Source organism: Setaria viridis, chromosome 9, assembly GCF_005286985.2.
Source record: "Setaria viridis chromosome 9, Setaria_viridis_v4.0, whole genome shotgun sequence".
NCBI classification, from domain to species: domain Eukaryota; kingdom Viridiplantae; phylum Streptophyta; class Magnoliopsida; order Poales; family Poaceae; genus Setaria; species Setaria viridis.
The window spans coordinates 38171363-38243451 of record NC_048271.2 but is presented as its reverse complement, the minus strand read 5'-3'; the positions used below and the strand labels follow the sequence as shown (position 1 = coordinate 38243451).

General features: G+C 45.9%; 2 protein-coding genes and 1 pseudogene across 2 annotated transcripts; 1 reads left to right on the top strand and 2 right to left on the bottom strand.

The window, feature by feature from the left end:
* The first annotated feature begins 2722 nt into the window (after positions 1-2722).
* LOC117836616 (chitinase 8) lies at positions 2723-3974 on the top strand. Its single transcript, XM_034716083.2, has 2 exons — positions 2723-3194; positions 3474-3974. Exons 1-2 carry the CDS (start codon positions 2812-2814, stop codon positions 3838-3840), a joined length of 750 nt encoding a protein of 249 aa, XP_034571974.1. The 5' UTR covers positions 2723-2811; the 3' UTR covers positions 3841-3974.
* A 15126-nt stretch (positions 3975-19100) lies between these two features.
* On the bottom strand, positions 19101-49207 carry LOC140221198 (uncharacterized; annotated as a pseudogene).
* A 4347-nt stretch (positions 49208-53554) lies between these two features.
* LOC117840394 (protein STRICTOSIDINE SYNTHASE-LIKE 5) lies at positions 53555-55432 on the bottom strand. Its single transcript, XM_034720900.2, has 4 exons — positions 54749-55432; positions 54336-54643; positions 54107-54239; positions 53555-53993 (listed from the first exon to the last, which is right to left on the bottom strand). Exons 1-4 carry the CDS (start codon positions 55130-55132, stop codon positions 53715-53717), a joined length of 1104 nt encoding a protein of 367 aa, XP_034576791.1. The 5' UTR covers positions 55133-55432; the 3' UTR covers positions 53555-53714.
* Between the last annotated feature and the right edge of the window lie 16657 nt (positions 55433-72089).

Sequence of the window (72089 nt, the reverse complement as noted above, 5' to 3'; positions counted from 1 at the left end):
TAATTCGTGATAGCCTCGGATCTTCTGTCATGCCTAAACGCTAGAACGCGAGATAAAGATCTTCGTAGCAGTAGTGCAGTACATGTACACAAGACAAAAATATCACATGCAGTGGCAATGGATAAACGGGAACTGAGAGCCTAAACGTAATAGGCTAACTTCTTGGGAGAAATATGGCCGAAAAAAGAACATGACACACAACATTTACATTATATTCATCACTGAATAAATTTTAGTAGTTCCAAATTCTACAAATATGCTACATAATGTATGCATTTCTTTTTTCAAGTCAAGTTTTGGTGATGACTTTCCACGCTTAGCGTATCTATAGTGGCTCCGCTAGCTCCAAGGCTCGGGGGCTAAGCGCCAATTACTACTTGGAATATCTCCAGTGGCTCAGCTAGCTTCCAAGCTCCGGGGCTAAAGCACCAATTACTTTTTGGAATACCTCCGGTAGCTCCGCTAGCTCTCAAACTCAGGGGGCTAAGTGCCAATAACTGCTCGACGTGGCTCCTACGGCTCACCTAGCGCATAAGCTTGGGGGCTAGATGCCGCAAAACTACTCGGATGATGACTTGTGTGAAGATTAAAAACCCTCAATTGATTAATTAATCATTCCAAGGCTCAGGGGCTAATAAGCTACACCCAACAGTTGATTTTTCTTCAAGATGAAACAAGAAGATTCAAGATTTTATTGACTCTCAGCCTGATTCTTCGATTCAACTTGAGGCTTGGGGGCTACTCCATATGGTCAGAAGCGAGAAGCGTCGGACGAAGCATATTTTCTTTTCCAAGTTCCAGAGAGGTTTTGGCCAGAAACCCTTGAGCACCGAATGATCCGGTGGCGCATCGGATGAAGCATCAGATGAATTTTGATAGGGTTCCAATAGATATATGCGTCAGCAGGGGGCACCGGATGTTCCGATGCCTGCCTAACTGTAACCATTGGAACATCCGATGGTGTACTTCAACTAGCCGTTGGAGTAACGACTCTTTGAGATCCTTGGGCTATTTATACCCTCATCACTCGCTCATTTGGAGTTGCTGGAGTGTCCAGGTGTGCATTCAAGATCACGACTCATCAAGAACACATCCATGCCACTAAAAGTGCAAAAGTGGTTGATCCAAGGCTTATCATATGCTTAAAGAGTGATTAGTGCTAGGATAGGCCTAGAGAGAGTGAGTGCATGGTGCTCTACCTTGTGACTGGTTTAAGGAGTGACCATCATTGTAAGCTAGGTGTGCCAGCACCTTGGGGCCTTGGTGGCTCACCGATAAGTTTTCGACCCTCCGGTTTAGTGTGGAGCGGCGACGACGACCGTGTGCGGCGGACGAGGAGACCCCTTTATTCCTTTGTGGAGAAGCTCCGTAGTGGATATGGCACCAAAGTGACTGGAAGAGAGGGAGTGGTGAGCCTTGCCTTGGTGGCAAGCTTCTCATCCGGCTTGGCGAGAGGCTTTGTGGCGAGCCCAAGACCTTGACCGGGAGAGAATTGGTGACCGGGAGCATATTCTTGGTGGAGCTCCAACGTGGGCTAAGGTTGGTATTTGCCTATCGATACAACGGGATAAATCATCGTGCCATGTTAATTTGCATTCTTCCTAACCCACTCCTTTACGTTTCCGCATTTCATACTTGCAACTTGAGTGCTTTACTTACTAGAGTAGTATCTTGATAGGATTGGTTCTAAGTTGCATAACTTGTTTTGGGTGGGAAGAATCACTAGATCAACTATAGATTGCACATCTAGATAGCATGATCTAGTTTATATTTTGAAGCAAATAGTGGAAGTTATAGGCTAAGAATTTTAAATTTGCCTAATTCACCCCTTCCCTCTAGCTACGAGCACTGATTCCTTACAGCTAGTTTTGCGGATGCACCCTGCTATATTCGATTTACTTAATAGGTGAGCAAGAGCATGTTAGATTGTGCTGGTGTTTAGGTCTCAATTGCATGAGATTGGTGAGGTTATACCTCAAAGGTGGGTTCGCAGCCTTTGTAGATGAGCATGAAGGAAAATATGGTGACCCTTATAAAAAAAAGAAACTCGTGACCGGATCAGCTGGATCCAGAAGTTGAACAATGATATGTCAATACATTACCATCCATCCGCTGCGCACGGAAAATTTGCAAGCTTATCTCACAGTCGATGCATGCGCCGTGCAAGTCTGATAAAACCATGCACACACACCACCAGTGAGAACTCAATCAAGCTGCTAGTCCACCGCCCACCGGCCGGCTTCCGCGAGGAGCGCACTCACATGAAATGAAATTCATGCCCCGCTAATCGGGAAGTCTTCGAGCGTACTCCAAACGCTGTGGAAACCTTGTGTTTCATTTAGTTTGTGCAGCGGACTTTTGTGGTTGTGTGCAGGATATATACGGGAAGCGTCGCCCGTACGCTGCATCGATGTCTCGCCCTTATCCGCCAAAAACATCTCTCGTGCGTCCTCGCTATTGGTCAGAGAAAAGTCAGAAATAATCCGAAAATTGCTTACGTATTTTAGGCGTTGCAGAAATTTCTGGTTGACTAACAGGTAAACCCGCCCGAGAAAAAGAAAAACAAAGCCCACCCGAGACAAACACATCGTTGCGTACGCGGCGGCCAAGTCTGACGGGAAGGCACGCGGCAACCGTGCTCATGCAACGTACTCCTGCCGCGTCCCGCGCCACCGTCCTGCCTCGTGGGCGCGCGCGGCTATAAATGCTGCGGCAAGCCCATGAGCTTGGCCACCATCCAGACCACCAAGCGTTGCAGCTACGAGCAGCGATCCGAGAGCGCAAGCAAGTGAAGAGACGAACCCAGCTAGCATGGCGAGGCTGGCGCTCGTGGCGTGCGCCGCGGCGGCGATGGCGGTGCTGCTCGGCGTGGCAGCGGCGGACGTGGGCTCCATCATCACGCAGGACGTGTACAACGCCATGCTGCCCAACCGCGACAACTCCATCTGCCCCGCCAACGGGTTCTACACCTACGACGCCTTCATCCAGGCCGCCAACTCCTTCCCGGGGTTCGGCACCAGCGGCGGCAGCGACGAGGCCAACAAGCGGGAGCTCGCCGCCTTCTTCGGCCAGACCTCCCACGAGACCAACGGCGGTGCTGCTGGTCAGTACACATGGGGGTACTGCTTCAAGGAGGAGATCAGCAAGGCAACCTCTCCTCCCTACTACGGACGGGGACCCATCCAATTGACAGGGTAAGTAATATAAACCAAAATATATAGCTGATCCATATACGCAAACTGCAATTAAAACATATATACCATCTGGACGAACACAAATTTGTTTATCGAAGTGATCGATCCATCGCACGTAGGATATCTTCTTGAAAAGTACACGAGTGTTGACATCTTAGCCACCGATTTCGACCTGGTCCAAGGTCTCGTTTTCGCGCCAGATAAATGAGTTGTTAGCAACGTCAGCCAGCAGTGTGTGTTATCTGCAACAGATTAATGGTTGCTACTCCATGGTCGCAGGCAGGCCAACTACCAGCAGGCTGGGAGCGCGATCGGCGCCGACTTGGTGGGCAACCCGGACCTGGTGTCGACGGACCCCGTGATCTCGTTCAAGACGGCCATCTGGTTCTGGATGACGGCGCAGTCGCCCAAGCCGTCGTGCCACGACGTGATCCTGGGCAACTGGACGCCGACGAGCGCCGACACCTCCGCGGGGCGGGTGCCCGGGTACGGCGTGATCACCAACATCATCAACGGCGGGCTCGAGTGCGGCATGGGGCCCAACGACGCCAACGTCAACCGCATCGGCTACTACAAGCACTACTGCGACATGTTGGGCGTCGGCTACGGCGACAACCTCGACTGCTACTCCCAGCAGCATTTCTGATCAGCTGTGACCTGTGGAGCCGTTGCTATATCATATTAGCATCTCTGTGGTGATCTCTAGTTCTCTAAGAATAAGTGGCCTATGCGCCATCTTTAATTTAATAAATAAAGGCCTATCCAAAGCATTTAGCATTCTACGACATCCCACACAAAGGCCATCAGACATCACTGCATCGTCCTGGGCCAAATCTTGGGCGAGGGGACATGGCCCAATTCGGCCCATGTCACCCCGTTCCTTCCACCGGCGACCCACCGACGACGCTCCAGGCCGTTCCCCAAATCCAACAAAACCCTCGCCGGCCCGTTCCGTCCGGCCGCCGGGGCCGCATCGGCATGGCGACGCCGCCGTTGCTGGTGGACGAGCTCGTCGAGAAGGACGACAGCAGGCTAGTATTCACGAATCACGAGAACGGAGCGGTCCGCGCTCAACCTGTGGTCGATGGAGGATTGGAGGCTCATCCCAACGGAGATGTGAGATGGACTCAAACCAGAGTAATCGAGCTTGAGACTCTTCTTCCTGTTGATGCCCTCTAGTTCCCACTTTTTTGGGAGGACATGTGGTGGAAACCACACGGCAGGTGAAAACGTGGGAACTTCCATCATGGACCGTGGTGTGGTGCATCGTGAAGCAACCATTTTGCATTTTAACGTCCGCACGTCTAAACACTTTTTCCTATTAGACCCTCCTCACCTCCAAATGTATTGCTAGCCCCGTTCAAATTGACAACTCATGACCATAGTAGGTGGCGTACAATATTTGCAACTCAGAGTGTAGATTGATTGCAACTCAAATGATTGGCTGATTGCAACTCGAGTTGCAACCGCGGGGTCATATTATTGAACTGAGTTAGGAATAGTCAAATTTAATGCAACCAGGGAAGTAGGTGGCCTACAGTATTTGCAACTCAGAGTTAGACTGATTGCAACTCGAACTATTAGCTGGTTGCAACTGTAAGGTCGAATTTATTGCACTGAGATAGTACTGTCAGGAAGTAGGTAGCGTACAGTATAACGAGGAGGTTATATGAAAAATGGTTTGAGGGACTGTACCTAGCTACTTGCAGTACATGTCTGATCTGATGATCCATGGTGGGAGTTTCCACGCTTCCACCTACCTGGTGGTTTCCGATATATATCTACCCACTTTATGTGGTCGCCTTGGACGGCGTCATATTCAGCATTGATGTAAAGTCTTGCCAGGGAAAGAAGGTATTATGCAAGGAATATGGTGTCCACGGTGTTGCTGCTTGTATAAGCACGCTCTAGGTAGTGCTTTGCTTATATTTTACAATTTGCCTATGTTCAGAACTCTATCTGAGAAGGTAAAATAGGTATTATGGTCCTTAACTCAAGTTCGTCTCTTAACTTTTAGATTGATCAATTTAGTCCCTCAACTTCCGTTTTGAGTCAAACTCATCCTTATGTTGATGTGGTTCTTTATATTAGCATGAGACTAATGCGAAAAGTCACTTTTGCCCTTGGCTTTTGAGATCAAACATGTATGTGTTCATACTCCCTTAATACATACACACAACAATGTATTTTTTAACTAACACAAAATATAATTTCTAAAAAATGTATCTACTCATACTCTTTAAGTCATGCATGTGCTCATACAACTTTGATATGCAAAATGTATGTAATCAAACAAGTATGTACTCATATTATTTTGGTATATATACAATTCAATATATGTATGCACGCTTTAAAATTGAAATTGACATGTGCTCACATCCTTATGGTATGGTATACATGATCCACGTATGTATTCATACTCTCTCGATAAACATATATATGCTCATATTTATTTTGGATCGTACTATTATTGTACTTCTAACGTGGAAATTGAAGAGGGAAAGGAAGAGCCAAGGGTATAAAAGACTTTTCTCATCAGTTTCATGCTAATATGGAGCTCGATATTAGCACAAAGGACAAGTTTGATCCAAAATCAAAAGTTGAGGGACTAGATTGGTCAATATAAAAGTTAAAGGATGAACTTGACCCTCGGTGCAAAGTTCGAACCAAAATACTTATTTTGCTATCTGAAAACTGTGTCCAACGAAACTATTTTTCTTATGAACCAACCTTTAAATGGTGGGTCTTCACATCCTGCTGCAGTAACAACCAAGGAGTTTGTTGCTTACATATGATCCCTTACACCCCATATATTTGTTTTGTGCTTTTGTTTAGCTCTGTAAATTTCTTGGTTGTGAATTGTGATACCACATATATGCATCGTGTTTGAGTTCATCTTCTCTTAGTGGTTTTCTTTTTTTTCCTCTTGCAATTGTGGCCAATAACTGGTAAAGTTGTGTTAATTAGTTAATCCCTGTCCTTGTTTTTTTTGTGAAATAATTGTTTGGTGGGGACAAATGATTCCTCAATCAGCTGATGTTATTTTCTGAAATCAGTATGTTTTGCTGGGGAGCGGCGTTTCCTGTGCAGGTGAGACCGAGAGCTTGTGCCTCAGGCGCAAGAAAAATTCAGTTGATGGAGCAAGGTCAACTAAATCAAGTAGGGAAGTTTCTTACTTTCTTGTGACCATCGTGGAAGGCTAGTGGCTTGTTAGATCTTAGTTTAAGGGATAGTTAAGTCTCATATGATAATTATGGTGGAGAAAGTGCCAATTCAAATTGAATGGATCCAACATGATTTCAATTTAGCATCGGCTTGTCTGTAAAATACTAAGCCCAGCATTATCCTCCCATTTGTGCACTTTGGAGCCAGCTCGCAATCCCTTCAGTTTCTTTGTCGTCAAAAACCAGAGCTATTTCTTGCCTGTATCTGGTTCGCCTAAATATCTAACCTTGAAGACTTTGGATTTGTCGAGTGAGCATCTAAAGCTCTGAAACAATATGGCAAATGCACATCATCAGCCGCTGGGTTGTCAAACTCTTTTCCATATGTTCAGCAGATTCAGGCTATCTGTTTACAGTAGGCAAATCTTGACACCCAGTATCTTCAACTGACGGAACACTACTAGAGAACTGACTTTAGATACCACCCCCTTTAGTCTCGGTTTAATTTCGGCCTGGGAGAAAAGGGGGTGCGCCATGGTAGGCTGGAATGGGGCGCACCTTTACTCTCGGTTCCTTTTTTACAACTGGGACTACACGCCACCCTTTAATCTTGGTTTAAACGTTTTACTCCCGGTTGGTAATTCCAACCAGGACAAAAGGTTGAAGCTTTTGTCCCGGTTGGGATTACCAACCGGGAGTAACCACCAACCCGGACAAAAGATTAGAGCTCTAATCTTTTGTCCCGGTTGGATTTACCAACCAGGATAAAATCTTATTTACACGTACCCTTTCTTCCTCCACTCCTCCAGCCCGAGCCACTCCACTTCACAAAGATAGAGAAGTGAATCCTCTCCATGGCGCCGAAGCAAGCTTAGGGGAGGTGCTACTGAATTTTTTTTCCTCATTTCCATGGGAATTTCACCCATCCAAAGTGTTATGAATTTTAGCTACTTCATGCTTCGTTCATTTATTGTTGTTAAGCTTTGTTTTATACTTTAGAGAGGGAGAAAAATTAGTTTGTTTGTTGTTAAGCATGTAGAGGATTTGTATTTATACATGTTTTTGAGCTACAATGTGATGGACAGTTTGAATATGAGGGAGAATGGACAGTAAATGTGAGGTAGAATTGAGATTATTTCAATTTTATGTATTAGGAAAAAATTAGAGTAAATATGTTTTTAATACTTATAAATTAGCCATATAAATTGTAGGTGTAATTTGATACTTTAGTACTTTTCAGATAGAGGTATGCAATTAGCCATTTTTAGAATAAGTACGTTATGTGGAAAATATTGAATTTTTTAATAGTTTAGTTATTTGTAAATTAAATATGAGCTAAATATTTTGCGGTACATAGAGATGGCTTCTAATGCTGGATGTAGTGGCGATGGTGGGGGAGATCGTCATTCCTCTCGCGGCAAGAGGAAACCATAATTGGCCCTCATGATAAGCCGAAGAAAAAGAGTGCGTGGGAGAAAGTAATGCTTTGTTATTTGCAAAGATGTCATGAAGATGCTGTTGCGGCGGGTTAGGAACCTCCTTTGGTGGTCGTTATGCTCCACCACCAATCCCGGGTGTTTTAGGTCCACTTATAAGTACTACCATTGCAGGAGGTACAAATAAACCACCTGATGAGGCTGCGTCAGCGAAACCTTCGTCTTCGCTTCCCAAGGATGCTTGAAGTCCTTCTAGATAGTACTTAGTGGATGGTTTGTCGTAGTTTATCATGTTGTTGTTGCTCTCAAGTTTAAATTTGTGTATTTCTACATAAACTTTTAGCAATATTTGAGTTTGTCATAATGTATAATGTTGTTTGCTTCTGAAATTTTAATTTGTGTATTTCTATCTAAAATTTTAGCAATGTAATGGATAGTTTTATTTTAATTTTTGCTTCATGAAATCCAGCGAAACCCGATGAGATCCGATGCTTACAAGTTCCAACCGGCGAGAATAAATTTCCAAATAGAAGCAAAAAGAAATAGTATAGAATTTATGACTAGTTAAAACTTATTGTAAACAAACTTGCTAATTTAATATATTTTTGCATGTTTGAAATATGTAAATTTCTTATTTTTCGCTTCCCGAAATCCAGTGAAAATATAAATCGAATAAATTTCCAAATAGAAGAAAAAGAAATAGTATAGAATTTATGACTAATTAAAACTTATTGTAAACAAACTTGCTAATTTAATATATTTTTGCATGTCTGAAATATGTAAATATCTTATTTTTTGCATCCTAAAATCCAATGAAAACATAAATCGAATAAATTTCCAAAAACCAGATGAAAAACAGGGGTCTCCATTTATCCCGATTATAAAGTAGAACCGGGATAAAAGGGACTTTTCGATTATCGCCTGGAAGTACCCATTTATCCCGATTGATCATAAACCGAGATAAAAGGGAGGCTTTTATCGCGGGTGGTCATAAATTGAGATAAAAGGCCCCCCTTTATCTCGGTTTGTATTAGGAACCGGGGTTAAATGTCCTTTAATCCCGGTTGCAGTTACAAGCCGGAATAAAAAGGGGGGTCTTGTATAAAAAGTTACAGCGTCTTCTACACTCCCCCCGTCCAACACTTAGCGAAATTTTCACTCGTCGTCCTCGTCCCGCCCGTCGTCTGCCTCCACCGTCGCCGCTCCCCATCGGCGTCGTCGCCACCATCATCTTCGCCCGCAATCATCGCTGACCTCCTCCTCTGTCCCCGTCACAACCAGTGGCGCGTCCATCCCCGTCGCCACGACCTCCACGCGTGCCCCTCATCGCGCACCAGCACCACCTCCTCCCCGTCGTCGTAGTCATCCCCGTCGCCGCAACCACCGTCCCCGTCGCCAGCCGGCTGGCCGCCTCCCCCGTCGTCGTCGCGCATCCTCATCGCCGACGCGCCCACCTCCAAGTCCGGCCATCCCCCCGACCCGAATTAATTTTAGAAATTTGGTAGATTACTTCTAATTGTTTGTGGAATATAGTTGTTTATTGCTAATTAATGCTTAGAAATTAATTGAACTTTGGTACACATGTTTACAGATTTTTGTTGAAATGCTTAGAAATTAGTTAAAATTTAGTACAATTTGTATATTACATTTTGTATGTTACATTTTTTGTATTACATTTTATATAGTACATTTTGTATATTACATTTTGTATGTTACATTTTGTATATTACATTTTCCATAGTACATTTTGTATATTATATTTTGTATATTACATTTTGTATATTTAAAAAAAAATTGTTGAAATGAATTTTTTTTCATGGTTGTTCTATATATGATTTCATGTACAAAGTAGTTGAGATCGATGGTAGACGACGATGCCAGAAGGTATCTAATGGAGCGGATTATTGCTGGTGATAGTAGTTCCAACCTTCCCATAGCGTACACCGATGAAGAGGGTAGCCAGGCAGACATGTTTCTCAACCTGTTTGCCGAAGGCAATGAAGAGCCCGAGCTCCAGCAAAACGTTACCGTGGAAGAAGGTTCCGACGAGGTATAGATCATATTTTAACCCTCTGTATATATAATATATGATGTTATTCATTATTACTATGTACTAATTAATTAATGAATCTTGAACTGTTATCCTTCTGGATCGACGAACCTTCGTCCAAAGCACCGAGGTTCTTCCAAGGTGAAGACTGGAACAAAAAAGGCTATCATCATGGAAGTGACAGAAGACGGTAGGCCGGTTGCTCCCCAAAAAGTGGCAACACAGTACGTGAGTTAGATCGGGGCAATCATAAGGGAGAACGTGCCCATTAGCATAAGGGAATGGAAGGGCAAAACAACTAATCCATACGCGCTCCAGGAACCAGAAAAGAATATGCTGTGGGAAAAAGTTAAGAAACATTTCACATTTCCCGACGGATATATTGAAAATGATGTGAAAGTGTGGACACTGAAGAAGATGGCCACACAATTCCAGACATTTAAGAAGATGTTGGATACCACCTACATTAAGAAGGGCCGAACTCCAGATTTTACTGTGTATCCACAGTGTAAGGACCACTGGGAGGTATTTGTACGATACAAGAGCACTGAAGATAGTAAGAACAAGGTCGCCCAGAACACAGGCAATGCTGGGGGGAAGGAGTACCATCATAAGCTAGGGCGAGGTGGTTACGCCAAAGCAATTCTCAAATGAAATCAGATGGAAAAAGACCTGATTGAGCGGGGTATCGTACCAGGAACAATTGATTGGCCCGAACGATCAAAAATTTAGTATTACGCTCATAGAGGTGAGATAAACTCAGATGATGGGATGCTGGTCTTCGATGGCCTGTTATGTGAAGCGGCCACAAAGCTTGACAAGATTATTAAAGATGTTAAAGATGGGACGTTGACGGTGTGCCGAGAGAATGATGAGCACACAATGGCCCTCAGGAATCCCGAACACCCAGGACGTACCCAAGGGTTTGGGCTTGTTCCATGGAAGTTCGCATTCCGAGGCAACTTGGACAAGTATACAAGCTAGAACTGAAGAAAGGAGCAAGAGGATGAGAGGTGGCGGCGCACGATAGAATCCAAACTGCAATATGTAGAAGTAAGAATGCAGGAGGGAGGCCGTAGACGAATGGCCGACACAATTGGCAGCCCTTCTCAACACCTCGGGAGCAGCTGTGCGTCCACAGGGCTCCCTGAGCCACATACGCCAGGATTACTCGTGGAAGAGCAACTATTCCCTATGGATGCCATCATGCAATGCACCACGTGTGAGCTGCATGTACCGATCGGCAACCTCAGCATTAAGGTACGTATATATACATAATATTTATGCACCAGAGCCTCGGGAGTGCTTTGGCAATTTGAAGTTTAAGAACTTCATTTCTTTTATATATCCAGGTGGCGTACGGGAGTGCATTGCCAATCCTGCCAAATCATACATGCCATGGCATGGAGCTTCCACCTGGCTATGCTAGTGTTGGCATAGAGAGAATCCCTGGTAGCCAATTTGAAGGTCTAGAGCTCGACTTCCCAACAGGCGATGGGTCAACAAGACTAGGAGAAGTGGTTCACGGGATCATTCTATGGCGCAAACGCTAAATCATCATCCCCTGCGTGGAGGCACCTCCTCAGAGCTCAAGACCACTCTCCGCAAATCCACAGCAGCGACCATCTCCTCAAACATCCAGACCATCATCTCCACCACAACCTGCTCCACGATCAAGGTCTCCATCTCCACCACATCCTAGTGGTTGTAGCGACGACGACGACAACAACACCCCTCCACGGTCACCTACGTCGGGACTAAGAGCACCATTTAAGAAGTCGCGACTACCGCCTCCCAAGACAAGACAGCGTAAGAAGAAAACAAAGGAGCCTGAGGTGACTCATGAGGAACGCTGGGAGTCAATGACTCATGAGGAACACTGGACCGAAATCCTAGTGCAAGCTAGTGAGTGGTTGAGGGAACAGAGAGAATTAAGAAAAGCAAGGGAGATGGAGCCACCGCCAGTAGATCGAAGCGAATTATATAAATTCATCAAGATGCAAGAACAAACCAAGAAGAGTCAACCACTACTATTGAACTATTAACGAGCATTAGTAAAGGTTGATGAGAAGCAAAAAAGGAAAAAAAGTCGAGCTGCCAGCTGCAACGCCAAGTGAACCGAAATGGACCTTTGAGCTAGGCAAACCTATGGTTAGCCCTGATTCGCTAAAGAAGCTATCAACAAAGATGTACGAATTCCATCAATGGTACATGAAATTGTCTGCCGACCACAGGGAGATGTTGGGCCTTAACATAAAACCGATAGATTTTCACGGCGAAGGTGAGGCAGTCTTGTGGCTACGATTCAAGGATATATATGAAGTGTACCATCATGGTGCCCTAGACGTCTCTCTGATGAGCGCCTGGACTCTGTAAGTGTCCGTTTATATGTACATCTAAATATTGGCTCATATCATTTTTTTGTGCATGCGTTGCCGTACTAATTAACTTCGTCTTCCATTTTATGTAGGATGCTAATTTGGACATGCCGACATGAAGCGTACCTCCATATTAGCTTCATGGATCCATCCATAGTGAACCAAGCCCAAATACAAGATTTTCCAGACAAAACGTTGCTGGTAGTATATAACTCTTTAGACAGACAAAAATTAAAGGATCACATACTACCTCCATACAACTTCAAGTAAGTATGTGTATACCGTATATATTTATTTTCTTTTTCCTTACCTGATTAATGTTAGTTACCTCTAATATATATGAACATTTACATATGCAGCTCCCACAAGATCCTCATTATTATTAACATTGATCGAAGTCACGTCACTGTCTTCGATTCGTTGAGAAGAGATCCGAAGGAGTACCAAGACGTTCAACACACGCTAGACATATAATAATTCTGGACCTCTATCTCTATACAAAATTTTGTTTCCTAAATTTTCACCTAACACTATATCATTCATTATTTTAATCCGCAGAGCATGGAGAGAATTCATCCGGGTAGACAGATCAGGTCAATTCAAAGAAAAACTTACATGGAGAACAGACTTCCCGGCACGTATGAAGTCTGCACATTTTGTACATTCTATAGCATGAATATTTATAACTTAATTGTTTTTCCCCACAACAGTGCTTAAGACAGGAACCTGGGAATGATAATCCATGTGGCTACTATGTCTATGAGCACATGCACAATTTATTGGGACCCAAGACCAGCAAGGCCACGGAGCACGAATTTAAAGTATGTAAAATGAAACTATTAATAGTTATTTATTTTCTACAATTGTTCATGTAAAATTCACATATATGTATCCAAATTACAGATGTGGAATATTCAATTGGGACTCTTGAAGAAGGAAAGAGTAGCGGCAATATGTGAAGGTCTCATTGGATTCCTGGTGGACGAGATGGTAAATCCAAAAGGAGACTTTTATTACGATGGACGAAAATTAGACGCTCCCAGCACCTCGAAGGGAAGATCATCGTAGATATATATATAGTTTTATTGAGTTTGTATATATATGTAATACGTACGCTAAATTGATTTGTATATATATAGTACGCTAAGAATTGTATAGTATTTGTATAAATACTTGTTTGATTCACTTAAATAATTGTTTGATTCGTTTAAATACTAGTTTGATTGATTTCATTATAAAAAAGTTCTCAACTACTAAATGTTAACTAAAGGGGTACGTGAGATATGCATGAAATTATAGGCGCCATGCAGGCGCCTGCATGGTGCTGTACGCACGCACTTTTATCCCGGTTTGTAAAACAAACCGTGACGAAAGAGGAGACCTTTAGTCCCGGTTTGTAACACCAAACGGGACTAAAGGGGTCTATCCACCGCCTGGCATGGCAGCCCCATTAGTCCCGGTTGGTTTTACAAACCGGGACTAAAGGAGGGTTTTATATCCCGGTTGAGAGACCAGTGATAAAAGACCCCCCTTTTATCTCGACGGATTAATCCTGGATGCATTTTCAGGAGATATGCAGTCTACGAACCGGTACTAATACCGAGTTCTCTAGTAGTGGGAGAATAATGAAGTTCAGCAGCACGTGCCGAGAAAATGTATACACTATCATACAAAAATAAGGTACAACAACATCCGCTCGTGTTTTGTGCAACTTATGTCTTATACTCTTTCCAAACTAGTACATAGTCCCTCATTACTGGATAAATGGAAATCTAGTGCTGTTTAACAGCGTCCAGATTGAATCAAACGACACAAATGGTACATCAAAATTCAAAAGCTTGTAATGCAGGGAAGTGCAGAATACTGTGGCCATTGATCATACCACATGGCCCATCACGGCATCGTCTTCGCTATTGAAGTAGTCTTTCCTGTGAAGGAGATTAACATGGGTTATATACTTTGGTCATCAGATTTTTTATTAAAGAGAAATTTGACGACGCGGCACAGAACAATAGCATGCAAGTCCGTGTGGCTCAACGGTGCTTACCGTATTTTGCGTGATATCTGGTAGGTGCACGTAACCACCTCGCCTCCACCATCGACCATGCGATTGCCTCGACCACGCGCCGCCGTCTCATCCAACCGGGGCCTGAGGTCTCCTCCGACCCAGCACCATCGTCTCCTACGGCCTGACACTGAGGTCTCCTCCAATCTGGCGCCACCCTCTCCCCGAACCCTGCCGGCGCCGCCATCGCCTCCCGGATCATCTGTACGCATCCACCCTTGCGGCCGTCCGCCGCGGCGCCGCCCGGCCGCTGCCACCACAGGTTCGGTGGCCCCTAGACACCGGCCAAGTGGGCACTCGCCCTACATCCCATCCCAGCGCGGGAGCGGCCGTCGGAGAGGGAGGTCGGTTCCCTGCGTCGCCGCCGCTCAGCCTCAATTGACCGGTAAGAGTAAAGCTTTTTTCCTCAATCATGCTCCAGTTGTGATTAACGAATATGGTGAATCTGGATAAGGGATATTTTCGTTGCTGTGTCTGGTACTGATGTCAAATTTCATTCATCGTTCATCAGGAAAAAGGGCTTCCATCACTGTATTTTTCGCCGATCTGTTTTGCGCGGATGCTAAATCTCATTGATCAGGCAATACTGCTACTGCTCATCCTCAATTGACCGGTAAATGTAAAGCATTCCTCAATCATCCTCCATTTATGATTGTACAGTACTACTACTTGAGTAAAGCATTCCACCAGTTGTGATTATACACTGCTACTACGGCTCATCCTCAATTAGTCTCCATCTTTATGAATCAGAAAGCACAAAGACCATATTTGTTGGTTACTTGATTAAAGCATTCCTCATTATAGAGAAAATGTTAATCTATAACCGAAGGACTGCATTGCTCTTGATGTGAACCTGCATACATTTCTGTAACTGAAGGATTAGCTGCAGAAAAGGATTCTAAGGTTTCTCCATTGTATAAAACTAGTCGCGCAGAGTATTGCTCTTGGTATTTGGAAATAGATATATGGAGGCCATTCTTTTTTCTCACTATTCTACAGAGGTTTAGAAAACCTATTATTGTGAACATAAGCAGATTCCTGTTACTGTTTAAAGTAAATGTGCTATTCAGAACAGTCATGAGGTTTAGAAAATCTACATGTTTGGGACTTCCTTGAACGCAAAAGGAATTATTCAATCTAGCATTTTCTAATATACAATCCCTTTGTTCTCACCAGGAAAAATACCGTGTTGTCCGGTTCAACCCAAACTTGTGGTCATCAGGTCAAAAGGTTTGCAAATAGGAGACTGAACATCACTGTCCCTCTACTTCTTAAATTTGATTTATGATCAAACTGGCCTGAAAACAAAAAAAAATGTCTCAAATAAACAAATGACTAATGAGGTCGGAAGGTCATTGTTTGCTAAGGCTGGAGAACTGGGAGCGCCAGTTGGAATAATGGTGATGAAGGTAAAAAATGCATTCCTCTATTAGATGTATGTGCAGTTACTATTGGACTTTGGGATTCCAACAGCAAGAATAATGTAGCAATATGTTCACATCGTAAAGAGGAGAAGAAGGGCTCACATTCGAACAAAGATTCACATACTATCTATTGTCAGGTTGTGCCATTCTAGAGCCAGAAGAACTGAGGAAACTAATAGTCCAGATAAGTGCGAATTTTTAGCCCTGTTAGTTACACAAGTCACTTGTTACATGAGCTTCATGAAAATCCTGTCTGCATCTTTTTTGCAAAATAAAATTGTATGAATAGGCTCCTTGAATATAAAGCAACAGGGACTTAATTATGCTCTTTGTTACAAAGTCAGAGTTATATAATTATTCTTTGTTGTTCTTTTGTATGCAGGGAATTGGTCTATATATTCAGGAATTAGAGGAGCTCTGTAGGGATTATCCTGAAAGTACTGTTATTCTTGATCATATGGCTTTCTGCAAGCCACCAACGTAAACTTGTGTTTTTGCTTGTTCATAGTCTGTGAATGTAGTCATATGAAGCTATAGCCTGTAGTAGCTTATATTGCATTACAATACAAGGACAACGAAGAAGAGAGGGCATTCTCATCATTTCTAAACTTATCCAGATTCCCACAGGTAATCTCCAAATCCTCTTTATTTTGTCCATTGGCAAATCAATGTGGTCATGAAAAAAAACAATTTTTATTGTGCAAATGAGCCTTTTTAATACCAGCTGACATTAGCACCCTAAGGTTTTGTTGTCAGAGATCCAGGGGCAGTAACACTATTTTGTGAGGGGCAATACCTAACCTGATTTATTGTCAAGTAATGGCATCATGAATAAAGTGCCAGATTGTAGTAAAAGTTGTGCAGTTAATTCCATTCCTTCTGCTTCTGTAACATTATACTTGCTCTAATGCCATGATGCATTACTTCAAAAGGTTTATGTCAAATATAGTGCTCTTTTCTGCATCTCAAGCGAAGCATATCCATGTGACGACACTGCTCAGCTTCTTTCCCATGTGATATCTAACTACGAAGCCAATCGAATAATGTGGGGACGGTGAATTCGCATACCCACTGATAGTTTCAATTGGTCATAGACTCTAACAGTGCCTATGAGAAACCACTCTCAGTTAACTGATAGCATGCTCTGAAGTGTCGGATCAGCAAATTTGTCCGGTTTGCTTAAAAAAAAAGATGGTGTAGTGTAGTGTTGCTGGTAGGATAATATATTTCGGAGGAGCTAAATCAGTCATGGTTTTGAAAAAGACAACAATTCAAATTATGTTGTTTGGATGACCATTAAATTGGCTTTTGGAATCTAGAAAGCTGCACAATTCAATTCTTGTTTGGATGTACAAAAGCATGGTATTGGCATTTGTTCTCCACCATGGCCGACCAGGCAACGACCACCACTCCTCCAAGCGTAAGTACGACGACTCCTCCCCGCTGCCACATTGATTTCTTCTCTACCCCGCCGCCCACCTCGCCAATTGGTGCGCTGTCAAGCAACAGCGTGCTCCTTCCTCCATCCAAATCCAGCTCGCGATGCAGCACCCATGGAAAGGAGGAGAGTGATGGCACTTGAGCTCCATGGCTCTAACGCCTAGATCCGATGCCTATGTAGCATGTTGAACTGGGTCTTTTTGATTAATGATTTTATTGTTGACAATGCTTGTCTTCTTATGAAATGGCTAGTCTTGCTCTGTCATTTGAAATAATTCTTTTTGAATCAATTAATTGCATAACAACATCGAAAGTCTTTTCAAACCTTGCTAACACTTGTTTATGCTAACTCTTTGCATTTGCATTTTGCATTTCTTCAACATCCATACTTTTGTTAAGTTTGGTTTTCTAAAATTTTGGAGCCCTTGAATTCTATGGCTTTAACATGGTGTTTGATCCGAGAATTTTAGCAACCTAATAGTAAACATGGTGTTTGAAACTTTGTGTAATCTCTATCAAGTTTTGTCCCCACCTTTCATGTTACTAACTTCATGCATTCACACTTACACTCACTAGGTCTTTAATTTTATTTTACTAGATTAGCTATGCCACAAGTTAAAGTCTTAGGGATGTTGTTGGTTTGTTGGCAATTGCTTCTACTCCCGACCGTCACTCCAGCGGTAGTATGTGCACTTGAATTATTTTGCAGGCATGGTGAAGCGGCCTCATCAAAGAAAAAAAGAGAAGAGAAGAGAATGAAGGACAGTAAAGGCGACAAGAGTGAAGAAGCATGAAGACAAGCTCCGAACATGGAGCACAAGAATTTCAATGATCTTAGAATGCTTCATTTTCTTCTTTTATACCTTGCACAATGCTAAGCATGGGGAGGACTTGTTGGATAAAAAGTAAAAATGCTATATGGAGTACAAGGATCATGGCGCAAAAAGATGCTTAAGCATTGTGCTTAACATGGGGGATGTTGCGCTACACTTCATTACAAAGAACCAAAGCAACTGTAAATTTCTCTTGCACCTTCTCTTTTTCATCTCTTTCTAAATGCCTATATATAAGCCTATAGATGTACATTCAGGCCGCCTGGCTCGGTCCGACCTGGGCCCAGCATGGCCCGTTCATTTTTGTGCTGGGCCTAGCCCATCACGACAACCCCATCGTGCCATGTCGGGCCAGCCCACGGGCCTCACTAGTGGCCCATGCACGGGCCCATGAGGCCTTTTTCGTGCCGGGCCGGCCCGAAGAGCCCAGCCATTTTTACGTGCCGTGCCAGCCCACAGCCCGTCAAGAGGAAAAAGACTTCACCGAATAAGGGTGAAACACTGATTCACAATCTAACATTTTCAAGTTCATCAAACATTCAAAAATAAAAATATAAGGTTAATCAACAATCACACATTCATCACATGCACACAATCACACAGAAATTCATAATAAAGGAATTATTAGAGTTGTTAACACTTGATCTATGTGATCAAGTGTTGGCTTCCTCATTAAAAACCTTCCTAGGTAAAAACTCACCCTTGTGAGAAAACCCTAGGAAGGGAAAAAGAGTACAGCTAGCTCAAGACTCAAGTTCAATTCAACATTACAGTTTACAGCCATTGAGACACACACACATAGACATAAAAGTATAGAACTACAACACCCAACTGGCCAAGCCAACACCAACAGGCCACAGTCCAAGTCCAATAGGCTTCAGCTTCATCCTCCAGCCCTCCAGTAGTTCAGCTTGCTCCTGGGGTAGGCCTCGAGGTGCACAACGACATAAATGTTAGCAATTGAAAGTGTTTAACAATTGAACAAAAGATGAGTTAGTAATGGACTTACTGATTAGCTTGGCCTTCATCTTGGTCTGGGTAGGGACTTTTGTAAGTTTCCTCCAGTTCATTGACCTCCTTCTCAACATCATGTTGCGGGCTTGCATCTCCCAACTCTCAATCCTTGAGGCAGGTTAGCATCTCCACCGTCTTTGACAACAACCGTCGGCACCACTCCTCAATCACCCTGCCAGTTAGACTAAAACAAAATTCCGAAGAAACAGTGAAAACTGGAACAAACATAACATCTTTAGCAAGTATGGATAAAATAGGATAGGATAGCTTATGCTCATGCCACCAACTAAGTATGTTGAAGTCATTGTCATAGCAAGTAATAATATCACTGTCCAAGTAGGATGACAGCTTAGAAGTAGGAGATATAGGAGGTGTAGATGAAAGAACAGGGGAACCACATGAACCAGATGGACCAGGACCACCAAAGATCTTACCCCATGCTATTCTTTTCTTACCAGTAGCAGCTGTAGGTTGAGGGGCCTTTGCGTCCTAACTACACCAAACTTGTTTTCATACTTGTTAAACAACTTATGTAATTCAGTTCTTACCTCAGTGAAATAAGAAGAGTAATCAACACCAACTATCTGAGAAAGAAGTTGGAGAACATTATGAAAACCTCTCACCTTGACTCTAGGATCCAAAATAAATGCAAAGGAATACAACAGAGGTATGTTCTGCCAATACTTGAGAAACTTAAGCTTCATGGGAACAACAATATTTTAAGCAATGGATCAGAATCTTGGCCATACAAATGGCCATCAATCTCAATAATATGATGCAACATAAAAGGACTTGTTGGATAGTAAACACCAGATAAAGCAACAGTGGAATCATAAAATATTTCAAGGAACAACAAAATTTTCTCAGCAATTACCCAATGGCTTTCAGTCAAAAGTGGCTGGCCATTGTGCAAACCATAATGAGCAGAAATAAAGATAGAAAAGATAGTCTTATATGGTAGTAGATGTTTGAGCATGAGATATGTAGAATTCCATCTCACATCCATATCTAAACCAAACTTACGAGGGCATACCCCCTTAACAATGCAGAAGTTATGGAAAAAGCTGCAATGCGTTGATTAGAAGAGTTCAAAAAAGAGATTGCAGTCCTAAAAGCCTCAAGATAAGACTTGATCCTCTTCAAACCAGACTTGACTATGAGATTGATAATATGACATGCACAGCATTGATGCAAAAGACCAACAAGTGCTTTATCAGAATCAGAATCAAGAGGTTCAGGATCTGGACCTAGATAGCCAACAAATTTGGGAATAAGTGTGGACATGGCAGAAGTATTAGCAGAAGCATTGTCAAGTGTGATAGAGAAAATTTTATCCTGTAAACCAAACTCAGAAACTACTTGTTCAATATGCTCAGCAATGTTAACACCAAAATGGGAGCAATCAATCAACCTAAGAGCAATGATTCTCTTCTCTAATTCCCAATCAGTAGAAACAAAATGTGCAACAACATTAAGGTAGTCCTCCTTAGCATTGCAGACCAAATATCAGAAGTAAGACAGACAGAGGAAACATGAGACTTCAAAGTATCAAGAAGAGAAACACGACGCTCGGCAAAGTACTTGGTAAGATCTCTAGAAGTGGTCTGTCTAGAAACTTTAGCAAAACGAGGGTTATGAGCACGCTGGATGTATTCCACAAATGCCTCTGTCTCACCAAAGCCTAGGGGTAGATCAAGTCTAGCAATCAACCGGCAGAATTCTTTGCGAGCAAGATCAGGCTTGTATTCCCGATTAATATTTGAGCCATTAGAATGGAATTGCAGTTGTGACTGAATAAGAGAAGAATGGTTTTGTTTAGCCAAGCACATCTTCTGGTGTCGGAGCAAATGCCCAGCACCAGCACAAGACCGGCCAGTAAGAATGTGAGAACAATGACGGCACTTGGCAGTGTACCTTACCTTCTTCCTGTTGGCGCCTTCCTGGAACAACTCCTCAAAGTCGTTCCAGTCATTCCAGGCAGTAGATCGCCGCTTCCCCCTGCGGACACTGGTGCCCATTGATGTAGTCAGGGTAGAAGATGGGGCAGTACCTTCGGCATCGGCAGCATCCACATTGACGAGAGTAGTAGAGCTACCGAAGAGTGCCACGGCTCCGGCAGCCATGTCATCTTCATCGTCGCCTGATAGAACAGAACAAGAAGAGGATCAGGAAGACAGGAATAAGAAGATGAACAAGAAGATGATCAGGAGAACAAGAACAAGAAGAGGATCAGAAAGAAGTTACCTGGCAGGCCACAGGCCCTTAGGTCGTCGTTGATGGTGTAGTTCTCGTCTATCACGACGACCTCCTATGGCAGGCAGCAGCCGGGGTGTCCCTCAGGCCTCAACCACTCCGTCACTCAACGGCGCACGGCACCCGATGGGTGACAGATACCTGCAAGAAAAATAGGAGAACAAGATCAGGAACAACAAGAGGATCAGCAGAACAATAAGGGGATAAGGAGGACAATAAGGAGGAAGAAGACAGTTACCTGCAACGCCGGAGCCCGAAGTAGGAGAAGAAGACAGTTACCTACAAGAAGAGGATTGGGAAAACAAGAACACGATTAGGAAGATCTACATCAGGAGAACAAGAAAAGGATCAGGAGGATCTACATACCTGTGACGCCACAGCCTAGAGCCAGAGAGGATGACGGAAACAAGATTAGGAGAACAAGAAGAGGATTAGGAGGATCTAGATCCGGATCCAGGAAGGTAGGACGGGAGGAGTTAAGGAGCGGGGAGCAGAGGAGTCGAGGTGAGGAGGCGGTGCTGGTGGCAAGCTGGCAAGGCACCAGTGAGGCAGGGAGCTAGGGAGGCAGTCAGGCGGATGCGCGGAGGAGGTGAGCCAGGAGTGGAGGAGTCAAGGCGAGGAGGCAGCACGCCGGTTGCCATCAGCCGTCGCCAGGACATGGGACTACGGGTGCAGGACGGGACGGGAGGAGCCGAGGAAGTGAGGAGCCTGGAGCGTAGGAGTCGAAGTCGAGGTGAGGAGGCGGTGGGCGGAGGGAAGAATGGGGTAGGGTTTGCGAAAAGGGGCGTGGCCGGCCAGGGGGGCTTATATATGCCCTCCTCCCGACCGTTGGTGGACTGGTGGGCTGCCTGGGCTGGTCGGCTGTTCGTGTGACGGGTCGGCGGTTCGCTTTCATGTCGGGTCATGCCGCCCGTTGGGCTGAGGCACCGGCCCATGCCCGGAACGAGTATGCGGGCCAGGCCAGCCTGTGTTTGAAGAGTTACGGGCCGGGCTAGGCTAGGTTCGAGCTAAAAATACGGGCTTCGTGCCGGGCTCTCGGGCTGCAGGCTACATGTACATCTATATATAAGCCTTCAACCGTAGACTCGATGCAATATTTGTATAACTCTACCGCTAATAATATGGCTACTAGGAGGACAACCTAGTTTTATTTTTGTTTTCAATAAATCATAATCACCATTACTTTGTGCTCACCACGATGAAATAATTTTTGTACACTCTTGCTTGTAGAAAAATGATTAAAGTTGTCCCTTTGCTTTTACCTATACAATGTTGTATATGGCTTGACTAATTGCTATCTATTTAATGAACTTAAATTGATATAAATATCGGCTCTTTTATTTTTGGATGTTAAATGACTAAATCTAGACCCACATACTTTATATTGCTCTTTGATTTAAGTTTACTAATGACCTGATAACTTGTATTATTTAAAATTTAATTCTTATGTTGTCTACATTTGTGAATCTCTTACAAAGTTCTACCTACCAGAGCCTATATACATGCATATTCTTTCATGATGAAATCTAAATATTCTTTCATGATGAAATCTTTAAATTGCAAACTTATATCTGTATGAGTTGGATTAAGATTGATTTCTGTGGTTTGAGACTTAGAAGCTAGCTATCTCCTTTATGTAAACTTTTTTCCTGCTAGCCTTTTTGTTCATGCATTATGAGTTTCTACACTGAAAATTTTACAAACTTCGCTAGGCATCCGCCCTAAACAAAAATCATCTTTTTGTGACACCTCCTTGACCACGACCCATTATATGAGTATGAAATATTTTCAATGAAGATCTAGTGAATTTCTCTATGCCAAACCAGTGCAAATCGTCAGAGAAAACAACTATAAGCTCATAGAAAAAAATTAAGAAGAAACGAACATCCAAAGGTGGTAGGCCGATCGGCCTAGGGGGTTGCTGCCCCTATTCGCTCTAACTTTTGGCGTGAAGCATCTCTGAGAAGATTCAAGACCTTTCATGAAGATTTCCGAATGATTTCATACTTACTCTAGCGATTATTAGATTTCACTTTTCATGCTCGAGGACAAGTATGTTCAAGCATGGGGGAGTTGGTGCATCAATCATATCTCTAACTACTACTAAAGTAAGTGCAATTTGATTGTGTTGGACAAGGTCTGAGGAGCAAAAGAAAAAAAAGAAGAAAAAGAAAAGGAAAGAAATAAAAAAGCAGAAAAAAGAAAAAGAGAGAAAAATAAAATAATCCTCAATCCTTGAAACTTTATGATTACCCGTGCCCATTGATATCATACTCATTGTTCCAACCATGTGCAATCCGATAACGAGAACTTCATCTATATCTTGGGATCATCATTTTGCTACTTGCACATGTCCACTTATCTAAACGTGTATGTCTAATCCCACTCCCTCTCCAACACTTATTTTTTCATAGCCTTTTTTTACAAGTCTCAGTAATTTCAATAGACCTCTCTTGGTTTAACAATATTTCATATATAATATTTTGCTAGGATTTTTTTACCTACCAAGCTCCACAAAAGCCTTCCATTTTCATATATGAGTAGAGTAGGTCAAAAATGATCTAGTATAAACTTGAGTGACTTGATGAGATGAGTGTTTCCGCAAACTGTTGCAAGAGAGTCTCACTTATGTTGGATTTGTATCTTTTTGAAAAACTCTCCGCAATGGAATAAGGTAAAGGTCTGAAGTTCACTTGAGTTCAAGAGCATTGCATTTATTTTACTTGTGGCATGTTTTTTATTGCTAGTCTATCTTCCATGATGAAAAATGGCGGGCATAACATGAACTTTAAATGCTAAATACTTAGAAGAGCAATGTGTCTTGTTATGTATAACTGAGTGTAGGAATGACATCGAAGGGCAATGCTGATTTCCTGATTAAGCAAGTATCCTGGATTTGCTTGAGGGCGAGCAAGGTTTAAGCATGGGGGATTGTTGGTGCTCGTTATTGCTACTTTTTTTAATGTTATTTAAGTGGTGTTTTTGGACTAAATCTTATACTAACCTGCTACTTGGCCGTGAAATAACCCTATATTTTCATATGTGTTGTATTTTTGACTATATTGCAAAATGGCAAGAAATACGATATAACATGCGACTTTTGTACGAGCTAGACTTGGACCTGAACTTTGGATAACACAAGGGGCCTGTACGAGAAAGACGAGCACTAGCGAAGCCCAAAAGAGGGATGGCCGATCAGCCCAAGGCCCATAGGTTGATCGGCGTGGCTCATTTCGCCCTCCAAATGCATCCACATTCGATGAACCATCATTCCAGATGACTTAGAGGCGAAGTATGTGGTGATTTGGCAAGCCAATCTTGTGATCAAGCTAAGAAAATCTCAAGATTGATAGGTTCAGAAGGCCCGCAGAAAAGCAGCAAATCTTGCACCAGGAATATCTCCCAAATAACAAATTCATCATGACAAAATCTGAGGTAAGCTTTGTTCTACAAGTATTCAAGAACTTAAGCTCTAGTTTCTAATGTGGTACCTCAAAGCTTTTTGTGCTTGGCTGGATATCAGGAGTTAATAGGATATCTCATGCATCCTCTTCCATGTAAATCTGTACAGGTGTTCTGGTTTCCAAGAGCTGACTGGTCCAAACAGTGATGGCAGCTACATGAAGAAACTATAGCGTGCAATATGTTAATCTTAAGCTATGATTGTAATCTTTTATTTTTATTGTCGACCTAGCTACTGCAATTCATTTTCTAACATATGAGGCTAGTTACCACCATTCCTCGGTTACCCTTTGGTTATATCCTGAGATGTGAAGATGATTTGTTGGCCATTCAGGGAGAAGAAACCGGTTCAAGTTGCTCGACTCAGCAACTGCCTTATTTGATAAGTGCACCAATTTTTCTTCCTGTAATATGGACAACTTAACACTACCGGTTTTACTGACTGATTATTCCGTTATCTAAAACTTTGAAATTAAGAATTGAAGTAGCTTTTTGAGGAGGCGTTGACTGTTCACAATATTCAAGGACTTAAGTACCTTCTGTGCTAGAAGAGTGTAACAGCCTATTCGGTAAGGCTGGCTGCAGCCAGCCACCTGCAGCGAATTTTTTGCGGCCAGCTCGTGCCACACGCTGCCGTAGCTTTTTTTTTTCTTTGAGAAAAGGCAGGAAATAATATTCTTTACTCCAAACAGTTAGCTTGTACATCAATAATACATGGAGGCTCAAGCATCCATAGATGACGCCCTGGACTCAAAGAACAAGCACAAAGAATAGACTTTCGATGCGCCCCCTTTTATCCCGTTTAAAGTTAGCCCAGGACAAAAGGGGGTGCGTCACGGTAGGCAAAAATGGAGGGGAGATTTACTCCCGGTTGGTATTTGCAACCAGGACTAAAGGCCCCCCTTTAATCCCGGTTGCAACGGCTAGTTCCTGGGCGTCGGTGGCGTGACTCTTTTGTCCTGGTTGGAGGCTCCAACCGGGATAAAAGGGTGGACCTTTTGTCCTGGTTGAAGCCTCCACCCGGGACAAAAGGTTTAATCCCGGTTGGAGCCTCCAACCGGGACAAAAGGGACAAACTTTCAACCGGGACAAAAGGTGTTCCTTTTTGTCTCAGTTGGAGTTTTTAACAAGGATAAAAACTCATCCCCATTATATACCAAGATAGAGGCCTTTCTTTGTCCTCCAGCCCGAGCCAGTCCACCACATAGACACAGAGCTGAGCTTCACCTACTCTCCGGTGGTGCCGAAGCAAGGGAGGTGCTGCCCGAATTTTTTTCCCTCATTTTCGTGGGAATTTCACTCAGCCAACACAAGTGTTGTGAAGGTTTGCTACTTCATCCTTGTATTATGTTTTGATTTATGCTTTGAAGATGGAAACATTATTTGCTAGAATGTGATGAAGTAGAAAATGGAGAGTTATTTTGAGCTAGAATGTGAGGGAGATTGATGTGTCATATATAGTATGTATTCTTACAGTGGTTTAAGAATGATGCTACCTTGTCTGGACGGTTTATCTTATCAAATTCAATAAGATTTTTCAAATCCATACTTGTTGAACTTGCATACCTTGTTCATCTCGGCGAGGATGTTCTCCGCCGAGCAACAACGTATGTCAAGAAGGAGGTTCGATTCTACGAGAAAGAGCGGATACGGACATCGTGACCGTGTCCCCTTTTCCGTAGAATCGAATCTCTTTCATGACGAAGTGCGGTGCCACCCAGTTGAGAACATGCTCGCAAGATGATCACGATCTTCAAGTTCAACAACTTCTACAGTGCTAAGGTAAGAATTTTTGTACATAGATGGCTTCTACTACTTGTTGAACTTATCAAATTCAATATGATTTTTCAAATCCATACTTGTTGAACTTGCATACCGTGTTCATCTCTGTGATGATGTTCTCCGCCGAGCAGCAACGTATGTCAAGAAGGAGGTTCGATTCTACGAGAAAGAGTGGATACGGACATCGTGACCGTGTCCCATTTTCCGTAGCATCGAACCTCTTTCATGACGAAGTGCGGTGCCGCCCAGTTGAGGACATGCTCGCGAGATGATCACGGTCTTCAAGTTTAACAACTTCTGCAGTGTTAAGGTAAGAATTTTTCTACATAGATAGCTTCTGCTACTGGAGGAAGTGGCGATGGTGGGGGCGATCGTCGTTCCTCTTTCGGCAAGGGGAAAATCATAGCTGGCCCTCAGTATAAGCCGAAGAAAATGAGCGCGTTGGAAAAAGCAATGCTTCGTTATTTGCAGAAATGTCATGAAGAAGCTGTTGCCGCGGGTCAGGAACCTCCTTTTGGTGGTCGTTATGCTCCACCCTCAGTCCCGGGTGTTTCACGTCCACTTAGTACTACCGTTTCAGGCGGCACAAATAAACCACAGGATGAGGTTGGGTCAGCGGAACCTTCGTCTTCACCGCCCAAGGATGCTTAAAGTCGTCCTAGATAGTAATCAGTGGATGGCTTGTTGTATTGTATCATGTTGTTTGGATCTTTAATTTAAAAATGTGTATTTGTATCTATATCTAAACTTTCAGCATTATTTGCACTACAACATTTGACATGCTTTCAATCGTGAATCCATTTTCAAGTGTAATCAATTATCAAGCGTAATCCATTTTCAAGTGTAATCAATTTTCACGCGTAATCTATTTTCAAGTGTAATCAATTTTCACGCGTAATCCATTGTCAAGTGTAATCCATTTTCATGCGTAATACGATGCAGATGGACCGGCAATAGATGTATAATGCAGACAGGCGGAGCAAGGTGTTTATTGATGGCTTGCATTATTTTCTCGAAGTGGCCAAAGCAAACAAGCTAGAGAATGGGTTCATATGTTGTCCATACTTCCAATGCAATAACAAGAAGGATTATTCAAAGGATTCCTGGGGGACTATTCACAGCCACTTGTTTAGATACGGTTTCATACATCACTATTTAGTTTGGACCAAGCACGGTGAACGAGGGGTTGTAATGGAAGATGGCGAGGAGGAGGAGGAATATGATAGCATTCTGGACTGGGTTGCAGGCCAAGCTTTTGCAGATACTACAATGGACGAGGCTGATGAAGATAAGTTTGCAGAAAATGGCCCTACTGGTGACCTTGGTAAAATGCTACGAGATGCACACAGGGATTGTGAAACTGAGAAGGAAGCAGCAAAGTTGCAGCGCATGATAGATGATCACCAAAAATTATTGTACCCAGATTGCCAGTAGGGCCATAAAAAACTAGGTACGACACTAGAATTTGTGCAATGGAAGGTAGAAAATGGTGTGTTCGATAAGACATTTCAGGGGATGTTGAACATTATCAAGAAGATTCTTCCCGAGAATAATAAATTACTGTCCACAATATATGAAGCTAAATAGATATGGAACAGAGGAGGTGATCGAGTTTTGTGTTGATTTTATTGATTCAATTGATTCAATTGGGGTTCCAACTTCACGCCACGAGGGGAGGCTTCGGGGAATGGGCACCCTTGGAAGGAAATCAAGTTTGAGCAATGATACTGATTTGTTCGACAAGGCACACTACACTATTCTACAACAGTCATCCTTTGTGTCTCTGTATATCGAGCAGCATAGGCAGATGGTAGTTTCCAAAAACCCAACCAAATCCGATGCTTGGCTTACACATCATCACATGGAAACTTTTCCCTCCTGGTTGCGCCAACAACTTATGGGTAACTTTGAGATTCACCCACAGCTCGCTTGGTTAGCCAGGGGACCTGCTAGCACAATCGTGAAATTATAAGGCTATGAGATAAATGGTTATACATTTTACATGAGAGCCCAGGACTCGAAAAGCACGAACCAGAATAGTGGTGTCCGCATAGATGCCATAGATAGAAATAATAGCAAGGAGTCGTATTATGGTTTCATAAGGAGATATGGGAACTCGAATACGGACCGCTATACGTCCCTCTATTTCTTTGCAATTGGGTGAAGCTAACTGCCGTAACCAAAGATCAGTACGGAATGACAATAGTAGATCTAAGCAAGACTGGATACAGTGATGACCCATTCGTACTTGCCAATGATGTGCATCAGGTGTTCTATGTGAAGGACATGTGTAGCAAACCTAAGAGAAATCCAGAAGAGACATGGGAGCCAAAATGCTACATAGTTCTTCCAGGTAAAAGAAAAATCGTGGGAGTCGAGGATAAAACAGACCAATCAGATGATTATGATCAGTTTGATGGCATGCCTCCATTCGCAGTTGAAGTTGATCCAAGCATCCTTCTATCCAAAGAAGAGGCTCCGTACTTATGACACGATCATGATCAAGGAACTTTCGTGAAGAAGAAATTTTACAACGTTGTATTGTAATGTGCTAAATTTACATGACCTTTGTGTACTACTTGATACAATTTTTAATTTACCCTATATATGATTTCATGTGTTCTTAAATTTGTTAGGTGAAGATTTATTAGATAAACATAAACAATGTTAACCACATATATACATGGATTTTTTTGCGCGTTGAAATTTTTTAATTGAATAATTTCTTGATCACAGCGATGCAGTAAAATAATTATTTTAGAGGCCAAACAAACTAGTATAGAATTAATGACTAAATCACACTTATTGTCAATATACTTGCTAATTAAATATATTTTTGCATGTATAAAATATGTGAAGTTTTTTATTTTTGCATCCTGAAATGCAGTGAAAACATAAATAAAATCCTGTTCCAAAAAACAGACGGGAGATGAAAGTGTGGGAAAAGGCCCTTTTATCCCAGGTGCCAATTGAAACCGGGAGAAAAGGCCCCCCAATTATCCCGATTGACAACTGCAACCGGGATAAAAGGGTAGTTTTCGATTCCCGCTGGGGACGTACCCTTTTATCCCAGTTACAGTTAGCAACCGGGATAAAAGGGGGGGGCTTTTGTCCCGGTTGGTGTTGGCACCCGGGATAAAAGGGTAGGTTTCCATTCCCGTCGGGGGGACGTACCCTTTTATCCCGGTTACAGTTACCAACCGGGATAAAAGGGGGGGCTTTTATCCCGGTTGGTGATGGGACCCAGGACAAAAGGGCCTTTAGTCCCGGGTGCCATTACGAATCGGGATAAAAGGGGGGGGATAAAAGGCACTGTAGCCTCTTCTACCCCCCACGCCAGTTACACTTAGCCAAATTTTCACCAAGATCCTGCGCCCTCTCGCCTGCTCCATCGCTGCCCGTCCGCCTCCCTTGCTGGCCGCCACCGTCGTCGTCCCCCATTGCCCCGACCATCGTCGTCCCGCCGCCCAACCGCCTCGCCCGCGCCCGGCCCGCCTCCTCCTCCATCGCCCGGCCCGCCTCGATCCTCCTTCGTCGCGTCCCCGGCCTGGACCTCGTCGCCACCGGCCGCCTCCATCGTGGGGCCTCGTCGCCGCCTCCGTCAACGCCACCTCCTCTGTCGTCGATGCGCCCTCGTCCATCGTGGGGCCTCCTCGTCGCCGCCTCTGTCGCGCGCGCCGCCTCCATCGTCCCTCGTCGCCGGCCGCCTTCGCCCGGCGTTGCTTCGCTCCATCCTGGCCGCCGCCATCCCGCCGCCCTGGCCACCTCGTCGCCCAGGCCACCGTCGACCGCGCGAGGTCCGTCGGCACTGGAGCCGGGAACGAAGGGCTCTTGCTGACGCAAGCCCACTGGCTTCCGTCAGCAAGGGCCTTTTTTATTTTTTAGTTAGAAAATGAATAGAAATTAGTAGATTAGTTAGAAAATCAATAGATATTTGTATATTAGTTAGAAAACAAATTAGTAGAAATTAGTAGTAATTAGTAGTACTTAGTTAGTCCCGGGTGCCATTACGAAGGGCTCCGCCTAGGTTAGAAATTAGTCGTTGCCGTAGCCACCTCGCTCCGTCCTCGCCTCCGCCGTCCTGACGTCCCGCCGACCCGGCCACCTCGTCGCCCAACCTAGGCACCGTCGACCGCGCGAGGTCCGCGGCACTAGCGCCGGGAACGAAGTGCTCTTGCTGACGCAAGCCCACCGGCTTGCGTCAGCAAGGGCCTTTTTGTTTTTTAGTTAGAAAAATAAATAGAAATTAGCAAATTAGTTAGAAAATCAATAGATATTTGTATATTAATTAGAAAATCAAATTAATAGGAATTAGTAGTAATTAGTTAGAAATTTTGTAGAAATTCATTCAAATTAGTAGGAATTAGTAGTAATTTGCTAGAAATTCCAATAAACATGTATAAATTAGTAGAAATTTGGTAGAAATTCTTACAAAGTACTACTAATTTGTTGAAATTTGTATAAACATTCCAGACTTTGTGGGATTCATGTTATTGTAAAATTAGAAGAAATTAGTAGTAATTTGCTAGAAATTCCAATAAATATGTATAAATTAGTAGAAATTTGGTAGAAATTCGTACAAAGTACTACTAATTTGTTGAAATTTGTATAAACATTCCGGACTCCGTGGGATTCATGTTATTTTATGATTTCATGTATATACCCTTACGTACACATAACTAAGATGATTTCTACGACTGTCATGTATGATTCCATGTATGTTTCTATCTGTAGTTGAAATGGCAGACAACGAGACCGCAAGGTATCTCATGGAGCAGATAATCGCTGGTGATGGTAGTGGCGACAACCTTCCAATATCGAACACCGATGAAGAGGGCACCCATGCGGACATGTTCCTCAACATGTTCACCGATGGGAATGAAGTGCATGAGCCCAGCAACACCTTGCCGTGGTGGAAGGTTCCGGCGAGGTATATATAAATTGTATTGTTTCACGCCACCATTACTACTACGTACTAATTAACGAATCTTGAACTGTTAACCCTCTGGATCGATGCAAGGGCAGAAGACCCAAGGTCGTACAAAGGTGATGGAAGGGAGGCTTGTCATCACGGAAGTAATAGAAGAGGGCAGGCCAGTTGCTCCCGAGAAAGTAGCAAAGAAGTACGTGAGTCAGATCGGGGCAATCGTAAGGGACAACGTGCCTATCAGCATCAGAGAATGGAAGGGCAGAAGCACTAATCCATACGCGCTCCCGGAGACAAAAGATTATGCTGTCGGAAGATGTCAAGAGACATTTCACATTCCCCGAAGGATATATTGAAAAGGATGCGCTGAAGAAGATGGCTACATAATTCCAGACATTCAAGAAGATGATGAATGCCAACTACATTAAGAAGGGCCGAACTCCATACTTTAATGTGTGGCCAAAGTTCAGGGACCACTGGGAGGCATTTGTTGAATATAAGAGGAGTGAAGACGGTGTGAAAAAGATCCTGACCAACACTACAAATTCTAGTTAGAAGGGGTACCATCATCATCTAGGGCGAGGTGGTTATGGCACAGTAATTCCCAAATGGAGGAAGATGGAACAAGATCTGATCGAACGGGGAATCGTACCTGCGACTATTGAATGGCCTGAACGATCAAAAAATGGGTATTACGCTCATGGAGGCTCCCTGAGCCAAGAGGATGGGACGTTGATATTCAATGACACAATACATGAGAAGGCCGAACGTCTTATGAAGAACATTGAAGATTCTAAGGCTGGGAGGTTGAAGGTGGACTGAGAGAATGATGAGCTCACATTGGCCCTCGGTAATCCCAAGTACCCAGGACGTTGCCGAGGGTTCGGGGTCATTCCATGGAAGTTTGCTTTCCGAGGCGACAACGCATCTTACAGAAGCCGCAAGTGAAGAAAGTAACAGATCGAGGAGAGCTAGCGGCAGATGCTAGAATCCAAAGTGCAGGCACAAGAAGAAAGAATGTTGGAGGAAATCAATCATCGAGTGGCCCACGCAGTTGCAAAGTTGGCTCAATCTGGAGCATTGCCGAATCCAAACTATGCCAACCCTTCTCAACGCCTCTTGAGCAGTTGTGCTTCTATAGAGTCCCCGATGCGCAGACGCCCAGGTTACCCATGGAGGAGCAACGGATCCCCGTGGATGCCATCACGCAATGCACCACATGTGAGTTGCATGCACCGGTCGGCAACCTCACTGTTAAGGTATACTTATACATAATATTTATGCAATCTTGTCAATTGATCCACGCCTCGTGATCGGAGTTTAATAACTTGTTTACTTCTGCTATATGTACAGGTAGCATACGGGAGTGCGTTACCAACCCTTGCGGGGCAGAGCAGTCATGGCATGGAGATTCTACCTGGCTACGCCAGCGTCCGCATAGAGCAAATTGTTGATAGCCAATATGAAGGTCTAGAGATCAACCTCCCGGGAGGCGACGGGGAAAGGACACTGGCAGAATCGCTTCATGGGATCATTCTATGGCGAAAATGCTACATAATCATTCCTGGCACGGAGCCATCTCCTCAGAGCTCAAGACCACTCCCCGTAGATCCTAGCAGCGACCTTCTCCTCATAGCTCGAGACTGTCATCTCCTGCACAACCTGCTATATCAAGGTCTCCATCTCCACCACATCCTGGTGGTGGGAGCGACGATGATAATAACAACACCCCTCCCCGATCACCGTCGCCGGGACCAAGAGCAGCCCCGATGAAGGAACCTGCAGCACCACTAAAGAAGTCACGAGCACCGCCTCCTAAGCAAAGGCAGAGAAAGAAGAAAACAAAGGATCCTGAAGTGACTCGTAAGGAACGCTGGGAGGCAATGACTCATGCGGAACAGTGGGTAGAAATCCAACGAGAGGCCAGTGAGTGGTTCAAGAAACAAGCCAAAGAAAAAAAAGCAAGGGAGATGGAGCCACCGCTAGTAAATCGAAGAGATTTAAACTTTTTTATCAAGATGGAAGAAGGAGCCAAGAAAAGGATACCACTCTTATCAAACTATGAACAGGCTTTAGTAAAGGCTGATGAAAGGGACAAAAGGAAAGGGAAGTCATCTTCCAGTGGTGCTGTCCCCGACCTCGAGCATTTATCAAAGAAAGACGCTTAAAGGGTAGAAGCAATGCCCTTGGATCAACAAGGAGAAGTATTGAAATTCATGCAAGAAACAGGTCTGGGACTTGATGAATGTTTAGGGCAAGTTGAGACGCTAATTGCACCGCTCCCTGAGCCAAGATGGACTTATGAGCTAGGCAAACCTCTGGTAAGGCCTTCGTTGGTACGGAAGCTATCAACAAAGATGTACGAATTCCATCAATGGTACATGATGGTGTCCACCGACTCGAGGGAGATATTCGGCCTTAAGGTAAAACCGATAGATTTTTACGGCGAAGGTGAGAAAGTTCTATGGCTAGACTTCAAGGATATATACAAAGTGTACCATCATGATGCCCTGGACGTCTCTCTGATCAGCGCTTGGGTTCTGTAAGTGTCCGTTTATCTCTACATGTAAATTTTTGCTCATATCAGTATTTTTTTGCGTGCGTCACCGTACTAACTTCATCTTTCATTTTATGTAGGATGCTAATTCAGACGTGCCGACGAGAGGCATACCTACATATTGTCTTCATGGATTCATCCTTAGTTAACCAAAAATATATACAATTATCGTCGGAAAAAACCTTGGTGGAAGTATACAATTTCCTAGACAAACAAACATTCAAGGATTTCATACTACTTCCATACAACTTCAAGTAAGTGTGTGTATACCGTCTACTTTCATTGTCTTTTTCCTTACATGATTAATGTTAGTTAGCTCTAATATGCATGAACATTTTACATACGCAGCTTCCACTGGATCCTTATTATAATTGAGCCTGAAAGAAGCCACGTCACTGTCTTCGATTCGTTGAGGAAAGATCCGGTGGAGTACCAAGACATGCAAGACATGCTAGGCTTGTAATAATTCTAGACCTTTATCTCTATGCAAAAGTTTGTTTCCTAAATTTTATCCATGTTACACTATATCATTCATTATTCTAATCCGCAGCGCATGGAAACAATTCATAAGGACACACAAAGGTTGTTGCGACTCGACCAAACAACAGTTGGGGTGTTTTAATACACGAAGGCAATTGCTGCTCAAGCAAGTGTTTCAGTAGCTATCCTATCAATGAATAATGACCGTTTCAGGGGGGACGGTTCACCTCCCTTTATAGGGCCATAAAGTTACATTTCCGCATTCCCGTTATACCCACACTCAACAACTACATCCTAAGTATATTCTGTACTGGATAGTAACTTGACCCCTACTCAAAATGTCGCTTTCACAGCGAGATTACATTTCTAACCCTCTCCAAGATTCTTATTACAGATCTACCCCACAGTAATGTGGTCCCAGGGCTGTCTTGATTACTTCCTTCCCCATTCGTAAGCTTCGTCAGGGTTGAGCAAGCTTCCGTATGCTTTCTACCTTCTTCGGTCGAAGTCAGCTAACCTCGGGCTTTGGTCACGGAACCTTCCCGAAGTCAAGTTGCTGGGAGTTCCATGGGGGCTTCAACTTCGGGAATCTTTGCCTACAAAATCATAGAATGGGCATCTTCGCACTAGTTAACTTCGGTTAATCGTTAGCTTCGTAAAAAGGGAAAGTGACGAGATTAGAGCCGGTTTAGAGAAAAGGTTTCCGCCAGCCTCGTTCAGGGTGCGTTGTGGGGCGGTCCCCAACAAAGGTCCATTCAAAGAAAAACTTACATGGAACACAGACTTCCCGGTACGTATGAAGCCTGCACATTTATTACATTGTATAACACGAATATTTCATAACTTATTTTTTTCCGCACTGAAGTGCTTAAGACAGGAACCCGGGAATAATCTATGTGGCTACTACATCTGTGAGCACATGCATAGTTTTATGGGACCCAAGGGACTAAAGATGACACCGCACAACTTTAAAGTACGTAAAATAAAACTATTACTAGTTAATTATTTTCTAGCTCCTTATATTTAATTGTTCGTGTAACATTCACAAATTTTCAAATTATAGATGCTAAGTATTCAACAAGGACTCTTGAAGGAAGAAAGAGTAGCGGCAATATGTGAAGGTCTCATTGGATTCCTAATGGACAAGGTGGTAAATCTAAAAGGAGAATTTATTACGATGGACGACAATTAGACGCTCAGAGCAACACCTCGACGGAAAGATTGTAGATATATAGTTTGATTTATTTGTATGTATAATACGCGCTAATTAAGATCGATTTGCACTAGTTGAATTGTGTATATATATAGTAATTGTATAATTACAAATTTCATTCATTTAAATACTAGTTGATTTCATTATAAAAAAAGTCTCAACTACTAAAGGTTAACAAAAGGGTCGCGGTACTACGTACGTGATGCATGAAAATTTCAGGCGCCAGGGGGCCATTTAGTTCCGGTTGTTTTTACCAGGAGTAAAGGGCCTGTCCCACGCCTGGCGTGGTAGGCCCTTTAGTCCCGGTTAAGAACTAAAGGGTGACCTTTACTCCCGGTTGAAAGACCCAGGACTAAAGACCTCCTTTTGTCCCGGTTGATTTATTCCGGATGGATTTTCGGGAGATATGCACCCTACCAACCATAACTAAAGGCCAATTCTCTACTTGTGAAGCTAGCTTAGCTAAGTTATGAGCATCAGTATTACACTTCCTGCCTTCGTGACAAAACTCCACATGGTTGAAGTTGCTTCGTCTGGATAAAATCTCCTCAACGATTACCACATACTTGCACTTTGATTTCCCTCTTATATTATTGATTACCTCCAAGCAATCTGAGGCCACACTGAACTTTTTCAAGCTGCAGTCTTCTACTAAGCACATAGCTTCATTACAGGCCAGAGCTTCGAGAGTAGTAGGATCATTAAGGTCATCCCACACTACAGCACTGGCAGCGACAAAATTTCTTTGTTGATCCCTGCAAATCGCCCCAACAGCTCCCTTGCTTGCCAACCGAGAGACCGCCCCATCAACATTAATCTTCATCATGTCCTCCGAGGAAGGGATCCATTTGGGAGTGTTCTGTCAGTTGCCATGCACGTGAGCGACTCGTGCTATCGTCGCACGAGACCCCCCCGGACGCAGCACAAGCAGATGGGCCTAGCTACGGGCCTATCATTTTCATCTCCCCTTGATTTTTTTTAAGGGCAAGAAATAACCTTCATGTAACCATCTCCTTTCTTTCAGTTCGGGCTGATGGCTGATCATGAACCGACTCCCATAATCTTCATTCATCTCCTCCTGGATCTCGCTAACTAATGTCCCTCTCCTAAATCATGTGCCATGATAGGGATTATATTGTTCATTCTCAGTAATTCAGTCCTAAAATTAGCTAGTAATGGACTGCTGGTATGGCCAGAATCTTCATGCCATCAGAAACAAGGTAGCTCAAGGTCATGATATGCCTAGCAGCACAGCAGCGAGCTCAGCTCAGCCAAATCTAACCATGCATGAGCAGCAAAGCAGGTGGACATGCACTTGTACAGTGACACTTGCAGGCCGTCTTTTGAGTCAAAAGGATATCAAACAGTGCAACTACCCCGCAGAATCAGAAGAAGAGGGCTCAACAGGAGAAGACGGCTCAGCAGGAAAAGGTGATGCAGCAAGAGAATATGGCTCATCATGAAAAGATGGCACATCTGGAGAAGACGGACCATCAGAAGCACGATCAAGAAGGTTCTGAATGTACTTTTCTTGTGATAGTTACAGGCCGTAAGGTGTGGAAGAAACATCAATCCCAAGAAAATAATGAAGTGGACCTAGATCGGACATAAGAAACTACTCATTGAGACGTGCCTTCCCAAAGGCAATATACTCAGAATCAACTCCAGTGATGATCATATCATCAATATAAAGAAGAAGAGTCCGACCACGAGACGAAATATGCAGAAAAAGAGCAGGATCATGAGCACTAGCAGCAGCGACCACATAAGCAAAACGCTGAAACCAAGCATGAGGAGCCTGTTTGAGGCCTTAGAGAGAGCTACGAAGACAACAAACCATACCCTCGGGAATAGAATATCTAAGTGGTGGCTGCATATACACCACCTCATGCAGCTCACCATTAACAAAAGGTGTTCTTCACATCAAGCTGAGAGATAGACCACTCACGAATAGAAGCCACAGTAAGAAAAGTGCGAACAGTGGTCATGTGAGCAACAGGAGCAAAGGTCTCATCATAGTCGCGTCCATGCTCCTGCTAAAAGCCGCAAGCAACGAGACAAGCCTTATAGTGCTTAAGAGAACCATCAGAGTGGGTCTTAACATTATAAACCCACTTACAGGTAATAGGGCGAACATGTGGAGGACGCGGTACAAGATCCCACATGCCAGTGCATTCAAGAGCAGTAGTCTCCTCAACCATCGTGTGCTGCCATTCCTTATGAAGATCACGATAAGATTTCAGCTCGGAAAGGATGGCAAAAGCAGCAAGAGAGTACCAATCAGGAGGCCAACAGTGACGATGACCACGTCCAAGAAGCTGCTCAGGTGAAGGGCTCAACAAGAGAAGATGGCTTAGCAGGAAAAGGTGATGCAGCAGGAGAAGATGGCTCATCAAGAAAAGATGGCACATCTGGATAAGATGGCTCATTAAGAGAAGGCCCATCAAAATAAGATGGCTCAATAACCCACCGAGCACATATGTAGACATGTGTGATAGGCGGTTTATCATCATAAATAGTATCCATAGGAATATGTCAAGTAAAGAAGAAGGCACCACAGGTGAAAGGGGCCACAGAAGAAGGCACCATATGTCGGACTAACATCCATGGGCCTACTGACGACACATGGACTACACCAAGTTAGGGGTAGGACATTCCTTAGAGACTATGGTGCAAGACGGCATAGGACTCTATACTTGATATAGAACTAGTCGGTTTAGATGGAAAGTACTCGATATAACCCAAGTATGACTCCTTTTGTTGTAATCGACTAGGATTTCTTATAATTCCGACATGTAATCCTATCCCCGTGTATGTCCCCGTGTATATAAGGCCCATCCTCCAGTTGCTTGCATGCCTTGTCGTGGGTGCTCTGCAATTCTTCATATGCTTCCTTCATTTGCTGGAGTTCCTCAGTGAGCCGGTATACTCCATTTGTCCAATCCACGAGGGAACTTTGCTCCTGCATAAGATGGACTTCCAGCTCTGCAAAGTTCACAAAGCATAATAAGCATCAAGGGAGTTCAAGTACAATGTATCAGTAAATACTCAAGCTAATGGATTCATATTTGGTACCTCTGTTTTTGGCGGCCAGATCCCTATTCTTCTTCATCCGCTTGTCTTTCTCCTCATTGTGCTTGGCGATTTCATTCCGCCACTCAGTCGTGACAGAATCAAACCGCATTTGCAATTTGGAGCTGTAAGCCTTTTCCTTGGCGAATTCTTCTTGGGTTTTCTTCAACTTGATGATAGCACTGGTGACATCATGCAACAGGTGAGATTTTTTCCTTGGTCGAGTTGCTAGTTGCTACACAAAGGATTATACCAAGTAAGTTTGTGCATACGAGTTACAATTTCAAAAAAGGCACAAGTCACAGATGGATTACCTCAGTATATTCTCCAAGGCGACGGTGTAATCCCTTCATCTCAGCCAAATGTTGCTCTTCAACCAATGAATCATCCAAGAGTTCTCGAGTGATCCAATCACAACATCAACGACTTCCGAAAATTTTCGGAGATCCAGAGAAATTGTCAGATTTTTTCGAAGATTGAAAGATTTGAACTACAACCTCAAGAAAAATTTGCTAAAAGTAAATTGACGAATATAGGTTATGCAACAGGTTATTCTAGGCTTTTGGCACATGATAGAATAGCTGGAAACTTGCTACAAATGTAGATCGAGCCTAAACCCTAGAAATATATTCTATGCTTAAATATGAACGAATTTAAGAACAACAAGCACAAGAGACACAAGGATTTGTTTTCAGGAGTTTAGCTTCACACCTTGAAGCCTAAGTCTCCGTTGAGGACTCATGAAGGGTGGGCTTTTCACTCCTAAGCCACTTTTCTCCCTCTAGCGACCACAAAGATCAAGCTAGAGTCACTTACTCAATCGTAGGGGTAATACAAACTTCCCGAGGCAGCCACAATCCTTTGATGCTCCACGGGCAATGCCTAGCCGGCTAGGAGCTTGAAGCTCCAAGAGTAACAAATGCGGAACCACCAGCTTGACGAAGAACAAGGTGCTCAAGAGATGGAGATTAAGCTCACTAGCACTCTCCCTCGCTCTCCCTTGAATCCCTCCTTAAATCCCCCACCAAATCTTCACCTAAAGGCGAACAGGAGAGTAAAGAGGAGCTTTGAATGTTTGTGAATAGCACAAGTCAGTGAGAGGGCGAGAGAGCTTCTATGGGAGGGGGTGAGGGGGTATTTATACCCTTCATCCCAAAACTAGCCGTTGGGGGTTAATTTTTCGGAACTTTCTTCAAAAACTTTCGGAAAACTTTCCGGAAAAATCTAGACCTCCGGAACTTCTCCGGAAACTTTGTAATCTCTGGAATATTTCGGAAGATTTTCTGGAAAATTCCGGAACTCTCAAGTTAGCACCATTCTAAGTATCCCCATGTGATGTGTAGGTGCAAAGGTGTCTCTCATAGGTTTGTTAGGTCATCTTGAGCAACTTTTTCAACGTAAAGATTAGAGATCATGCATCCTCTTAATAGTGTGGCATTCCTATATTCAAATTCAAACAAAAAATAAATTTAGTCTTCAAAGTTTGCCGTTTATCTATTCATTTTCTTTTGTGGGGTCAATCACAAGTGCTCCATGAGCAATAATCCTTTTAAACCTGTTTATGCACTTGAAACTTTATTAGATACTTAAACTTGTGTCATTAAATTACCAAAATCCATTTAAGGGGCCAAAATACTCTTCATCTTGCGAGCAGCAGTCCTCTTCTTGCGTGGTGGTGGCGGGATCAGCTCATCAACATCTTTCATTACTGATGCCTTGAGAGCAGACGACGAAGACCCGATCTTGCTCGAGTTCCTCGGCACCAACTCGAAGTCGTCAGAGTTGAAGGACAAAGAACTGGAGCCTGTTTCCCCCTCTCGAGGATCTGCCTGCCGTGCATGACTTGGCACTTAGTACTTCGGCGCGTAGTTCGGCGGATTCAGAGTAGGGAGCGGCGTCATTGAAAAATATACATTTACATCATCCTACATGAGTCAAATGATTAGTTTCTACAAGACACAATTCAAACAAGTACTCGGTTGAGGTAATAGCAAGCAATTTACCTGGTTCAGGCGATGCAATGCGTCCAAAGTCTGAGGAATTGTTGGCATTGAGTGGACACCAGCCAATAACCGCCGCACATGCATCATGATTTCTTCCTCAGACAACTCGCTGGTCGTCATTCTTGAAGCGTCTTGCTTTCCACCGCTTCACGAACAGCAAGCAATGCCAGGACAATCTTAGAACTCAAGGTTGAAAATTCACAACTCTTCAGCATAAATGGCTCACTGAAACCGATAGATAGAACTTTCCATCACCACATCTACATCACAGGTTGGCGAAGAGGCTAATGATGCTGCACAAACACAAGTTGCAGATGCTAGTGTTTCTAGGGACAAAGGCAAGGAGCCTGAAGATTGTGGACGGCGAAGAGCGAGGCGTGGCACCGGCGGCGGTGGACGGTGACGAGCGAGCCGCGACACACCTGCGGGCTGCGGCGTTGTAGGCGACGGCGAGACGCGCGGCACCCAGAGAAGCGCTTTTTTTTTCTTAGCAAACAGATATATCTTCTCCTTACGGTCGACCCGGGCTTGTTTATGGGCCGTATGGTAATGTATGTGTTTCACTGAGCGTGCGAGCTGTCGGATGGCTGTTCAACGGCCAGAGCAGTTTGACGTCCCTCTCACATGGTTGAGAGTAATGCAGAGGATCTCGTTCAATAACCTTTACAGTTAAACAGCATTTAATGTTTCTAAATAGCAACTGTACGTATCAATTAACTCAAGGTTAAAAATTCACAACTCTATCGATGTTCCATGTCCAGGGATACCATGGCAGTCTGCCAGTCTATGGTGAATCCTTTTTAGGATTGGCAGGAAAATTATCTTTTATGGTTTTACTGAAATGAATTCTTTACTTGTTTTCATGCATGTTGTTAAAGTTGTCCAATACATGTTTAACTAGAAATTGGGTTATCCAAACAAAAGTACTGATAACAGGTATGTCCATTATGCAGGTATTGCGCATCTGGTATTCCTAGTGATATAACAGTGGTAATTGGGGAGCAGCCTTTCCATCTTCACAAGGTAAATTTTCACCAGAATGATTCGCGCAGCTGTTTCTTTGTTTCACACCATTTTTCGTTAGCATTTGCGCAACTGCGCCTGCGCTTTACTCACTTCTTTGAATTTGGATGGCTGTTTCAGTTTCCTCTATTATCAAAAAGTGTCCTGCTGGAGAGGCCTATCAGAGAGAAAATCGATAAGGGGGAAGACAGTTGGGTTATTGACTATCTGATATTCCAGGTGGAGCAAAGGCTTTTGAATTAGCTGCTAAGTTTTGCTATGGTGTAAAGTTTGAAATGACGCCAGCGTGACGCCGCGGAGTGGCATGAAGCCATGGAGCACGGCAACCAGCATGGCGCCGCGGAGTAGCATGCGACGCCGGCCGGAGGTCAACACCACAGAGGCCAGAGCGTGCCGCTTGATCGGAGCTGCGATGAGAGAGAGGGAGAGAGAACGGCCTTCTTGATATTCTGCGGCTTCACCACGGTGCCCCCCCCCTCATTTGTGGTTGCGCCCCTCTCTACTTCCGGCCCGCACTGAGTGGCAGTCATGCCCTCTGTTGCCGGCTGGGGTGGTCGGCCATCTGGTGGTACTGCAGTGTTTTTTCTTTGCTGGTCGGCAGCGTGGGTTGTTGCCCCCTGCTGTCGCCTAGCCTCCCTGAATGCAGTGTGCCCTTGGAACGGGGTTCGAGCATAAGCCTAGGCCTGCTTGCGGGCTGATGATGGCGACACCTGTGGGCGTTGTTTACCTTCTTGAAGGCGTCATCCGTTCCCCCTCTTCCGTCCTCTTCGGCGAGCTTTCCAGGTGAAGACCTAGACCATTTTGGTTGGACGACGATGGCGCTAGTGGCATCACCCCCTCCTTTGAGGCGTCGTTTTGGGAGCACCGCCCCTTGGATATTGGGTCCCTGCATGTGAGCGCGGTCTTCGGTGCGGGGAGATGCTCCTTCCGAACCTGCCATCCCTTCTCTTGCTCAACATCACTTTGGTTGCTCTGGTCGTGTTAATATGGCGGATGCTTTGCCGCCCCTACCTTGCTGCTTGTGATTCGGATGGATACTTTGCCCTCTCGATCGTGTATCTGGGTGGATGCTTTGCCACCAATACCACGGATACTTTGCCGTCGTAGAACTCTAGCGGATGTTTTGCCGCTATGGTCATGTTGGTTGATCTCCTCGGGTGGATGCTTTGCCACCTCTACTTGATTCAGGCGGATACTTTGCCACCGTGGTTCTTCTTCAGCTCTAGCGGATACTTTGCCGCCGTGATTTTTTGGTGGTGTGGTGGTTGTTGTGCATCCATAATGATGTTGTTATCTTTCTGCTGTTGTAAGGTGGTTTGGGTTCTTTAGGTTCGTGGATTTGAGTTTGTTTTTCTCCCCCAATGTTGCTTGCTATTGGCTGTGGTGTCAGTGTGAGTCTTCGTTGGTATGTGTTTTTAGTTCTCTTGTGCTGATCAAGCTCTGTTTAGCCGCATCATAATTGTGTCTGTAAACTACTTTCTTCTTAATGAAATATGTGCTAAAGCACGGCCGCGAAAAATTCTGCAGCTTCACCTCGTACAGCTCGCCGGTGTCGGCCGGCAGCACGAGGCACTTCATCCTGACAGTGGCGACGTCAACCTGCAGCAACGGCGGCGCCAGCGGACTGCTGCCCTCCTGCACCCTCTAGCGGTGTGTAGAAGCACCAGCTGGCAAGGAAGACAGCGGCCATGGCGGCGGCGAGTAGGACGGCGCCCCACCTGATTTGGACCTGCGAGGAAGATGCCGAAGCAGAGCGTGCAGTTCAACCAGAACTGGGAATGCTAACCGTCAACACACAAGATACCTCCATTTTTTTAATAAGGTTAGATTTGATCCGGCACAGTCTCCCAAGTTACGCTTTGACCATTTATTTATCTTATATTATATTATTTTATGATTATAAACTTATGATCATTAGAGTTATATTTGATTACAAATCTAACCCTTCCAAGTTTGCACACAACTTACTTTTCCACTTGTGTGCCGATAGTCCGGGCCGGTGACTATTCGACAATACCGTCCCTACGTCAGTAGCCGGAAGAACTAATTAACTCCGCGCGTGTTACGGTTGGAGTCAGTTCCGCGACTCCCAAGTCCTAACACAATGCATGATGGTATGTGTTGGTCTGCCTGTGCTATATATATACATATGCAGGCATCGATCACAAACGACGGAGAACCAGGGAAGATAGAGAGAGAGATGGCAGCATTACGGCAGCTGCTGCGGATGCGGCCAAAGCGCAGATCATCGCCGGCCTCGGTTATGGCCGGCCTCCCGCAGCACCAGCACCTCACGCTGCCACCCCCCCCCCAGCCCTCTCTCACCCTCACTCCTCTCTCCTCCCTGCACAGGCATACCCGACGGGGCTGTGCAGGGGCGCGTCAGTGCCCCACCGGGTGGATCGGGCCTTAACGGCCACGGAACCAGCCTTGGTGGCCGCTGCTCCGCCACCATCTTCCACACGAGGCCGGCTGGGGTAAGGGGTGGCCTGCCCCGGCGCGGCGGCTTGGCTAGGCCAGCGGGGTACGACGACGGCACCTCCATCTCCGGCGCCTCCCGATCCATTGTCATGCCGGTGTAGCGGTGCGGGTCTGTGGACCAAGGTGCTGAGAGGTGACAATGTTCAGCCCTGCCTTTGTTGAAGACGCCGTTCAGCACGGGCGGCCTGCCTACGGCGGCGCAGCGGCCCCTTCGAGATCTGCTATGAGGGCGCCTACGGGAGTCGCGCGTGCTTCTCGACTCACCCACCGGCGGCAAGTCCCTCTTCCTCCTCTACCTCGCTTCCAGCATGCGTCCCTGGCTGTTCCTCCATTGCCAGGTGCGCCTTGCTCTCTCTTTCCTCTCTCTCTCCTCAATTGTTTGCCAGCTCTTGGATAAAAGAAATTGCTCGCTCTTGGTAATCATTGCTTTTCATTTGCTCACTAAAATTACTGCTACGAATAGTGTCAATCTCTTTTCCCTGCTATTCAGTTATCGTACTGTAGTCTACTATGCGCTGTCTGTTTCCAACCCTTCTGCTGTGCTCTGAATATTCCCAACCTTTCTAATATTCGTTGACACCAGCTTTTCCTTTTCCTTATGTACCTGATGTACTAATATTATGTTCCATGATTCCTATGCATAATTTGTTCTGTGACCATGTGAATGGATCTAGACAGAATGATGAAGGCATATACAAAATGATGATTACTACTGCTTTCTTTTCTTCATGGCAGTGGCTTAATGTTGTCCTATGAAACCATATGGTCGTCAGTTATCGGATTTGTCATCTATTTACTACCGCTTTCACTCGGTTTGTGTTTTTTTCAGAGAAACTAGCCATTAAGAAGGATTTACTGAAGGTAGCAGTAGAAATGCAAATGATATTTCCTAGCACAAGACAATAATATTTCTATTTGAAAATGAATCTAATTATACATGTGCCATTTCCTTCTTTATCAATCTGATGAACCAGCTCTAGAGAATTAACTACTCTTATCTCTGCATATGGTGTCCTGCAGATAGGAAGGCAGGAGAGGAGATCACCCTGCTCGCAGAGCATGCTGCTGGAGAATGACAAGTTGTTAATCGTCATGTTCAGCCTGGAGAGAATGAGTACGTGTTTAGGTTCCTTTGCGGTGAGTTGCATTGCTCTCAAATTCTATCCAGTTTTTTCTTCACCTTACTAACACATGAAGTTTGCGTGACGCGGTGTGTCAGCGAGAGTGTGGAAGCCAGATGATGGGCTGGTGTCCAACGTTTCTACAACTTCTCTCTTCCCATCATGTGCGTATTTCTTTCCTTTTTGTATGCAAAGATGCAGTTTTGGAAGAAATGATGGGAAGAAAAAAGTAGTTATTAATCCTGAAACCAAGAAGGTTTCATGGCACTTTAATCAGATAAATGCAAGGTGCATTTCTTTCATTTCCATCAATTACTATTTTATATTCTGATAGAAAATTACAATCTCACATGCATGGACAATCATTTCCTCATGGCAGATGGAATGTCGGAGAAGTGGATGAATAGGACGCGCAGGAGAAGGATACCTGCGTGGGTACGTTAATTTGCCGAGAGAATCCCTTTTATTCAACTAGCAAAGGAAGAAACAAGAAAAATATGAAAAAAAAACTTCACTTCCGTGTATAGTTTCTTGTGGCAATTTTATTGTTGTCTACGAACAGGGAGAAAATAGTCAGGAAGCTTATGAATGCAGGCTGCACCATCTGAAGGAAACTCATTTTTAGCCTCTTAATGCATTTGAACTCTCTGAATTTTAGCCCCACATAGGAAGAAATATAAATGCGTGTTTTTCTTTTGTGATGGCTTAGAACTTTTTGGAACACTGGGATAGTGGTATATATATAGGCTGTGACTTAACTAATGTTTGTCAAAAAAACTATATTCTATAATTAGCTTGAATAGCAAGGAAAATCAGCCCTTGTTTACTTCACTCCTAACTCCCAACTTTGACACTATGCAAAAAGAAGATTCCCCATCACATCAAACTTGCGGTACATGCATGGAGTACTAAATGTAGACAAAATCAAAAACTAATTGCATAGTTTTGTTGTACTTTGCGAGACGAATCTTTTGAGCCTAATTAGTCAATATTTAGACAATAATTCACAAATACAAACGAAACGCTACAGTGTCACATTTATGGCAAAATGCCAATTTTGCAACTCCCAACTTGGGAAGTAAACAAGGCCTCAGTATTGTTTGACAGTACGTCGGTACTAAAGATAAACATCAAAATTTGTCTATCCATTGTAAACCTGTTACGCATAGATCTTGTCAGTGCATCATGGTTTATTTAGGATGATAGTGAGGATCATTCCTGAGATTTTCCCCTGCATTTTAGTATCTGTGTTCTCTTTGATTGATAATAGTGGGGATCATTCATGAGATTTGTCCTTGCATTTTTAGGTAGTGAGATTTCCATCCTGCATTGGTTATGTTAAAGTTGGACGCCTGACTTTAAACTTCCTTTGAAGGAAGAGAAAATAGATATGGCCTTATTTTAGTTTATTTCAGTATCAACATGTGATATACAAAATGTTATCATTTTGAATGAATTGTGACTAATTGCATTGAAATGCATTAATTATGTAACTACAGGCAGAGAGCTACTGGAGCTGCTAGGAGCAGAGACCTCACTGGAAAGGATATCAAGATGTGTTTTTCTGCGACAGCTGAGAGGGTTTTGGAACACTGATATAGTGATACACATAGGCTGTGACACCTAATGTTTGTCAAAAACCTATAGTTAGTGGAAAACGAAAACTGGTTGTTTGACAGTACGCAGTACCAAACATAAACATCTGCAATATTAGTGGTATTACTATTGGTTCAGCAAAGCAAAGCATTGCTATTTTAAAAACTTTCTATTTCACAGCTTGTGTTTTTTTTTCCATGAACAGAGGCACACGTTTTTAATGATTTGCTCTTAGTGTTTCTAAAGTTAAGCTTTCTGAGTATCCAGAAAAGATTGAAGCACTACATGTACATTTGCAAGAACATCTATGGGAAATAAATGAGCTATCTGCGTGAGACTTTTGCCATGAATTTGATATTATGATGAACTTTAATTTGCCTGTTTTCATCTATGTTGTTGTTTCTTTGGTAGTATGTAAATGTTGTATCTTGTAACAACGATTCTGCGATTGTGCTTATCCAGCCACAATCATTTCAGTCGCTTACCCATGATGGAAGTCTAGCTGCAAATCTTTTAACCCGTTCAGGCACTGTATCTCCCCCCTTAGCTCTTTTTGCTCTTTTCTTTTTTTGTCCTTTTGATTAGTTAACCTTCCTTTCCTTGTCGCTTTCCTTTTCTAACGTTTCCACCAAAGTCTGTATTCTATTATTTTTATATTTATATTTAATCAGTAGGGCCCCCCTCCTCTTCTCTCAAAACAAAAAATCATTTCAGTCGCTGCTAGCCAAGCGTGCGTGTTTACTTGTATGTTATCGTTGAAATGGTAGGGCGCACATCCAACTATTGGTAAGTACTCCATCCGTTCCAAAACGTAGATCGTTTTGATATATTCAGATGCATAATTTAGTAATATTGGTATATTTAGATGCATAGTTAGTAGTATGCTAGATGCATATTAAAAACTATGCATCTAAATATGCTAAAACGATCTACATTTTGGAACGGAGGGAGTAGTATGTAATTATTACATATGCTTTCTTTGTTTCAAATTGCAATTTATTTTGATTTTTTTTATACATAGCTAAACATGAAGTAAATAATAAAAATTAAGTATTTAGAAAAATCCAAATTATGCTAAGTATATATCTGTTAGACCTTTTCGTATACTACGATCTACTTTATTGGTCCATATTTTACTACGTAATATAATTGATTGACCATGTCGTCTCACCAAATTCCGTGCGCGTTTGCAGGTCGATGGACGGATCTCTTGTTCTTCGTATTTGTCTACACCGTCATCGCGATCCCGTTCGCGCGGGTCGAAGCTCATGAGCCGCCCGTGGGGCCGCGTCTCGAGGACGTCCGCCATGTGGTTGGCGAGGTTGTACTTGTACGACGCGTCCGTGAAGTAGATGGTGCCGTCGGCGGCGATATCCACGCCGTCGGTCAGCGCGAACCCTCCGCCGCGTCCGTCAATAGCTCCACATTCCCTTCTGGGCTCACCCTCTGCAGCCCCTGTCAAGATATAATTCTACTTCACTTCACAGACGAGTACAGCAGCAGTGCAAGCGTGTAACACGAGCACAGTCCTGACTCCTGAAGGACAGTCAAGTAGTGAACTCACGATGTCCGCGTTGGCCACGACGAGGCCGCCGTCCGCCGCGAGCGCGACGCCAAGCGGGCGTCCCCCGGTCCGGGCCCAGTCCTCGACGTCCCCGCCTGGAACGCTCACTCTCCGGACCCACCCGTCGGCGCACCCCGTGTACAGCCACCCGCCGGCGGCGTCGTACGCGAGGTCCTCCGGGCCCGGGAGCCGCCCCTCTCCCACGCGCTCGCTGCGCTCCAGCGCGCGCGCCTCGTGCCGCGGCGCGGACACGTCGGGCCCGTACGAGTACTCCGGCGGCATCGGCGCCGGCGAGAAGTCCCCGGGATTGTAGTTGTACAGAGCGACGGCGAGCGCTACCGGCGCCAGGATCAGCGCCACGGCCTTCAGGAAACCGTGTCCCGGCGCCATGTTGGGCCGTGTCGCGAACAAGCGCAGGCAGAGCACACGGCAGCGGCAACGCCCCCCAGTGCCCGACCAGTTGTCTGTGACTACGCCTGTGTGTGCTGGATAGGGGATGATACGGAACGGGAACGCTCCACGTCTAGCTTGCGAGCGCTTGTTCTTGGCTAGCGTGGGCACGATCGTGGGCACGTGTACAACATGCGTTTGCTCGCTCTGGTTTCTTTCCAGTTTCCACGGCATGACAAGAGGACTTCAACAAAACGATGGGTGTTGCAACGTTATCCTCTCGTTGTGTTGGTGAGAATCGAAAACTGTTCTATTTTTAATCAAAGGAAGAAAAGAAAAGTGGCGATTTTTGGCAGTGTTGTTCCATCCCGGACGGCACCATTTGTGTCGAGTTCTCTTTGTTCAGAAACAGTTGGGCAGTGAACCAGTCCATGGATCTAGATTCTAGGCAAAGGCATCAGCGAGAAGACTTTGTAGTATTGTTTTGAATGGGTCACGATAGACCAAAAATATTTTGATGATGCTCCGTTGGAGACTTTAAAGATGTCGTTGGATCCATCCACATGATACATCCGTATGTCACCATTCGACGGTGACATTTTATCACAGAGTTTCAGTGCACAGTTTCATTACACAATTACTAAAATTGAGGGAACTAGATAGCTATGCCATCCGAGTTTTAGGGGGAGAAACTCCTTTCACATATGATGAAACTCCTACTCCTCTCTCCTCATAAATACCTTATCAAAAATGGTGATGTAATATGAAAATTAATGACCATAAAATTCTTCATGAAACTACACTGAGACTGATTTTACTTCACTCCGTGCGCAACTTCCTTGGTGCCAATAAAGAGGAAGTCGCTTCTCCTTGGATAGAGAAGTTCGAAAATTAATTATTTGCCGGAGAAACTAATGAACCAGCTTTCTGAGGGACCCCACAGCACAAGCCAAACGAGCGCCCTACTCCTGCGAGGATTGATTATCTGCAACCACAAGAATCGGAGCTCTTACTAAAAACAAGTTTATAGTCAAGCTACAAACTTACCTCGTGGTGTTTTGGTGCTTCCTTGCGATTCCAAACGCCAATGGTGTTTAGGTCAAAGGATTGTTACAACAAAACAAAGCAATCATTATATTTTAAGATAGAGATAGTATATAAGGTTGGTCATAACAAAAAAAGACGCCAGAATAATCTATAGGGGGATGACAACAAAATAAACCTTGATAATTTATAAGATATTGTTAGGAAATCCTCCTTGTAATATGGGCAAGTGAGGAGAATAATTGCTCCTAATGAGCAGCCTCGTGTATAAGGGAAACAAAAACCTAAAGTAGACAAGAGAAGGGAGAAACTGGAAACAAAAACCTAAAGTAGACAAGAGAAGGGAGAAACTTTAGAGAGAAGGAGAGCCACATAAATTTCACAACAGAGCCTTCACAAAGGAGATGAACAGAGAGGGAGAAGAAGGGAGATTGGAGAGGAGAACTTGTAAGAGAGCAAGAGAGTTTCATCCTCAAGGTTGAGAAGCAGCAGATCATCATCCTTGGTGCCTCCAATATGTTGTCCCACCACTCTTTGGTGAGGTCCTTCCATACTGTAACTTGTAGCTCCAAATCTTGTTGTCGTTTTTAAGACGGTGCAATCTTGATGTATGTGAGTCTCTAGTGCTATCTAGAGAAGAACTTATTGTCTTCCCACAAGCATATTGTGGAAGATTTGGCTGGCTTGGTCCCGTGGTTTTTCTCCGATTTGAAGTTTTCTATGTTAAATCTGATGTCTCTCTGATTGATGTATTTCAGTTGCAATTGTTTACGACATACAATAGCAATTGCTAATATGTTCTTGCTGCAATTTTCTTCAAATATGTGTGATGCATATATTACCCTTCGTGAATAAGCTAACATCATGTGCTGAAATTAATTGCTTCCGTTGTCACTAAAATGCTGCGTCAGTGTGTTTATCCCAACAGGTATGCCTACGGTCTTTACCCACTCCGGCACTCCCCATATGTGTAATTCTTGCTCCACCAATAATGGTGCTTGCCTGTGTTTACTTGCAGAGACAGAAATCAAAGGGGGTGAAATGCAATTCACTGAGCTACAGTACCTTGTTAGTCGACAATGAATTCAGGCACCACGGGAAAGCTAAAAATTGCCGAGTGCCCCAGGCACTCGGTGAAACCCTAAAAACACTCGGCAAAGTGTTTGCCGAGTGTAACACTCGGCGAAGAGCACACGGCAAAGTATCACTCGGCAAAGTTAACTTTGCCGAGTGTCTTTGGTCGGGCACTCGGCAAAGGGTGTGCCGAGTGTAAAAAAAACACTCGGCAAACAATTTTTTCCAGAAAAAATAAAAAAACATGCCCCGGCCACCGGGGTAGCTCCAGCTGGGCGCCGCCGCCGCCGCCGCCGCTGCCGCTGTCTCAACAATTGCAACGCCGCCACCACGCCCAGGCCATCTGCAGCAGTTCCAACTGCTTGAAGCCGCCACCACGCATGGGCCACCAGCTCCGGCTGCTCCGCCGCCGCCACTACCGCCGGCTCCGCCCGCCTTGGAGTGCGCCGCCGCTGCTCCATCCACCTTGGAGTGCGCTGCCCGCCTTGGAGTGCGCCGCCGCTGCTCCATTCGCCTTGGAGTGCGCCACCGCTGCTCCATCCCGCCGCCGCCCGAGCTTCCTCCCACTGGGCCCCCTCCCCGCCGCCACCCGAGGTGCCTCCTGCCGGGCCCCCTCCCCGTCGGGCACCCTCCCCGCCGCCACCCGAGCTGCCTCCCGCCGGCCCCCCCCCCCCGTCGGGCCCCCTCCCCGCCGCCACCCGAGCTGCCTCCCGCCGGGCCCCCTCCCCGTCGGGCCCCCTCCCCGCCGCCACCCGAGCTGCCTCCTGCCGGGCCCCCTCCCCGTCGGGCCCCCTCCCCACCGCCACCCGAGCTGCCTCTCGCCGGGCCCCCTCCCCGTCGAGCCCCCTCCCCGCCGCCGCCTGAGCTGCCTGGAGAGGAAGGGGAGGGAGCGGCGGATCCGTGAGGGAAGGTGGCGGCGCCGGATCCGGGGGGAGGTCGCGGCGCTGGCGGATCTGGAGGGGGAGGCGGCGGCGTCGGATCCAAAGGGGGGTGGCGGCGCCGGCGGATCCAGCTTAGAGGGGCGACGCGGCGGTGGCGGCCAGATCCGGCCCGGAGGAGGGGCGGTGGCAGCCGGATCCGGCTTGGAGGAGGGGCAATGTGGCGGTGGTGGTCGGATCCGGCTCGGAGGAGGGGCGGCGTCGGGATGAGGGAGGGGAAGAGGAGGGGACGGTGGAAACGAGGGAGGGGGAGGGAGGAGGGAAGGGGAGGGGCCGGCCGCCGGCGGGGAAGAAGAAGGGGAGGGAGGGGAGGGGAGGGGCCGGCGGCGGAGGGAGGGGCTGAGGGTGCGGTTGGAGGGGGAGGGGAGGCCGGGTGCCAGGAGGCGGGGGGGGGGGGGGGGGGGGGGGGGGCTGGTGCGGGAGGAGGATGGGTGCAGGTTTTTTAGGCGGCTGGTGGGTCATTTTAGGCGTTTGGCGAGTGTCTGTAGCATGACCCTCGGCAAAGCACTATTTTGCCAAGTGCCAAACGGGGAGCACTCGGTAAAGTTTTTTTTTCTTTTTTCCTCATTTTCTACAACGTTTTCTTCTACATTTATTTTAATAAACTCAACAATACCTCATCAAATTCACTCAACAATATGTATTTGATTATTCTACTCATATTATTTTGTTATTTTATGCCGTTATAGCTCCAATTCAATTTATATCAATTAAAATTCTATAATTGCACTTAATACATTAAAATTATCAAACGGTTCCAAAAAATTACCAAAATTTCACATGAAACAATATATGTTCTCTATTGGCTATACAAAATATTTTGTAGTCAAATCTAAATTCGATCATCACTTTAACTCCGAATCTTATTGAATCCTTCTCAATGCTACGATTATTCTTCTGAGATGCTTCGGTTTGTAAACATTGTATATGATAAAATGTGCGAAACTTTCTCAATTTTTTACCACAATCTCCACGTATGATACCATCACATCATGACAAATCTCATAATTTTCCGACTTCGTTTGCCTTTTTTAGAATTTAAAAATCATTCAATCACATGTTTGTGGTTATGTTTCCTGAACAAGATGTTTGAAATTTCTTTTTATTTCATGGGTAAGGCCTCAAACTGGGATAAATAACATAAATATCATTTTTTACTCATTTTATTCTATAATTTGAATCACTTGCGGTTCAAATTTGACTTATACCCAAAATTCCCTTCAATTGCAATTAATTAATTAAATATAGCAAACAAATCCAAAAATATACCAAATTTTAATATGTAGTACCACATGTTGTATGTGGGGAGTAGAAAAAATTTTCAAAGTGAAAAGAGAAAAAAACTATTGTTTTGCTGAGTGTCGAACAAAACACTCGGCAAAACCTCACTCTTCGCCGAGTGTCTTTTTTGACACTCGGCAAAGAGGCTAGTTTGCCGAGTGTTTTTTTCTTGACACTCGACAAAGACCCGATTTCTCGAGTGTTTTTTCTTTGCCGAGTGTTTTTTGCTTGGCACTTGGCAAAGAGCTTGTTTGCTGAGTGTTCGAAAAAAAACACTCGGCAAAGAAAAAAACACTTGGCAATTTTTAACTTTCCCGTAGTGAGGATGATATAATGATACATATACACATGATTCCATACTAGCAGCGCATTTGCTCGGACCACTTCACTAGTTCACATGATTTCATAATACAAAGTAATGTCAGAGCAAATAATTTGCACAAAAGGGTAAGGGGTCACTTGTTCAATTCAGCTGATGATTTGGTGACGTCGATCCTGCTGAGGTATGTCTTCGTTAGTGACCCGTAGTACAGATGCTTGCCGACCTTGAGCCAGCCGGTGGCGAGGGCGAGCCCCGGGTCGGTGTACGTGGACACCGGCTCCCCGTCCAGCGTCACGCTCATCGTCCCCGAGTTCTTCAGCCCGTGTGGAACCGCCACGAACTTCTCGACGAGGTACAGCAGCTTCCGGACGAACGGATACTTCATCAGCAGGTCCCACTGAAGTGTTCTCCCCTGCAGGTTCAAACGATTGATGAACTGCCTAGACTCCTAGCAAATTTGACCAGATGCAAAATGATTTTTTTTTCTGATGATGATTGATGAGAAGATGAGATTTGTGATGTTACCGCGGACAAGGCGATCCAGTACCGGCCTTCTCCGTCGTACCGGATGTTGTCGGGGAATCCCGGTAGGTTGTCGATGAACTTCTCAACCGAGCCCTTCTTGTCGCCGGCGATGTGGTACCTCGAGCACCTCCTCCTGCAGCAGCACGTGGAAGGAAGATCAGGTCAGACCGTGATAATCATCCAGGCAGCGATGCTTCCTAGCTCTGAGAGATAGCTGTGTGGCACTCACACCACCGTCTCGCAGTAGATGAGGGAGCTCTGGTCCGGCGAGATGGCGACGCCGTTGGCGAAGTAGAGGTCGCGCACGAGCACCGCCGTCCGCCCCGTGGCCGGGTCGAAGCTCAGGAGCCGCCCGTGCGGCCGGGCCTCGAGGACGTCCGTCATGTGGTTGGCGAGGTTGTACTTGTACGACGCGTCCGTGAAGTAGATGGTGCCGTCGGCGGCGACGTCCACGCCGTCGGTCAGCGCGAACTCGAGGCCCTCTGCCGCGTCCGTCAGCAGCTCAACCTTCCTCTCCGGGCTCACCTTCAGTAATCCCTGTCATGTCTCGGGAATCAGATTCAGATTTCCATACGAATCCTACAGTGGTATACAACCAAAGTTGTTAAGAGTGGAACAGCAGAGGCGGAGCGGTTAACTCACGATGTCCGCGTCGGCCACGATCAGGCCACCGTCGGCGGCGAGCACGACGCCGAGCGGGCGGCCGCCGGTGCGTACCCAATCCTCGACGTCCCCGCCGGGCACGCTCACCCTCCTGACCCACCCGTCGGCGCACCCGGTATACAGCCACCCGCCAGCGGCGTCGTACGCCAGGTCCTCCGGTCCCGGGAGGCGCCCCTCGCCCACCCGCTCGCTCTGCTCCAGCGCGCGCGCCTCGTGCCGCGGCGCGGACACGTCGGGCCCGTACGAGTACTCCGGAGGCAACGGCGCCGGCGAGAAGTCACGGGGACTGTACAGCGCCACGGCGAGCGCCACCGGCGCCAGCACCAGCGCCACGGCCTTCAAGAAACCGAGCCCAATCGCCATATGGTTTTGACTTGAGACTGGACACAGCGGCGCAGTGCAGCGGCGGCGAGAACCCGAGAACAACTGGAGCGGGTTTGTTTACCATGTGATCCACTTTTATTTCTTTCTTCGATAGAGATCCGGGGCAGGGCATCAGGCCACATGGGAACGGGACTATGGGAGCACATCATCCGACTCGGCATGTCGCGCGCGCGATCCAACATCTCAACGGCAAATGGTCAGCGGTGTGCCAGTCTGCCAGACTTCCAAATAAGTGTTAAGCAACCCTAAAGTGACCCCCACCCCTCTTTTGTGAAATCAAAGTTGTTAAAATCTTATATGTGTACACACTCACCATCAACCTAAAAACCATGTTTCTTTCCAACCAAGTTGTTTTGTAAAGAAAAGAAGTTTACTCTTATCTAAGTAAATGTGGTCCAAAATACACCCTATAAGCTTTTACAATGTTTATGAAATGCAACCTACACACAAAAGCATGAAACTGAAATCTTGCATATGCATCTGGTGTAGAGCTAACCGTGCTGATGGAACGTACGATCTTAGTCGGAACGCGAAGCAAGAGGGTGCCTACTGAGCTGAACAGGATCAAGACAAATCAAGGCCCGAACCAAAGTTCGGAAGAGCCCAAGGTAGAGTTAGGGCAATAAGGCAAACCCCAGAGCATAACCCAGTTTTTTAAATTCATACAATATCTATGTTAATTATGTTTGTGCATTTACGTTCATAGGAGTTGCTTGAAATCCTAGTTGCATGATCCTAGATACCTATGTGCTGAATACTAGTATGTTAAGTTGTGTAGTTGCTATCCTAAATAGGGACACAGTAAAAGTCGAGTGATTTCCTGTCACTCGCGAGCTATAGGAGTTGCCTGTTTACTTATGTTGCAACCATAAGGATTGACGGGTGGGGCTAGGCTATATGTTCTATTTTTGTGGATGTTGGATTGTCCCATCTGTCTAGTGGAAAACTGCTAAGGTTGAGATGTGTTAGAACAGTAATTAAGTGTTTGAAAGTACTAAGCTCATACGTAGTAGGAGATGGGGAAGCCTAGTACCTGATTGAACCGGCGTGGACCTTTACCCTGCTCTCTCTGGAACTAGGTTCCCATGCGGCCGCATGTGGGTACAAGTGCAGCCTCGGTACGGCGTCGTTCTGGGACTGTTGGGGCATTGTATACCAAGGGAAGTGGGCTCTGGACAAACACCACGAATTGATGGGAACGACTGATATATGTGAACCCGGCACGGCAATAGCATATATCTTGGGTTTAGGTTCACCTTGCAAGGTTGAAAAACTCGATTCGAATCGTCTGCCTCTCATAGCTTGAGACTACTTAACTACGCTTCTGCACTAAGTAAGAAGTGGAACAAAGGATGATGATTAATACTGATGCTTGAATTAAATTGTTTGTTTACTATGTTTGCTTAGAATAGATGCTTACCTAGAATGGTTAATCAACTAGAACCTGATGCTAAAATTTGAAAGTAAGGACTTGCTTTAGATGCTTTTGGCAAAACAACCCCCCCCCCTCCCGCCAAAAAGCCTTGCATGTTTAGGAGTTGGTGGATTAGATACCATCTGACGGGTAAGCCTTGTTGAGTATTAGTATACTCAACCTTGCTTGTGGCTATCTTTTTCAGGTGCTGTTGTTTGCTTGGTTGCTAGTGTGACTTGGCCATCCCAACTCCCTCTGGGTTGGACTGTTGAGTGGGATCCGTCCTCGACCGGTGAGGATCGTGGTGTTTGATATCATGGCAGGCTTCACCATGGTATTGTGTCTCAACGTTAGACTTATTGTTGTTTTCCCTCTGCTTTTGAACTCTGAAAATTTTACTTTATGCTTTTGAAATCCTAAGTTGTAATAAATGAAGCTGGGACCTGTAATAATTTATCTGGATTGTTGTAATCTCTAGACTCGTCTTCGTACAAGTATGCTTTGCTTCGATCCGAGATGTGGTTTTATCGGGTGAAACCCGACAGACTACCGAGTTAACTTGATTAAAGTGTCTATTCGCATGTTAGGCGAAGCTAAGTGCATTTTAGCCGGGTTAATTTGGGTGGTTCCACCACATACATCTTCACTCAAGCTGATCTGAACATGCGTCAAAAAAGATGGTTGGAACTGATAAAGGATTATGATCTAGAGGTGCACTATCACCCCGAAAAAACAAATGTGGTTGCAGATGCATTAAGCCGCAAAGCCTATTGCAATTGCCTTTCCACACAGAACTATACAAAAATCTTGTGTTAGGAGATGAGGAAGCTAAACTTAGAAATTATTCCTCAAGGCACCTTGAGCCATATCTCTATTGAACCTACCCTGGACAATCAAATCATTATGGCATAGCTAGGGGACGAAGAGATAAAGCTCATTAAGAAAAAGCTTTCACAAAGGGATGAGGGATATAAGCATTTCCATCAAGACTGGAAGGGAGTTGTATGGTACGAGGACCGATTAGTTGTTCCAGCAAATCCCGATCTCCAAAAGCAAATAATGGATGAGGCGTACCTTTCCAAATTCTCTATTCACTCGGGTAGCACCAAAATGTACCAAGACCTGAAGCAGAATTTTTGGTGGACTGGGATGAAACCGGAGATTGCTAAGTATGTGTCAGAATGTGACACTTGCCAAAGGGTAAAAGCAAGCCACTTGAAGGTAGCCGGTACTCTTCAACCGCTACCTATACCCTCATGGAAATAGGAGGACATAAGCATGATTTCATTGTTGGTTTGCCCAACTCCTCTCAGAAACATGATTCCATATGGGTCATTATGGATAGACTCACTAAGATGGCACATTTTATTTCCATTCATACAACCTATTCAACCCAGAAATATGCTGAACTATATCTTGACCGCATCGTTTCCCTACATGGAGTGCCCAAAACAATCATCTCTGATCGAGGTGCTCAGTTTGTGGCACGCTTCTGGAACAATTGCAAGCTTCTCTCGGCACCAAGTTAATCTGCAGCTCAACTTATCACCTCAGACGAATGGAAAAACTGAGAGAGTAAGTCAGATTCTTGAGGATATGCTTCGAGCTTGCATCATTCATTATGACAAGAATTGGGACAAATTCTTGCCCCTAGCAGAGTTTTCTTATAACAACAGCTACCAAGTAGCTTAAAGATGGCACCATTTGAGGCCTTGTATGGTCGCAAGTGTCGAACTCCATTGAGTTGGTCCCAGGCGGGAGAATGAAAGGTATATGGGCCAGATTTGGTAATTGAGGCGGAAGAGAAAGTGAGGATAATAAGAGAAAACCTTAAAGCCGCCCAATCAAGGGAAAAGACCCATTTCGACAAGAGGAGGAAACCATTGCAATTTAAAGTTGGTCACCATGTATACCTTCAAGTTTCACCAACCAAAGGGTGTGCAGAGGTTTGGAGTAAAAGGGAAACTAGCTTCTCGCTATATTGGTCCATATGAAATCATCAAAAATTTGTGGACCTGTTGCCTATTAAGTAAAACTTCCACCCAGACTCTCAGCTATCCATGACATTTTCCATGTATCTCAATTCAAGAAATGTGTTTGAGTTCCAACTGAGATTATCAAACAAGAGGAAGTATGGGTAGAACCGAATCTTTTCTATGTGGAGTTCCCGATCAAAATTCTTGATCGAAAGGAAAGGAGACCCCGGAGACAAGTGGTGAGAATGTTTAAAATTCAGTGGAGCCATCATATACAGGATGAAGCCACATGGGAACTAAAGAATTTCTCAACAAAAATTTCCGCAGTTTCCTATTCGAACAAGGAGGTACGTGCACGGCCACACTAGTTTTTCATCACCCGAATCTCGGGATGAGATTCTTTTTAAGGGGGGTAGGTTGTAACATCCTTGGTAATTAGCAAAGAAAATCAAGAGTAATCAAAGTAATTAAGCAAACAAATCACCACTAGACTCAAATTGGTCATTTGTCAAAATTTCAAATGCATTTCAATTGATCTAAGTGTTGAAAACACCACTAAAAGGCACTTTCATTGGGCAGGTTTTCAAAACAAAATTTTGCATAAGAACTCAACTTTTGGCCAATATAAAAGTTGTAGAACTTTTCAAGCTAAGAAACTTTTTGTTATTTGAACCTTCTCTGATTTTGAGTGGAAGGCTTTCAAAAATTGAATCAAATTTCAACCGATCTTGAGGCAATTTCAAATTCAGCCTAAGCCGGCGTTCTACCAAACTTTGCACGAGTCTATATCCAAATCCGTTGAGTTTTTCCCTAGACAGCGTTTGTAAAAGTTGTAGCATGAAGTCCCAGATTAAACTTTTATTTTTGGAAAATTTGAAGTTCAAATTCAAAATTTGGAGAAAATTAGCCCCCAAGTTGCTGCCCCCGCACGCCACGCATGCACCCATGTGTGCCGCGATTCTGGTGATCGTGTACGGCGTGTTCTGGCGCGCCACATTGTTCGTGCAGCACCACCGGCCTATCGCCGCCAGCAATGGGACCGGACGTCCCCGGCGTCGCCCAACCGCATGCCGTGCAATCTCACCCTCCCCACGCCGCATCTCCCTTGGCTAGTGGCCATCGCGTGCCCACTCGCCCCGGCAGCAGCCCGCTACCATGTTGCCGCCCACCACCGGCCATCGCCGCTTGGCCAAAGGCCTCCGGTGAGGTGACCATACGGACACCCCCTCCAGCCACTCCGCGTGCGCGATAGAAAGGATCCTCCACGTGAACGATCTTCCTCCGCCTATCACCGGCCGCACGCCCAACCCCCGTCGCCGTCGCGGCCAACCCCGAGCGCCCCTGCTCACCTCCGCTAGTCGCCGACCCCTCCGTTCTCCCCCGATGGACCCAAGCTGACCCTAGCATTCCCTAGCCCCTCCTTGCCCCCTCGAGTGCCTATAAAAGTGACCCTTCGCGCCTCACCGATGCTACCCCACCACGACGAGCACGCCGGAGCGCCGCCGCCTAGCTCTCACCATGGAGCCCCTCCTCCCGAGCCTCCCCAGAGCCCGCTAAGCGCACCAGTGAATCACACGAGCACCACCTGAGCCTCCAGAGCCACTTCCCAGCCTCCTCGCCACTGCTGGCGCCAGAGTAGGAGCTGCTCTGCGACCACAGCCACCTCACCATGGCCAGCCGCCTCCTATCACCCTCCGCCCGCAAGCACCTCAGCGCATCACCTCATGGGTAGTCACTGACCATGCCAATGCCCTTTCCCCGCCCCCTCACCACCGTCGCTCGCCAGATTTTGGCTAGAGATGCCGCCGCCTGAGCGAAGGGCTACATTGCAAGCCCCCTCTTAGTTTTAGGTTCTAACCCGTAAAAGCAAAGGGCCGAGCCAAGGGCTACATTGCCGAGCCAAGAAGCTTTTTGCAAAACAAACCTCTCAGCCAAAAAGCCTTGCATGTCTAGGAGTCGGTAGATTAGATACCACCTGACGGGTAAGTCTTGCGGAGTATTAGTATACTCAGCCTTGCTTGTGGCTATATTTTCAGGAAATGTTGATGTGGTTGCTAGTGTGACTTGGCCATACCAGATCCCTCCGGGATGGACGGTTGAGTGGGACCTATCCTCGGTTGGCAAGGATCATGGTGATTGATATCATGGCAGGCTTCACCGTGGTATTATGTATATTTATTACAACTATTATTTTCTTTTTCTGCTGCTTTAAACTCTAAAATACTCTTTATGCATTTGAACACCCGTTTGTTATAAAGTAATTTGGGACATGTAATATGTTATCTGGATTGTTGTAATCTTTGGGCTCGTCTTCGTACGAGTGTTGTATGCTTGTTTCGATAAAAAAATACATGGTTGTATTGGGTGAAACCCAACAGACTACCATCTTAATTTGATTAAAGTGTCTATTCACATTTAGGGCGATGTTGTGCACACTTTAGCTAGGTTAATTTGGGTGGTTATGCCATAGGAAGGGGGCTACGGGACATGCAGTGACCTCAGCTTCAACCTGTAGAGACCTCAGGGGGTGAGGCACAGCAGCGGGTAGAGGGGCACGGCCCTGATCCTACTCTGGTGAGGAGAAAGGGGAAGAGGGGAGGGGCAAGGAGGAGAGGAGCGCGGGGGTGGGCTATTTATAGGTGGCTGGGGCTCGCGGCGAGGCTCCCGGGAGCTCTTCGAGCTTATCCGACTGGGTCTAGGTGGCACCAAGAGCAACGTGTGGCACCAATGATGGAGCGGATAGGGATGAGGAGGGTGTGATGCAGGGGATAAGGGCCTCATTTAGTGTGCCTGGGGCTGGTGGTTATGGTGCGCTCATTGGGGGAAGGAATCTGGCGAGGGGGAGGGAGATCGGGGTGGTCATGCCACCAGCGGCGTGGTCCAATGCGCGAGCGGCTGTGCGGCAAGGCTGGATTCATGGGCCGGAGGGGAAGCATTGATGGTCATGGGTGATGGCGGTGATGCAGGTGGGTGTGGCGTGTGAGCATCGGGGTCAAAAGGGTGGCCGAGGAGACGGTTCGCAGGGCGAGCGCGGCAGCGTTGCGGCGAGGCAGAGAGGAGCGGAAAGGGGGATGGATGGGGAAGATGGTGATGTCATGCTGACATCATCGCGGTGCGGGGCTGATGGGCCGGAGTTGGGCCCCGAGCAGAAGGGGAGAAGGAAGGGGGAGGCAGGCCGGGCTTGAGGGGGAGATAGGCTGGAAAGGGGTGACGCCGGCCCAAGAGGTTTTAGGAGGTTCTTTCAAATTTGAAGTGCAATTTCAAATTTGAAAGGACCTTGGTGTAGGGCTCAAAATAGATTATCCTTAGGGCTAGTTAGAAAGAAATTTAGGGAGGAAAGGAATGTTAGCTCAAAAAATATGCATATGTGAACATAATAAGAAATTTCAATGCAATTATTCAAATGCATGGCTCTAGAGTTTAAGTTGCTATGCATATTTTTGAAAAAGTTTTTGGGGTCCAATTTTAAATGCCTAGAAAAGTTGGGATGATATAGACCTACCCCACTTAAAATGAATCTCATCCTCGAGATTCGACTGGATTCGCAAATAGGTAGGGGAATTCTTTCCTAAGGTTTTCTTCTTTCTCCCAGGTGGCTTTTGCTTCTATGTGATTGTTCCATTGTACTCTACAGAATCTTGCTGATGTTCTTCTCCTCTGCCGTATTGCTGTATCCAAAATACGAGCAGGTCTTTCCTGGTACAATAGGTCAGGTTGTAAATCTATTACTTCAAGAGGTGTCTACTCTTCTGGAATTCTGAGGCACTTCCTAAGTTGTGACACATGAAATATTGGGTTTATATTGCCTAGTTCTTCTTGTGGGGGATATGACCCCCGGGTACCACTCGGATAGGCTTGGTCGCCTCCTAAACGGGGTGCCACGGCCCATACGACGGGACTCAAGGTAGGTGTGCTGATCAAGATGAAGGATCGGCATCAAGAGTTATAGATGTAGATAGGGATGTTTAAGTATAGAGAGAGATAACTTGTACTCAAAGGCAGTAAATTTTCTTGTAACCGACTAGGATTAGATCGCACCTGATCTGTAACCCTGTCCCCCGGACTATATAAGGGTGGTAGGGACACACCTCAAAAACTAAAGGCACCCAAGCCATATTCAATACGCTACAAGCTGAGAATACAACCCCGAGCACAGGACGTAGGGTATTACACCAATCTGGTGGCCCAAACCTGGTAAATTCCCCTGTGTTCTTCGTGTTCAACCATCTAGCTCTAGTCGGTGATTCCCTCCACACAATCTACCACCATAGTCTACCCTGTGGTGGACTGAAGGATTATTCCCCCGGCAGTTGGCGCGCCGGGTAGGGGTTCGCCGGGACAGTTGGTGAGCTTGATGGACGCCGTCAAGATTCTGAAGAGCTGCATCGTCTTCGCCATAATGGGAGCGGCAATTCCCTTCTGGGGGCACCACGCTGTCTCCACCACCAACGATCGTGCGGCCAACCACTCGGTCCCTCTACGGGGCCAGCTTCTTCTTGGGGAGATCCCTTGCATCGTCCCCAGCTCATCGGTCCAAGAGATTGAGACCTCCGATTGGGCTACGGCACCGGTCGCGGGTGACCCGGGTTTGGCTAACAGATCTGATCTGGTCAAGCACCAGGCAAAGGCTAACGGAATAGTCCTCGGGACGTTGCTGCTGGCTAGGAACCCACAAGTTCCAGTCACTAACCTGCTGTGCTCTGCAGACGGGGTCCCACAAACCCTCTCTACAAACGATCTGGTCCAATCTATGGGTCGGATCATTAAGCATATGGCCGAGTGCATCACCCTCTATGAATTTACTATCAGAGCTTCACCGACCGATCACTTTGCCTACGGACTGAAGAACACCGCCGCCACCTTCCAGGAGGTGATGAGGAAAGTTATGGCGAGATCGAACTTTTTTGGCTCGATCAATGACCAGTCGGACGAGGATGAGCCACAGTTCGTGTCCGTCGTCATTAGCGCGGTGACCGATTGGACTACCAACACGGAAGGATGTTCCTGCATGCTGTCCTCCATGGATCTAGAGCTGGAAGCAAAAGATGACGGCCAGACGGAAACCCCAACCGAGTCAATTGACTACTTTGAGGGTGACGCTCCTCTTGGCTTCGTTTACGTTGTCACTCTGACTGCGCCAGTTTCAGATGATGAGTAGACCGTCGAGGGGGAGACGGAGCAGGCTAAGGCCACACGTGTTTAGAAGAACGCCAATCGGGCTGCTCGGTGCCAGCAGATCCTCCAAGCTACTGAGAATGCCCATCATGATGGTGAACATGCCGAGTCCTACCGGGATAGAAGGAGAAGGCCGCGGGAAGGCAGGACATGCAGGATTCACCCCTGCAACCTCGAGCAAGAGTTCACCGCAGAATATGGTGGTCACACGGTATACATGACTCCCAAGGAGAACCTTGTCACCACCAACGAGGAGCTTGCCAGGCTAGTTCCCGAAACGCCAGGGCTGGCCCGAGCGCAAGCTATGATCCGGACCATTGCAACTCTGATCAACCGCGTGGATCCATCTCCACCGGTTCGTCAGAAGAAGGGCAAGACCCACAAATCGCGGTGCTCTGGCTCAAGGCACAATGAAGACCTTCGCGAGCGGATCAACCGAGGCCACGATGAGAGGCACACTATCAACTGTCATGTAAGCCGCCGAGAGGAGGTGTCGGTCCAGCGTAGGGAAGGGTATGACCATGAGTATGGACCCCTTAGGCACGGTAGATGACGGAATAGGACACCGGAGACTGAGACTGATAGAGGCTACGAGGAATCCGACTACTCAAACTACTCGGGCTTGTCGAGCGACAGCTACAGTACCAATGAAAGACTAGTTGGCCAGGTCCAAAGAGGTTGAGGAAGGGCTCCGTCATACGATGGATTCCTCTCCCTCACCAGGAGGCTCCGCCAGGTTCAGTGGCTGTGTGGCTTCAAGCTTTTTGATGTTGATAAATACGATAGGAAGGCTGACCCACAACAGTGGCTTCAGATCTACTCCACCGCAGCTAAAGCTACAAGTGGCAACACTAATATGATGGCCAATTATCTGCCCATCATGCTCACCAAGGACTGCCGCAACTGGTTGGCAGGCCTTCCCCGTGATGCTATTAACAACTGGGAGTAGTTTTGCTCAGTGTTCAGTGGCAACTACATTGGCACGTGGGAGCGACCTGGAAGCAAAAGACTTCTGGGCCAAATCTGACAGCAGAGGACTGAGTCGCTGTGAGGCTATATCCATTGGTTCTCCGAAAAGAAGAACTCGGTCCCTTTCATCGAGGACCATGACGTAAGGAGTGCCTTCCAGAATAGGCTCACCTACGGCAAGCTCGTTAACAAGTGGACCAGGAAGCCGCCTAGGGACGTCAACGAGATGTTCGCTATCACCAACAGCATGGCCGACGAGGAGGAAGCGGATATGGAGCAGCTCAACAAGTTTAAAGCTTGCTAGGATGAAGAAAGTCGTTCCCACCATCCAAAAGCCCACGATGCTGAGATACGCGTCGACCGTCCTGAATCCTTCCACATGGGGGAACAGCACGGCCGCAAGCGAAAGTCTGAGGTGGTGGCCACAGTGCAGTAGGGATAAGGGCGCATTAGTCCTGAGGAGCTCCAGAAGATGCTGGACATGCATTGCCCGTACCACAAGAATCATAAGCACACAGCCCGAGAGTGCTTCGGCCTCAAGAGGGCCTTCTCAGGAAAAGGCTATGGGAAGCTGCTTCGCAAGGATGACAAGGAAAAAGAGCCGCGCAAAGATCATCCCGCCAATGGAGACTTCCAGACGACCGACAGGACCGTGAACATGATCTATGGTGGGCCTGAATAGTTTGAGTCCAAGCGAAAGGCAAACGTCACCTAGAGGCAGATCGTTTATGCCACCACTCCAGCCACTCCCGAGTACATGCAATGGTCAGAGGTTCCCATCACCTTTAGCAGAGCTGACCACCTGGATATGGTTGCCAGACCAAGAAGATACCCCCTAGTGGTAAACCCCACAATCCACAACGTGTGCCTCAGAAAGGTCCTTGTTGACGGTTGCAGTAGATTAAACATCCTGTTCGCCAACACTCTCAAGGAGATCGGTCTCTACACTATGGAACTGAATCCAACAAAGACACCCTTCTTCAGCATCATCCTAGGCAACCCAGTGGTTCCCCTCGGACAAATCACGCTGCTGGTTATTTTCGGCACGATCGAGAATTACCGCACCGAGTACCTGCACTTCATTGTCGCTGACTTTGACATAGCCTATCATGGCATACTCGTGTAGGGTTACGAGGTAGGCTACACTAGCGCAAATCAAAATTTCTACCACGTAAAACTAGGAATAACTGCCGTATAAGGATCACGGGATTACCACTCGACGCACTACTGGTGCGGAAGATGTAGATTTGCGTCGATGCAGTGAAGACGATCAACGTAGTCGTACGTAGTCGATCAATGTACTCGTACGTAGTCGATCACGTCAATGTCCAACAGCTCCTTAGCAGCTCGTCCACGTGCAGCAAGATCGCCCTCGTGCCGCGGCTCGTCGTCGGCTCGTCGTGGCTCTTCGGCGGCTCGTCGTGGCTCATCGGCGGCTCGTCCAAGTGCTGCAGGCACAACACCTCCAAGGTATCCACACGTGCAGGGAGGAAGCGTCGCAAGCTGGATTGCTAGATCCGCGAGTTGCAACAGGCGAGAGCGTGGGAGGCGCGGCAGATGTGTTTCGCCAAAAGGTGTCAATCCTAGGGCGCCCCCACCCCTCTATTTATAGAGGTTCCTAACGGGCCTCTGGGTCCGAGGCTCATTAGTACTTCTAAACCTAATCCAACTCGGATCAGATCCGAATTGGGCTTCCAGCCCCTTAAGTGTGTGACCCTATGGGTTCGGATACGTATAGACATGGCCCGAGTACTCCTACTCGGCCCAATAGTCGGTAGCGGCCTCTAGCAAGACGTGCCAACTCCTATACGCACACGAAGATCATATCAGACGAACCATCACAACATAATATACATGCTATTCCCTTTGCCTCACGATATTTGGTCTAGCTTCAAGCCGACCGCTCTTTCTCGATCCTGTGATTCGGAATCCCTTTGTAGGTTAACTCTTAACCGTACGTAGCATGGCCATGCATTTTCGGATCCGATCACTCGAGGGGCCCAGAGATATCACTCTCAATCAGAGAGGGGCAAATCCCATCTTGATTGACCATGTCTCATAGCATGCTTCTTGACAAACCCGAAAGCTACCTTTATAACTACCCTGTTACGGCGTAGCGTTTGATAGCCCCTAAGTAGGTCGATACATATCTAGAATACATGCGACAGTCTCAGGTCTAAGGACAAAGCGTATATGTTGTTTAAAGAGAGAACTACTTCTCGTGTTGGGTCAGTCCTAGCACATGTCTCCACATGTGTCCACATTATTAGTTCAACATCTCCATGTCCATGACTTGTGAAACATAGTCATCAACTAATACATGTGCTAGTCTAATATTCATGTGTGTCCTCACATGAACTCCGACTAGGGACAACTTTAGAATAACCATACAAGTAAAGAGTTTCACATACAATTCACATAATTGCAAATCAATTCAAGTAGCCTTTAATGGATATTCAATGAACACAATATACAAATCATGGATACAAATGGAATATCATCATCTCTATGATTGCCTCTAAGGCATACCTCCAACAACTCGGTAGGCTGGCCTTGGCAAAGTTCATGACGGTCCCGCACTATGTCTACATGATCATTAAGATGCCCACTCCAAATGGAGTCATCTCGGTCCGAGGCAATGTGCACACGGCATACGACTGTGAGAAGGAGAACCTCTAGATCGCAGCCATGCTGGAGCTCTCAGCGCGCATGGAGGAGGTCCTGACTGTGAAGGACCGGAAAGGCGACCAGAGGGGGGGTGAATAGGAGCCGATTCAAATTTTCTCCAAGAACTTCGGCTAGAAACCCACAAGCCTCTATTCTAGCAAAATCAAGTCCACTTAGCTATGCACAAGCTAATGGACCTAGGAATGATGCTAGGAACCTAATTTTAGAATAGCGGAAGCAAGAAAGACTTCAAACAAGCTCTGGAAGACAAACTTTGAAAACCAACACCTGTGTGCGGAAAATTTCGGAGGAACCTTCCAAAAATTCTGGACGTGCGGAAATTTCCGGAGAAACCTTTGGAAATTTCTGGAGGTTCGGAGATTTCCGGAATTATGTCCGGAGATTTTCCAAATTCCAAAACAGCCTGCGTGAAGGTGGAAGAAAAAAATCCGAAACTCGATCAAACGACCTCCAAAAATCACAAAATTTTAATCATAGCTTTCCAACAACATAACAAACATATTCCCAAAAGTTATCCTCAAAAATATTAGTCAAACAAAGGGAATAAAATATTTTGATGGAAAGGCTTCACTCACGTCCTAGTTCATATCCAAATGATCGGTTTGACCCAAGACTCCCCAGAAATCATGAATCGAACAAAAATGTGAGAAGGGAAAAATGGGAGAAAGCAAGAATGCGAGGAACACGATTGAGATTTCCACAAATCGTCATCCCCCAACACGCGGAGGACACGAGGAGGTTAAGGCCTCCATTCCCACAAGAAAATCTTTGGTTCAATACACGAATAGAAGTTCAAATCATCTGCGGACCTCTAGAGAGAGACTAGAGAGAGGGGGGAAAAACCAAATGAAAACTAGAGAGAGAGGTGGATGGATGAGAGGGTGGAGAGGTGCTGAAAACTTCAGCCCCCCATCTCTATCTATAGGCGCGGACGAAAGACTAAACTACCCCTAATAGCTACTACTAAGATAACTACCCACATAGGGGCATTTTGGTCCAAGTTTTTGTTCATCCATCTGACGGACACGCCGCCTTCACGACTTCGCTTCACCTCGACACAAGCTTCACGATGATGCCACGTGCCCTCCTCGAAGCTTTGGCCACACCGGGCTTGCCCCCGGTTTTGAGGCCCAAACCGGGAAACCTGCCTGCACGGTGGTTTTGAGGCCCAAACCACCCAAATCGTCGATCTTCTCTTGGCCGCCACGCGACCTCCTTGATGTCGACACGTGTCCAGTCTCCGCCAAGCCTTTGACGCCTCCAAGTCATTCACTCTCGGCTCCCGGGCCGCCTACTTGACTTGCCTCCGTCCCGCTTGAATCGACCGACGCTTCTCCATCACCGTCATGTTCTCTTGTCATTCCATGCACCATGTGGACCGCCCATGACTCCACCCGGACTCCTCGGGTCCATCAGTCCAAGCCTACTCACGTTCATCCTTCACCGTCCTTGGTCCATCGGCATGAACCTTTCGCTTGACCTTCACCACATGCCGTCGGCCGTCACATCGCATCCTACACCTGCACATCACAAGCCAAGAGCAACATCAATCCAACACAATGTTATCAATCACTCATCATCTAAGGGTGACCACCATTGGTCCTCAGACTGCTTCGAAGCAGATGGCATCAGAGGAGCTGGAGATCTCGATGAAGAAAGCGGCGATGGAGGCGATCAAGGTGAAGGCCCAGGAAATGCAGAAGGTGTCACTCGGCCTTGAAGACCCGTCCAAGAAGGTGACCATAGGGGCTAACATGGACCCCAAATAGTAAAGCGCGCTCGTCGAGTTCCTCCGGGCCAACTAGGATATCTTTGCATGGAAACTAGCAGATATGTCGAGGGTTCCGAGGGAATTTTCTGAGCAATCCTTGAAGGTCGACGAGCAGGCCAAGCCGATCAAGCAAAAGCTTCATCGCTTCGTGCAGGACCGCAAGAAGGCCATTAGGGTAGAGATTACAAAGCTGTTAGCAGCCGATTTTATCAAAGAGGTGTATCACAACGGTTGGTTAGCTAATCCAGTTCTTGTAATCAAGAAAAATAAATAATGGGGAATGTGCGTTGATTATACAGATCTCAACAAACACTGCCCTAAAGACCCCTTCATCCTCCCACGAATAGATCAAGTTGTAGATTCCACACCGGGATGCACCCTGCTTTGTTTTCTCGGTTGTTACTCTGGTATCACCAGATAAGCCTGAAGGAAGAGGACTCGATCAAGATGTCATTCATTACACCTTTTGGCACGTACTGTTACACGACTATGTCTTTCGGTCTAAAGAACGCTGGTGCGACTTACCAACATGCAATCCAGGCATGCCTAGAGATGCAGATTGGCAAAAACATCGAGGCCTATGTGGATGACATGGTAGTCCAGACCAGGGAGCCTAATTCTCTAATCGGTGACCTGTTAGAGACATTCCACAACCTTAGACGCTTTCGCTGGAAATTGAATCTGAAAAAGTGCGTTTTTGGCATCTCGTCGGGAAAACTACTCAGCTTCATCGTTAGCCACCACGGTATCGAGGCAAACCCCGAAAAGGTCCATGTGATCACCCGGATGAAGCCTCCCCAAAGCTAAAAAGACATTTAGAAGCTTGCTGGGTGCATGGCTACACTCAGCTAATTCATCTCTAGGCTCGGGGTGCGTGGATTACCTTTCTTCAAGCTTCTAAAGCACCAGGACAACTTTACCTGGGATTTAGAGGCTGAGAAGTTGTTCCAGAAACTGAAGGATTACCTCTAGAAACTTCCTGTCCTGACGGCTCCAAATGAGGAGGAACCCTCTACCTCTACATCTCTGCTACCACCCACGTGGTTAGCATGATACTAGTGGTCGAAAGATTGGAGGAAGGTCACGCATATGGAGTCCAGTGGCATGTTTACTTCATCAGTGAGGTCTTGACAGACTCTAAGGTCTACTACAACCAGGTGTAGAAGCTGCTATACGCGTTCTTGATCACCGCCAAAAAGCTGAAGCACTACTTCGAGGCTCACAAGATCATCGTAGTTTCCAGCTACCCCATCGGCGATATTCTGCATAACAGAGACACCGTGGGGTGAATCGTGAAGTGGTCAATTGAGTTGGCCGTGCATGACATCACTTTCATGCCTCAGACCTCCATCAAGTCGCAGCTCCTACCCAACTTCGTGGTCGAGTACACGGAGATCTAGACACCTGCCCCTTAGGAAAAACTCGAGTACTGGACCATGTACTTCAATGGATCCCTCAAGATTAAGGGTGTCGGTGCTGGAATTGTGTTCATCTCCCCCAAAGGGGACGTGCTCAGATACATACTGCAGCTAATGTTCCCTATTTCGAACAACGCTGTAGAATACAAGGCGACCTTACATGGGCTATGCATTGCAATATCACTCGGAATCAAGCACCTTGTAGTCAGAGGCGACTCGACTCTTGTGGTTAACCAGGTGAACAAAGACTGGTCCAGAACCAGCAATAAGATGCACGCCTATTGCGTGGAGATATGGAAGCTCGAAGGCAAGTTCTACTAACTAGAGTTCCACCACATCATCCGCGACAACAATAGGGCGGCCGACCAAGATGGGGTCCACCAGTTCAGTAGTACCACCTGGGGTGTTTGTTCAGGATCTTATAAAACCCTCGATCAAGAATCCTAAAGAAAAGGTGGATGCTGCCACTGGCCTAGGAGAAGTCCTGATGGTCGAGCCCGAGCCTAACTGGATAATGGAGCTTAAGGCCTTGATCAAGGACGGAGTGCTTCCGCAACCCGAGTCCAACCTGGACCAGGAAACGCGAGCGCTTCATGAGCGGATCACTCGGCGAAGCAAAAACTACATCCTCATAGGAGGTCACTGCTCGCGTCAGCCTCCAGTGCATCCCTCTTCTCCTGCTCCTCCAGGACCAGCTCCCTTAGTTGGCTAGTCCGCATATCCACGGTGACCCGATGTTCCAGCAGTGCGGAAGCGGAGAAGAAGGCAGCTTCGCTCTACATAAAAGGCAAACAATTCTCGCATATTCTTTGGCACGGATATGTTCACTGCACCCAATGGGTGTGCGTGATTTTCTATCAAAAACACAAGCGCATAAGGCAAGAAATTACCTCTAGCCAAGGATTGCCAAGGCTGAAGGGCGCGAGGCAGCCATGGGAGGTGATCCGTGTGCCGCTGGAGAAGAACTTCTCCAGGCGGCGCACCAGGTCCTCTTTCTTGGCCGGTTCCGGTGCCTCCCAGGTCATGTCAATTTCCTCAGCGAACTCGTACTCTGGGTGAGCGCGCTCCTTCGCCGGATGGGTGCACTGGGTCGCAATGTTGATTGCAACGCCACCACCGGTGAGCCCACGATCGTTGAGATCCTTGATCAAGGCCACCAGCTCACGCACCTCACCCATTTGGTCCTCTAGCCTAGGCTCGATCCAGCATTCTCGCACCTTGGGCCGAGCATCAATGTTGCAGGGGATGGTAGGGCATGGTTGGTGGTGTAGAACCACTCGCTGTGCCAACCTTTGTTGGAAGAGGGAGTAGGTATAGAGATGTACTCACGGGAGAGTGATTCCTGTAGTTGGATTCCGGCTCCACTCAACACTTTCGACCTCTCGACGCTAGGTTGGGGCTTGAGGTGAAATAAGTAGCAGAAGAGATTGAACTGTGGTTGGATGCCCAGATAGGCTTTGCATAGATGAATGAAGATGGAAATTTGGAGAATGGAGTTGGGATTGAGATGGCAGAGCTCAATCCC

Bases quoted from the DNA above. Each gene is read 5' to 3' on its own strand.
- LOC117840394 (XM_034720900.2), bottom strand. From the start codon at position 55,132: ATGGCGATTGGGCTCGGTTTCTTGAAGGCCGTGGCGCTGGTGCTGGCG. The intron at 54,240-54,335 runs GTGAGTGCCACA...GTGCTGCTGCAG, and splicing joins ATCTACTGCGAGACGGTGGT to GAGGAGGTGCTCGAGGTACC. The intron at 53,994-54,106 runs GTAACATCACAA...TTGAACCTGCAG, and splicing joins ACTGGATCGCCTTGTCCGCG to GGGAGAACACTTCAGTGGGA.
- LOC117836616 (XM_034716083.2), top strand. From the start codon at position 2,812: ATGGCGAGGCTGGCGCTCGTGGCGTGCGCCGCGGCGGCGATGGCGGTG. The intron at 3,195-3,473 runs GTAAGTAATATA...CCATGGTCGCAG, and splicing joins GGACCCATCCAATTGACAGG to GCAGGCCAACTACCAGCAGG.